Raw genomic sequence first — 72,089 nt, forward strand, 5'->3', positions numbered from 1 at the left:
ATAATTTCGGTCGAAGTATCTGAGAATGCTCTATACTCATGATAAAACATTAGATGGAAAATAATTTCTGTCTAAATATCGTTAATTTTTTTGTTTTGTTTATATTTCTATTAAATTGAAATACTGATATTTCAATGGATACTTATATTTTCATCATTGCCTATGCCTAAAACCAGCAGTCTTGATTTTGACATAGGGGACACATTATTTTATCACGTCAAATTATTGTTTCTTCATCAGGGACGCAAGAGCTTTCTTCATCAGGGAAGCAAGAGCTGTAAATGTGGGCCAGGTGCCTCTAAATAATTCAGGCAAGGCCTGGCCCAAGTCAGGTTGTCCCACTTTTTTTATTTGAGGCTATTTTTATATTCATTTTATTATTATGGAAATTACATTTTATATGGACTTTTAATTGATATTTTAAAAAATATGGCTTTTTTTTAATCTTAACTTTTGTATGGTTTTTTATACTTTTTTATCACTTTTGTGGTTTTTTTTCCCATATTTTTGTTAAGATGTCTTATTATGCCATATGTTGTTTCTAATGATTATTTTTTAATTCCAGGGGTAGTTAGGTAATTTTATTTTATGTAATTTTTTAAAATTTTACAAAGGTAGTTTTCTTTTACTTTACCTTTTCCGATCAGTTTTTTTCCCTTTGTTTCCCGAGCGTTCTTTCTTTTTTTTTTTCAGTTGTTTGCATGCGGTTTGGGTTTGGTGATCGGGGTTTGTTGATGAGTATTTTGGTGTGATTGGAGTTGTTTTCGGTCATCGTAGTTGTTGTTTAGGAGTTTGGTCGACTGCATTTTTCAGAAATTTTGGTGAACTGTCTTGATCGTTGTCGGAATGCGCCGTTCTCCTCGAACTCCGACGGTTCCTGCTGACAATGCAGGAGCTAACGTTAAGGTATCGTGTTTCTTTCAGTGTTTTGGTTTGGTTGTTAGTTTGATTTTTGTTTTTTTGAGTTGGAATCGTATATTTATTTGTATGTTGTTTTCATTGTTCATATTTTCAATTTTTGTATTTATGTTTATGTTTTTTAAGGGAGGTAATGTTGGTTCTTCATCAACAAGTGTTGATGGCTGTTTGCGTTCTTCCACTCAAGTTAAGGGTTCTTCAAGGATCAAGAGAACTGCTGCTGGGACAAAGAAAGATCGTCAGAGTAGAGTTAAGGTACCTAGTTACCTTGATTTTTTTTTTCCTATGTGTATATGTATGTTTTTCTTTTTTGCTGCATCTTTCCCTTGAGGGAAATCTTATATGATATTTGTAATTCCCACATATATGATTAATATCATATGCCTTCATCTTTATATTAGATTATGATGAAACTGGCTCTGACTTGCTGTAACTTCAAGTTTAGAGCATGTTTATATATATAAATATCTTAATGTGTGTTTGTGTGTGGTTTTGTCAATTAAATAATGATAAAACTTGCTCATACTCCTTGATGTATACTACTGATTTCATACATTGCCAGTTCGACATTTAACAAAGTTCAAAGTAACTAGGTAACTAGAAAAACATACATATAAAACAAAGTTCAAAGTGCATTCTAGAGGTATTGTTTTCTGTTTGTGGTGCTTTGTTTCTTTGATATGGTTTAAGTGTATGATTATGTTTAGTTTTTTTTGTCATGTGTTCTCATGTGGTCCCTAGTATTTTTCAATTGATTTACTTTTATCATTTGTTGTTATTTTAATGTTTTTAAGTTTCCCTGTTATCTATGTTATGCCCTTACTGTTTCTTTTTTTATAATTTTTTTTGGCTTTTTTAGGTTCCTAGTTAGTTGTTGATGTTTAGTGTTTTTTTTTTAAAAGTTAATAGTTTATATGTGTTTGGCCTTGCTTTTCTTTCTGTGGTTCCTGTTTACTTTGTATGGTTTAATCGTATTATTATATTTCTTAAGTTTTAGTGTCTTGTAATGTGTTATCATGTGGTCCCTAGTTACTTTTGTGTTGATTTTATTGTATAATTTTTGTTTAGTTTAATGTCAACTTTTCATTTTTCTGTATGTTTTCCACTTTTCTTTTTATTTTATTTTTTATATTTTTTTGTTGGATTTATAGGTACCGAGTTAGTTGTTTACATTTATTGTTTTATAATAGGTACCTAGTTACCTTGTTTGTTTTCCCCCCTTCATATTATTCATAGTTTCTTTATTCTGTTTACTGTTATGTTATCAGTGTGTAATTGATTCTCATGTTTGTTTTTAGGATGCGCATTTCAGAATTAAACCTGACAGGCGTTTTGGAAGTAAAGTCCAACAGTGGAATAAGCCGTCTGTTATTAGTGAGATTAAGGCAGTTTTAAGTTCGAAACAAAAAGCAATGTTTCGAAGAACTCCTTTTGGTCACTTTTTGGATATGCCTGATATTACATTTCAGGCACAGTTATTTCATAGTGTTTTGCTTCGGGAGGTTTATCAAAAAAATGAAGAATCCGAGTTTTGGTTTAACTTGGGTGGCACATTAGTTAGGTTCTCAATCAGTGAGTTTGCCCTGATTACTGGTTTGAAATGTGTGGGCAGTGTTGACTTCGGGATGTTCAAAGAGGCTGATTTAGGGCTTAGGAAATCTCTTTTTCCGTTGTACGAAGGTAAACCCAGGAAGGAAGAAAAGCTTAGGAAAGAGGAGGTTGCATGTGCATTCAATGATAAAAACTTGAAGAAGAAAGGTGACGAGGTTGTCGTTAAGTTGGCTATTTTTCATTTGTTAGCCAATTTTTTGTTCGGGACTCAAACTGAGACTCGTGTTGACAACTCATTCTTTGCCATGGTTGATTCCAATTTTGCTGAGATGAAGAAGTTTGCTTTTGTGAAAGTGTTGTGGCAAAGAACTAGATGTGTGATGCGGGCAGTTTTGAAAGATAGGAACGCCATATATGATTGTGTTCCTAGGAAAGCTGATGGATCACTGGATAACTACAGTTATAAGTGTTATGGTTTCCCTATTGCTTTCCTTATATGGATATATGACACAATTCCCTCTTGTTCTCAAGCTTTGTGTAGACGGGTTAATTGTTTGTTTCCAAGGATTCTGAATTGGACAAGCAGGGGAAGTGTGTCATATCAGTATTTGGTTGATAACGTTCTGTTGGAGGAAGAGGTATTGATTTTGTTTTTTTTCTCAATTTTTTTTTTTCGTTTTCTTTCTATTTTTTATTATGTTTGTTTTATAGTTGGGTAACTAGTTACTTTGTCACAGTTATTTTTGTGTTGCCTGTTTTTTTTAAAAAAAAATTGATTCTTGCAGTATGATGTTAATGTCATAATGCCTACTACTGAAGAAATGAGACTGCCTATTCTGAGAGGGTTGTCTTTTGAAAGCAAGTTTTTGCCGACAGATCCACCCGATGACGATGCTGCTAGTTCCTCAGATATGCATCAGGATCTTATTGCCATTCAATCAAAATTGGTTGAAGTGCAAGATTCGCAGAAGTCTATATTGATTGCAATTTCTGAATTGAAGGCAGCCTTTGCATCTGATTTTGCTTCTGTTATATCTTTGTTGGATGGTATTAAGGCATCTATGGCAGCAGCTGGTAATCATAATGTTGGTGGAGAGTTTGAAGATCCTATGCATGCTGAGGCTTCTTCGGAGGTAACTGGTTTCTGTTGTGGTGTGTGTTTCCCTTTTATGATGTCTATTTTGTTTAAAAATTGATGGTTTTTGTATTTTTTAGGATTTTTTTTATGGCCATTCCTCTGGGGGTTACCAAAATGTTGATATTGGTGAGGAGTTGGGGGCTGATTTGGAGCATTCCATTCAGATTGCTTCACAATTTTTTTCTACTGCTAAAGTAAGATCTTATTTTCGTTTTTTGTTTTGTTTAAGCAATTGGTTTTTTTCCTCCGTGTTTTCTTGTTTGTAATGTAGTATTTTTTGTATATTTTTATTTCTTTTTCAGGAGCCAATTAAGGTTGACTCAAGTGTATGCTCAAGTCCTCAAACTCCCACATTTTATGTCTCTAATGCAATATGGAGAGTTATTAATGATTCAGTTGAGAGGCCACTTAAAGAGAGTAGTTCTTTGGAGGATAAAAGTAAGTGGTCCATTGTGAAGTATGATGATGCACAAGCAGTTGATACTGGACTGATTTTGGGAAGGAAAAGGCAAGCGAAGCCAAGCGCTGTTGTAAAATCTCCTTTCTTAACAAAATTTGGATCTTCTGAAGTTGGAGTGAAACAAAAAAGAAAGAGGACGATATTGGATAATATTTGTCCATTTTCCAATGAACTTGGTGATAATCACACTAAAGAACAGCTGTCTGAGTTTGATTCCTGGATTAATCATGGTTTGAAGAAAAGGAACAAGTATGTATAACCATTATTTGTTTTAAAGTTTGTTATATGTGTAATATGTATGATTAATTTGTTAAGCTTTTTATTTTGTTTTTTATTGTATTTTTCAGGTTTAAAAAATATGATGATAATTCTGTGGACCCACCAATTAATTTCACTTTTGTTCATATTTCTGAGAAGGCTTGGTTTCATAGCCTTTATTTCTCTGGGCAATTCGTTGATTCATCGGTGAGATTCTCGCTTTTTTAATTTATCTGGTTTTTCATGTTGGAGTTTTTTTTTTTTTTACAAGGTAATAAGTCTGGTGATCTATTTTATGCTATATATTATGATGTTATTGGGTACCCAGTTACCTTACTGTTTGCTTTGTTGTAGTTCATTGGGTAACTGGTTACCCAATCATTGTAACTGGTTTTTGTGTTGATGATGGTTACCAGTTTCCCCTGTGTTACAAAGTTTTATTGTCTGTCATAGTAGATTTGTTTCTACCCATATCATTTTATAATCATGTATTTTATTTATTATGCAGCATATTGATGTGATGATGTATTACTTGAGGAGAAAGGTTAAATTGTCTACAGATTTGAAGATAAGAGTATCTACGACTGACACTTGTTTTGGGCAAAACATAGTGTTTATGTATGAAGATTTTAAGAAAAAAGGTAGTGGCGCATTTAAAATAGATGAGAGATGTGTTGCTTTGAAGATAATGAAGGGGGAATCCATGTTTTGTGCAACTCATTGGAATTTGCTTGATGATGTTGTCATGCCTGTTAATGTGAATGGTCTTATGCACTGGATTTTGTTGCACTTTAATGTACAGCAGAGATCTCTTACGGTGTATGATTCAATGTCTGGTGCAAAGCATGAAAATCAGACTTTACTTGTCGTTGAGGCATTTGCTGTTTTGATTCCTCTTCTTCTGGAGATGATTGATTTCTATGTTCGTAAAGATATTCATCTTGATGTTAGCCTGTATGATGTGGTAGAGAATGAGGCTTTGAAGTTGAGCATTGCTAAAGGCATTCCTCAACAGACTGATTGGTTAGTTTGTTTTTTTTATTTTTTTTTTTTTTTTGTGTTCTGTTTTGTTTATATGTTCTTAGTTGTTTTTTTTTTCTTTTATCTATTATGCAGTGATTGTGGGGTGTTTTGTACTTATTTTGCTGAGCAAATAATTCTTGGGAAGGAGAATGAGATGCCTAAAAATATTGATGTTCGTCTCCTTCGTAAAGACATTGCTGTCAGCTTGTACTATCATGGAAAGAACAAAGAACTTGAGGGATACTTAACTAGTGATGAGTTCACTGATAAGCTTCTGGAGAGGAGACAGAAAAGAATGAAAATTGCTGCATAGGCTTTTAGTGATATTATATTTCTTTTGGTTTTTTATCTTTTCTACAACTGTAATTGAATGATGAATCAATTTCTAGTTTAACAGTTAGCTTTTTAATTTTCTTCTTATGTAAAACATTGGGATTCTTAAGGTCATTTTATATATACATATTAGTATATCGTTTTGTTAATTCTTTTGCTGTAAGCTTTTTGGAAGAATGATTTAGAGGGTAACCAGGTACCCAGGTTGTTTATTTTCTAACATACCAAGGGTAACTGGTTACTTAATTGTTTTTATTTTAATTTTTTCCCCATTGGTTTGTTGTTTGTTAATTACATTTATTAATATATATTTTAGATAACACTTTAAATCAGGTAGCTAGTTTTCTGTTTGTTTTTGTATTTTTTTCCACTGTTTTATGGAATAACTTGAGGGAAACTAGTTCTTAGTTGGGTTGTTTAACTAATTTTATTGGTGATATTTGAGGGTAACTAGGTACTCAGGCTGTTTGTTTCCTAATATACCGAGGGTAACTGGTTACTTAAGTTTTTTTTTTTTCCCTAAGCTTGTCTTTTTTATAGTTATGCAACCAGTTTATTAAATTAATATTAAAGTAACTTTAATATTATATATAGACAAGTTTGTGATAGAAGAAAGTAAAGGTTTTAATTCTTTTTTTTTTTTTGGGGTTCTAGATTGTTATAGTGGGGTAATTTACCTTGTATTGAAACTTCAGGGTAACCAGTTACCCATATCGTTGTTTTTGTTGTTAATTATTGGTAACTGGGTATGATCATTTTTTTTCCGTCATGGTTTATTTATAGTGATTGTAGCATTGAAAAATAGAAGCAAACAAATCCAAGAAATTATTTTGAAAGGATTTTATAAGTTCGCATAACCAATCAATGTGTTTCAATTTGAAACAATCTTATTAAAATTCTGAATGATACTTGATGAATATGAAAGTCTCTCTTTCAATGAGTAAAGCTATGAAAGGTTTGTTTTGCTGTAGAATGTGAGTCTATGTCTTTGGCTTTTTCTGTTTATTTGGCTTCTGAAATGGAGGATTCCTGCAAGTCTTCCTGTTATGTCCTGGTTGTGCACATTTCCCACAGGTGATTATTACCTTATTTTCCCCTCTTGATCTTATTCGTTTCTTTCTTGGTCTTCCTGCAGGGATTGTTGAATTTGGAGGCAGCACTAGTATGTCCAAGTGTTGTGGGAGATTCCATTCATCTTTATGGGGCAAAGGATGAACATTTTCTTGATACAATGCTTTCAACGTTTCTGTTCTGTAGAATTTTGCACAATAATCATAGACACTCAAGTTTCTTTTTGCAATGACAGCTACTGCATGGCCACAAGGTATTTCATCTTCTTGGAACCTATTGCAAGTGCATGTTCTATTATGTATATTTACTGTGAAATTTATCCCCTTTTGATCACGAACTTGGTATTCTATTGTGTTGAAAGGCAAGACCTAAAAATAGTTTGTCATGAATTAGAATCAGATAATAAACATTTTAACTAGACTTAAGATTTAAAGTAACTAGTTATGCTTCTGTGTAAAAAAAAATTCCTGTTTTTATGGAAGGTAACTGGTTACCATCAATTGACAGAATAAGGATTTGTAAGAATATGTTTAGTTGCATACCTCATACTTCATTTTTGAAACAATGTCATGTCTCAATTCATTTTCTGTTGCTGTAGAGACTTTTGTGAATGTTCCATTTGCATTATTTGAGTTGTTCCAAACCCACTTTTGAACCAAACTTCTAAGGCATTCAACCAAGATATCAATGGGGAGATTTCTTGCAGCTTTTAGTGCAGCGTTGAGTGATTCTGCGATGTTGGATGTCATCATGGTGTATCTTTTTGTTGGCGAGTATGATCTTGCCCAAGTTTCATACTTGGCTTTTTCTAAATAGGGCCTAATGCGTCTATCAATTCTATCAAGGCCTTTCATGTAGTTTTCACATTCTGTCTGTGTGTATGCTTTTGCTGCTGCAATGAATTTCATTTGTAGTTCTTCTCCATGGCTCCCATACTTGCCTTTCAAATTATTGAGTAAGTGAAACATGCAAGCTCCATGGAAAGCATTTGGGTACACCATATGTACTGCATTGTCTATGCTCTTATGTCTGTCAGAAACTATAGCCAATCCTGTGGAGTACAAATATTTTAATATAAAAAAACAAAAACTAAGTATTTTTCAATTTTTTTTTTATTATTATTTTAGTGAAGGTAACCAGTTACTTTGGTCAGATTCTAAAAGAAATAGCATGTATTTGTGTATTTTGTTTTGGTAAAATGTTCCTATTTGTTTGAAAACAAGAATATATCGTTGAAGCTATCATACCTTCGGGTTCTCCATAGGTTTCTCGCAGTTTGGAGAAGAACCATAGCCATGAGTTATCATTTTCGGAGTCTGATATTCCAAAAGCCAACACGAAAATGTTGTTGTTTGAATCTAACGTTGATGCTGAAAACAGGGTACCACCATGTGCATTTTTCAAAAAAGTTCCATCAACAACAATTATAGGCCTCAAGTATCTCCAACCCTTGATTGAGTTAGAGAAAGCTATGTATAGGTATTTGAATCTATCTTCCTTGTCTGTGAGTAGGTGTGTTATTGTTCCTGGATTTGCTTTCTTCAACATGTAAAGATATATTGGTAACTTCTGATATGAATCATCGGGGTTCCCTCTTACTAGACGCAAAGCTTTCTCTCTTGATCTCCATGCTTTTGTGTATCCCATAGTTACTCCAAAGTCATCATTCATATCATTCATGATGTCATTTGGAGTGTAATTTCTTTTGATTGACTTGTACTTATTCTTTATTAATTCCCCAACTACGATGCTTTTTGCTTGCCTATGGTCTTCCAAAACAATTTCAACAGAGCAAGTGTGATTTGGATTGCATTTCCGTACCTTGAATAAATCTTGATTTCTGTACTTAGATGCTCTCACCAACCAGTAGCATTTTTCATCTGCGCAAGTAACTAGGTACTCTCTAGGTTCTGATATTTTTGTTTTGAACTGGAAGTTATGCAGCATTGCATAGTAGCTAAGGGCTGATTTGACTGTGTTCTTATCCTTGTAAATTTGTCCTTGCTCTATTGTGTTCACTCTGTAATCAGATATTACAAGTTGGATTTCATCCAACTTCTTTTTTCTTTTTGTATTGTCCTCAATTATGAAATCAGCTACTTCTTCAACAAAATGGGGTATGTATGACACATTTATGCCCTCATTTATTGTGCTTGACATTCCTTCTTCAAGTAACATTTGTTCATTGATGGAAGCTTGATTTGCTTGCATTAATAATGTCCCCACCTCCATTTCTTCTGTTGTAGCTTTTTGATTTGCTAGTAGAAGAAGGCCATTTTCATTGTTTGATTCTTGAATTATAGTGACACACAATGGTAAGTATGTTATTTTAGTAGCAACTTTTTTCTTTATTTCCAGGAAGAAAAACACTGAATTGTCTGTTACAACCTTCATTGGTGGTGTTCCTTTTTCTACTTGATAAGAAACTTCAATAGTTGCTGTATTTTCCTTTATCTCCTTTTTTATCAAATTCACCAAGTTGTCAAGAGAACAATTTGGTGGTATTAATATCCCAGACATTGTGTATCCTTGGTACTCGTTGTTTTCATTCCAATTGCCTCCATATTGAACCAAAGAAGTAATATTGTCCATATCTGTAATATTTGGCAATTTTTTAAGCAGTTAGTTGGTTCTAAATGGGCTAGGTAACTGGTTAACTTAATATTTAATCACATATTCTCCTGAAACATTTAGCTTTTGTAGGGTAACTGGTCACACTTAGTTTTATATATTTTATGTTTTTCAAATTAGTTATATATATTGATTGTTGTTGCAGGGTAACTTGTTACACTTAGTTTTACACATTGTTTTTTTTTTTTTTTGCAGGGTAACTGGTTACCTTAATAATGAATCATATATTGCTTATTTTTACCCTTAGTTTTATGTAGTTGTAATTTCCTCTTAGTTTTATTTATTTTCTGTTTTTTAGGGTAATTGGTTACCCTATTGTTACTAATTGTTTTTGTAGTAAATCTTCCCAGCTACATCAAATAATTTTTTTTTTTTTGTAAAGATAAATTAGAGTGTCAAATTTTCAGAGTTCTTGTTTCTTGCCTATTTTTTTTGGTTAATGAATGTAGAAAAACCAGTGGGAAGGTAACTGGTTCCCTTAATTTGTAATTGCATACCGTACTAAAACATTTTAGTTGAATTTATTGCATGTTATTCCAAGTAACTGGTTGTCCCAATGTTTCTGAATGTTTCTTGTTTTTTTTCTGGTTAATCAATGTATACAAATCAGTGAGCTTCGATATTTTTTTCCTATTTTTTAGTTTATAAATTGTTTTTGTTTACCAGCAAGCACATTCGATCATGATCATTTTTATTATAATCAAGATAATAGTTGCAAATAATATAGTAGATTGAACATAGTTTGCAAAAAAAAAAATGACAGCAGAACAAAGTTGACAGAGGAAACGGAAACCTTGTTTTCTTGATCGTGTAGTGGATATGCAGGTCGCCGGAATCTTCAAAGATTGCAGCTGGTTTGATTGGAAGAATGTTGGAATTTTTTTGATTTCTGCAGAAAGGGACCATTTGTTTAGTGATCAGATTTTTCTTGCATTTTTTTGACAGAAGATGAGGTCAAACCTTTGCTAGAGTTGGTCGATTGTTGTGGTGATCGCCGGAGATACGAGTCGTTGCCGGAGAAGGAAGCTATCACCGGAGAATTGCGTGCTGGAGATGGAAGGAATAGTAACGTGTTTTTTTTATCATGTTTCACGCATGAGCAAATGAGGAGAGGAGAGGAGGATTGAATGGGTAATTACATGTGTACCCCTGATTTGTGCTGATGTGTTGTTTAAATTTCAATTATGGCATGTACTTATTTTTCCCATATTCTAAGTTTTCCTTGTATAAAATCTTCCATACATATTATAAAAAGATTGATTCCCATATTTTTGCACAATTATAGCTAAAAAGCCATATTTATGAAAATTTCCCTTTTATTATTATCAAAAAATGTGAGGATAAGAAATTGAACTCTTCACCTCATTTTTAACAATTAATGAACTCACTATCAATCTAAATATATTTCTTTGTTTAAATTATAGTTTTAGATATTTTTATATACTTTTCAACAATACTTTACACAAAATTATATCAAAGATAATTATTAGAATTTAAATACCTACTAATAAATGCTAAAAATTTTAACTCACAAATCTTAAAATAAATTAATATAATTATAAAAATATAAACATTGAGAAAAATAATAGACTTTTATTATAATTTTAATTTATAGATAATTGACAAATACAAATTTATTATCATTATTAATGTCAAAATATCAAGTTTTTTTATCATGTCGTGCTTTCGGGTTAGTTTGTTCGTGCTTTCGTATCGTGCCTTTGGGCTTGTCGTGTCGTGCCGTGTGTCACGGGCTGACATTTTGACAGCGGAAATGCCCGTGCGGCACCTTGACTCCTCTGAGCCAAGGTCAGCCTTCCAGCCATTCGAATAACAATGGGCACATTTTTCGCGCGACCGTGTGCCTCTGCACACTTCCGTCTCTTGAACAACTCTCGCTGAGTCATGCTCTCAAGCATCTACGAGTGCAATCATGCATCAAGGCTATCTAGCCAAGACACTCACACTGTCCATGAGGTTCTCACTATGGCAAGGCAAATCCCAACACCGATGCTCACCCAGACATTCGCAAGTCAAGGTAGCATGTGTGGCCAAGAGCCAACACCAAGCTGACGTGCCAACACCTCTCATCATGCCCCATTCGATACTATCCGATTAGCTCATGTCACAGACCAAGGGCTCCCATACGTCCATGGTCCAATCCTCAAGGCACCATACCATCATGCATGTTGGCAGGCCCTCGAGACTGGCTGCCAGACTAGTAGCATACATTGGACTTCTGTCCTACTCAAGCATAGTGCACCCTTCAATGCTTGCATGCTAACAAGTCCCACGAATGGCTTCCCATGCCATCTCGTGTCGAGATTCGTGGCCATGGCGCACCACGACATCTCTCGAAGGTTTGGGCCACGTTCCATGCAAGCGGCATCCCAGCAAGCCAAGGGAACCGTACCCTTAAACCTCTGGCAGCACACTTCGACGCACTACCAGGGCGGCCCAGTAATGTCCATGAGTACTCCTACTCATGGAGACGTATGAGTCCCCTCGTGGTCCTCATATGCCCGCCCTACTAGTCCTCCCAACTAGTAGTAGCTCACTTGACGCACCTGCGCCAGGGGGTGGTGGAGAGCTGACACCAGGTGCTCCCCCTACAAAGAGCCTTCTGAGCTTTTAGCCTTCTACCAGGAACATATATGATTTTCGCTTGGGAGACATATTTAGCTTCCAGCTCGCCAATTCTCCGAATCTCCCAAATCTAATCATACCATTGCGTTCATTGACCCTTCAATACGGAACCTACCAAATCTCGTCCATTTCCGGGCAATATTGAAGATATTTACGAAAATGCCACTGTCGTACAAACTAGGCATCAGCATGCTCACCAGCCTGCACCCTCGCGTGCGCATTTGACCGAGCGCCATCCTAGCTTGTAACATGCCATCAAGGCCGGCATGTTACACCGTGCTCAGGCCCATGTCGTGCCGTGTCGTGCCAATTTTCAATTCGTGTTGTGCCTAGCCCAAACCCATATTTTTTCGTGCCATGTCGTGCTCGTGTCGGTTTCGTACCGTGCTAGAAAGTCCGTCCCGTATTTACAACTCTAGTTTTAATTAGGAAGAGACTATTATTGAGGAGCACAAGTGTTGTTCAATATTTAGCTTACTGTTATTAGTGCAATCAAATATCGAGTCTCACACATTTTAATTTAATAATTATTATGGAATATTGCTAACTAACTATAAAGTGTCACTTCATATGTTGTTGAGTGCCAAATAGCACCAGTCATAAATATAAGGGGAGGGAGGGATAGGTATCCGTACTACTCTATAAGTTAAACTAATACACAAATTTATAATTGGGCAAGGTGCTTTGGTTGAAAATTGACATTATTCTTAGTGTTGCGTTGTCTTGTCATCCCAACTCACATGTTAAATGAACAACAAAAACCTATGCAGCTTCAATCATTGTATTCATTTTTAAAAAAAAATCTAATGTGATATGCATGTTAGAATATTTTATATGGACTAACATAATTAAGTGTTGCTCACACAGTGTCGGTATTAGCATGTAATGATAACTATATAATCGGTAATGCATGATATTACCATCGGGCCATAATGGGATGGACATAACGTACTAACATGCTCGGGGCCCATGGACACGCTCTAAAACGTCTTTGGTCAGCCCATTGGGCCAAGACAACTAATTCTCTCACATTGGGCATGTAAGCCCAATTGGCCCATAATTCCTTATATAAAGGATTGTGCTCTTGATTGATGATTTAAGGTGGAATGAGTGTGGCTATGGTGTAGAGAGAATGATAGAGTAGTGTTCATTACTCCCAAGCACTCATTTTCTCTATATGTGTAGATCAAAAAGTGTAATCAACATGATTATTAGAGATCAAGGATATAATTGAAGGTACGTGTATTATTATATTAATGCCCTAAATAAAATGTTTGATCATGGAAATTCATGAGCATGATTTGATATTGATTATTGTTATTTGATGCTCATTGTGTATTAATTATAACAATTGGTATCAGAGCCAGATTATTTGATTTTAGGGCTTATTAGAATAAAAAAAAATTTCAAATCTGATTTACATAAAAAAAAAAAAAAAATTTGAAATTATATATTATTGGTAGATAAAATCAGATTGGAGGATGAGTATTGAGTTTATCAATATTTTAGATTGTATTTTCCGTTTCGTTTACGTTGAAAACACCCAAAACTCCAAGCTTTTTCAAAGCTTGTTAATGGCCGAAAATGGTTATTAGATCTACGGGTTTCAGATGTTTATAAGTTTGATTGGGTACTGGAAATAGAAAGAGCATGAAAAATGGAGAAAAACCCCTTAAACGACATCAAAATCGGAGCTCTGGTGGCTAAAATCCAACGGGGTCAGAATTTGGGTTCGAAACGGGTCGAACAGACCCGCTGGAGGTTGAAGACAACCTCAAAACGACGTGTCGTCGTTTTTCTGATTTAGTGTCGTTTTTGTTTTTTTTGTCATTTTCCGAAGTTCTGTCGTTTTTTATGATTTATGTCGTTTTCTGACAAACTACATGTAGTTTGCTTAAAAACTACATGTCGTTTTTGGGTATTTTTCAGCAAAAATTTTTTTGTAACCTTTTTGGGCGCGTGGGGGCGCGTGAAGATTCCATTTTGGAGCAAATTTTCACCATTTTGCTCCTTTTAATTTTTCTCATTTGATTGTGTGGTTATATTTTGGGTTTGGTCAATTTAAATTGTTAATTGATGCATAATCACATAATTAATTTGAATTATTTTTTTTTCTCTCACAATTTTATTTTTATTTATTTCATTGGATGAAGACATAATTATATTCATGTCATAAAAATTATTTGATAGATGATTGACATTTTTGATAATATAATTATGTTAATGAATAATTAATTGAGTGGTTATGTACTCACCTATCGTGAGTCTAAGCATGTCAATTTTGTTATTCATAAAATTGTGAGAATTGTGATAAATTTATCGTTAATTAATTTAATCTCATACAAGGTCATTTTTTATTTGTTTATCATTCCATAATTTTGTTATATATATGTCTTTCGTGATTTTGATAATTTTTTGTGAATTTCATTGTTGTTATTATTATGAATTTTTTCGGGGCATATACTATGGAAAATGTGTAATAAGATATTGGTCATGGTTTGTGCATTTATTATAAAAATTATTGTCAATATTTAATTAATATTTTTGGTAGTAAAATTTGCTAGAAATACAAAAATGCGCAATCGGCCTTATTAGATAATTATGAGATTAAATTTTTTCATTGAATGTGTTGTGCTTACCTGTCGTAAGTTTTCACATGTCAATTGTCGAAAATTGTGATTCATGTTAAATACTTTTCTCCCGTATCAATCACAATTAAAAACTAAGAACCATACATGCAATTTAGTCATCCTGTCGATGATTTTACTGTAAAGTAGGATGCTTAGTAGGTGAAGGAAACAGATCAGATGTCATGAACCACACGATCTTTTCTACCCTATCGGTAGTGGATTAGCTTAATTTGGCTATGTTATTTAAAGTAGTTGTCCTTACCTGCGTAAGAGTCATATGTTTTGTTTGAACGACTCTAACATGACATGATCGTTTCCGTTGATAGATCATTGAGAAAGCTAAGAAAACGAGCAGATTGCATAATCCTTGTTTGCACATAGTGGCATTGCTCTAAGATATTTTTTTTTTAGTATTAAGCAATCCTAAAACCTCTACCGCTTAGTTATCGGATAGGACTATAATATGTCTTGTCATATCGATCTCTCATTAGAAAATTGGACTAGGCCTCAAAATTGATAAATCTTGAAATCATTTGAATTCAAAGATGCCAAGTTACTGCATGCTCAGTGGGAGTATTGCGATGGGTGTCAGTTGGTTTTAGTAAGGTATATATGTGACGATCGATCCCTATTGACAAATTTTATGAGGGTGGAATCACTTAGGAATTTTTCTTGGGCATCTAAAGTGATATTCCTACGTTTGCTACACAATGATGAGTTCAGGAGACTAGTACGTTGGTTTTGTGCCTTGAAATAGTTTCGGTGGAACTAATGAATCAATTATTACAATACTTTTATGCTTAAGGATCAAGATAAGGCATAGATCATAAGTTGACAAGTTTTGGATCAATATTACAATGGATGTACGATTGTCATTGTCTATTCTGAAGAGATGATTGTGTTAATTGTGAATGTCTGTAAATATAGTGAATTCAAGATAATGGGTTAATGCATATGTACTCGATATCATATCGTTGTTGCTAGTAAAATTGAGGATAGCTAAGCTATATTTAGGCAATAATTTTGGATTGATTTAAGTCTGAACAAAGTTTTCAGTATAGTGACTTTGATAACTTAGTTACAATTTTGGATGAGAAATGGAAAGAATAGAGGATATAAGTTTTTTGACTTATTCAATCTCAATACACATATTCATCGCTAATGACTATCATAATTATTGATAATAGTTTTACAACCCAATTGTCCACAATGATTAATCTATAATGCATACAAATTTTGAGAGATATCGAGTATTTATCACTCTTTTGTTAAGATCTCTCATGCATTATTATCTTGCACACAGTCTTCTCAAAGTTTTGACTCATCAAATTTTGAAAGCTTTTATGTTTTAGAAAGCTTTATAGTGGAAAACACCTAATGGATTAAACCATGCATGCATAATGATATGCAGTCATTTTTTTTATGTGTATTGTTTCTCGAAGTGACAAGGACACAACAAGACTGGTAGATAGTCTTAATTGTTGTACTCCATGCATCTTGGTTTGATGGTTGTTATTATATTTGAATGTCTCTCAGGCCAAATTATGTGTAGTACACATATCCTATCGATATGATATCATACATAATTTATTTGATTGCCTATTGCATGCTGGAGATTAATATGGTGTTTATTGATTATATTGGTCCAAGTGGGAGAGATATTTGAATCTTGTATGGACTAATATAATCACAAACATAATTTCATATTCACAACCATGTTAGTTGTTTTTCGAAAGAGACAATGTGAGATAAGTCTTTCGCAGCAACACTCAAGATACTAAGACTCAATGGATCATATCGTTTTATTCTGAATAGCCTCATGAATGTTGTGATTGAATAAGAATTTACATCTAAGGCTATTTCAGAAGTTCTGATATTATGAGACAATATAGGACATTGCATTTGACAATCTTGGATTTTAATCATATGAGAGAAGATGAACATTTAAGTGTTTTATTGAGAATATCAAGTTTAATATGTATGGCTCTTCTAGCTATTATTTTTTATAAGTATATAAAGTTATCTATGTTGGAGTTTTAAGCATTAGACAAGGGTTAAAATTTTATTTAGGGAATAATTGGATTTATCCCTCATTTTGTTGCTTCTGCTATTATTGATGACCTACAATTGGCCAGATTATTATAAGAAACTCCATATGCGGACAAATAAAGATAAAGGATCGAGACAGTTTGATAAACCTGTGATTCCATACACGAGATAAGTTTAATTACATATACCTCTAAATTTCTAATCGATAGTCATTGGTAGTTCTTAATCCTTATTTGGAGAATTGATATGGTTATTTCATGATTTCCAAGCTATGATCAAGCGTGAAAGTTTAGGCTTAATCCCATAATAATTGAGAGATTTTCTTGATGGTGGTTCATTTTAAGAATAAGTTGTTTGATGGTTAAAGTAAGGTGAATTAAAGCCTATAGCTAGTCTCCACTATAACAATGAATTTGTTCATTACTATTATTGAGTTGTAAAGTGGTGACTATTTGGAAATCAATATATAAGGATGCAAGAACTAAATTCTTGTTTAAAGGACACCCGAGTTCAATGCATTAAATCCATTTTGAGGCAGGACATCAAGATAGTGATTACTGTAATTCTCAAAATAGTCAATTCGAAACATTATCGTTAGTCAACACTATATGAGAGATCAGTGAGAGCAATGATATGTTTATATTGTCACTTAATATAGTACATTGCTCATATCTTATGATTTTGATCTATTTTGGAGACAAATTAAGCCGTTATTTGATAATATCTGTCAGATGAAGAATTCTTGATAAACCTTGTATGGTCCAAAAAATTTAGATTCTTCGTGATGAGATCAACGGTAGACTGAATTGTCTCATAGTTTGCATTGACTAACTATTGTAGTGATTAATGTTTCGATTTCACTGAGAATCTTTAAAAAGTCTAAACTATGATGTGTTATGAACGGCCTAAAGTCCATGATATTAGTAATGACGAGAGATCAAGTTTGAGATTATCTCACATATATGCTTATTGAAGGCAGCCTAGGGCTTACTCAAGTATACACATTCCTATCGTGATATCTGTTACAGGCATGCTGGATTGGTACTTGAGTTGTCATCCTTATGGTACCAAGGATGTGTTAGCAATCGACAAACCAACATTGTGACATATAGTAGTTGGTTTTAGTGATATCGATTGGAAAGGCTGCATGGCTGATAAAATCCACTTATAAGCATTCATGATTCTAGGAGGAGCTATTTTGTAATTAAATGTCATATGAACACCTACAACTTCCTCTCTCATACAAAGTGATTATAATGGTAAGGGAAGTTATATGTGATTAGGTGTTTCATGGACATTGACAGCATCCCCGTATGTGAAGGTAGAGTGTGTGGCGTGTTACGAGGACATTGATTGTACATTACAATTGCGATATTCCGTTTCAGTGTTAAGAGTAGTTGACTCTATTGTGAACTTACTGAACTCATGTGATAAATATCGCAATGATATCTATCTCTCGGAACTTGGGGAGTAATATTGCTCCATTAATGATGATGATGTTCCATATGTAGTGAGAAAGTTGTGGAGTCCTCTATTAGTGTCATAACACACACTTACAAATAACATGCTAATGACTACACTGACACGAGTTACCTGAACGTATGTACTAAGAAGTCATTTCTTGTTTGGATTGTCGGGAGCCAAAGATGTATTTGATCAGTGGGAGTCATTGTTTTTCATGTATGATCGACTTGTTAAGGATTGCTATTGGTTGTTGAATATATGCAGATTCTGGATAACTCTTTGATGTTGTGTGTACACACTTGTTGATGCAAGCCAGTGGCTTAGTCTCAGTGCTATGTTCGAGTGGATCCAGATCAGTAGTTATCATCATATTTTATGAATCTCTGATGTCTCATTATGTATTATATTTGTGTCCTGTCGATACAATATGGTGCATAATTAGTTTATAGACATTATTGTTTCTTGAGATTTCCGTGTATTGATACTGTTGCTTAGTGAGCACATATTGGTGTAATTATGTAGTCCAAGTGGGAGAATGTTAGAATATTTTATATGGACTAACATAATTAAGTGTTGCTCACACAGTGTCGGTATTAGCATGTAATGATAACTATATAATCGGTAATGCATGATATTACCATCGGGCCATAATGGGATGGACATAACGTACTAACATGCTTGGGTCCCATGGACACGCTCTAAAACGTCTTTGGTCAGCCCATTGGGCCAAGACAACTAATTCTCTCACATTGGGCATGTAAGCCCAATTGGCCCATAATTCCTTATATAAAGGATTGTGCTCTTGATTGATGATTTAAGGTGGAATGAGTGTGGCTATGGTGTAGAGAGAATGATAGAGTAGTGTTCATTACTCCCAAGCTCTCATTTTCTCTATATGTGTAGATCAAAAAGTGTAATTAACATGATTATTAGAGATCAAGGCGATAACTGGAGGTACGTATATTATTATATTAATGCCCTAAATAAAATGTTTGATCATGGAAATTCATGAGTATGATTTGATATTGATTATTGTTTATTTGATGCTCATTGTGTATTAATTATAACAATGCATACAATATTGTTTGTTCCGTCTTCTTGTTTACATATTTCAAGAAACTATAAATTATGGTTCCAACAATAAAAAAACTATAATATGAAAGAAAATACATTATCGAATAGATTGTGCTATATTGCTGATGCTCTCAATTCAGATGTAATATTGATTGTGAAATTTCATATTCTAGAGAGTGCTAATTAAAAAATATACTAGGCATAATAAATATTTCAAAATAATGTCACTCTTTAACACTTTATCCAAAATATCATTGTCATTTTCCCCTCACTTTTCTCTTCGTTCATTCTCTCTCACCTCAAGACACCACCACCCACGGCATTGATGCCACCACGAACACCAGAAAAACCTCTATAACTTCGGCCACCTTGTAGAGATAAACACAATATACCTAAAGAAACATACATTTTGATGATTCTTTGAGTAGAAATTTATAGGTAATTAATTGTTTCTCAAATATAATGATGTTTGTTTCACTTAAGACACTAAATAATACATTTCGAACAGATCTGTGCATGATTTTTGGATTTTTTTGCGATTTTTTCATATCTGAAACTCTGAAATCTGCAGAAAATCGACATTTCTCGATGGTGGTTCGATGATGCTCAATGCCAGCTCGATAGGGCCCTCAAAATCATGATTTTTATGAAAAAAAATAAGTTTGCTCGATGGTGGTTCAATGGTGCTCGATGCAATTCTTGCAAGAGACATAATTTTTCACTTGGGTGTCCGTTTGAAGTGATTTTTTTTGGGTATTTTTTTAAGATCTACACGTTTGTCATGCTAATATGCACATTTGTGAAGTGTAACACTTGAAAAAAAAAATACAAAAATGCAAACATACCTCATGTTTAAGACATCTTTTGGTATGTTTTCAAGTTTTAAACTTCCCAAATGTGTATATGAGCATGTCAAACACGTAGATCTTGAAAAAATACCCAAAATAAAAAAAAATCACCCCAAACAGACATCTGAGTGAAAAATTATGTCTCTTGCAAGAATCACATCCAGCACCATCGAACCACCATCGAGAAAAGTCATTTTTTTCATGAACAATCTTGATTTTGAAGGCCCCATCAAGCTGACATCGAGTACTATCGAGCAACAATTCGCTGAGGCCTTCAAAATCAAGATTTTCATGAAAAAATGACTTCGCTCGATAGTGGTTCGATTGTGGCTCGATGGTTGTAATGTCCTGGTTACTCCAAGACCATTACTATGAACTTTAAATCGTATTTAACTCCCTAAACGAATCATTAGGTTATAAGCGTGCATCTAGGTGTTATTAATAGGCAAGGGTGAAAATCTCTATTAAAAGGAATGGATATATTTTATTTAAAACATCAAACTGTACATAGGCCCATAAAAGTGTTTACAATCCAAAATGGTCATTACAATTTAAAGGTTACAACCCGCTGACCTAAGCGGTAAAATTAGGGTTAACCCCTAGTTCCTCTGAGAAACACATTGGTCGTGGTGGTCAAGCGACCGCATATGTACACATCACCACCTAAGCTCTCCACTCAAGGTTTGGTGAATTTTTCTTTCCCTTTACATGCACCACATAGCACCCGTGAGCCAAGGCTCAGCAAGAAAATTTATTACCGCATGTATACAATATCAATAAGTGATTTTGGTAATCATTCTGGGGCTTGCAACCCTAATCGGATAAGTGACTAATGAGTCACACACTATATATGTGACTAATGAGTCACACACTGAGGCTTTGTACCCTAATCAGATAAGTGACTAATGAGTCACACATTGTATAGGTGACTAGTGAGTCACACACTATATAGGTGACTAATGAGTCACATACTGTATAGGTGACTAATGAGTCACACACTGGGGCTCTGCACCCTAAGCCACGTGACATTACAATCACCTGAGCCTTTTGGCTCTGGCTCTAAGTAACTAGCCTTTAGATTAGAACAACGCTTTAGTTTTCTTCGACCTTGGGGTCAGTCAAGCATTTCATGCTTATGTTGATTAGATCTAATCATTTCGGTTGTGTGTTCAATACGCTAATGCCCTTCTTGACTCATAAATCAATTCTGTAGGACCAATGCTTAGTACTACCGCTGATCTTGACTAATAAGTCACATCATCACAACCAGTGCTAACACCATTGTCGATTCTCGACTAATAAGTCAGTGCCATGCACAATTAAGCAAAACTGCAATGCATTTACAATGCAATCAACATGCCTCATCAATAACCATGAATGTCACATACTGGGTGTAGTTTTCTTACCTCTGGTTCGAGCGTGAAATAATAAAAGAACGACCCTTGAGAACGATCTATCCTTAAGTTCCTTAGCGGTCACCTAGTCATAACCAAATATGGAATTCCTTTAATAAAATAAATCATAAAAGGTTCACGAAAGAAAACCTCACTCTCGGGACCTCGAATCCTATTAAAACGGTTAGTTGATTCGATGCAGAGCCTTAACAAATGAAACCCCAAGCCTAAACCCTTGAAAAACCGCTCTTGGCACAAAAGGGAGGGGTCGCGACTTGGCCTAGTAAGTTACGGCGTGCCCCCAAGACAGAGAGCATCTGTCTGAGGTACCAGGGGCGGGCCGTGACTTGCCTTAGTGGGTCGCGGTGCGCCTACTTGGCAGAGCCCAGGGGAGGCTCTGGCTTGGGTCTATGTCGCAACTTGCATGAACTCGGTCGTGACTTGACCTAGCGAACTCAGCTCCCCTGCCCATTTCTCAATGCAAACCAGTTCAAACCTTCATCAATTCAATCCCAAAATCACAACCAAGCATCAACACAATATATCCATCAGTTAAACCACAAAACCCAAGCTTTTAAACACTAACAACCACACCAAATAACCACTTCTAAGATCAAAACTTCAAGCTCAATAACTAAAACCATAAAACTATGGCTGAAATCTTACCTTAATCATAGGTGTGAATCCCCTTCAATGGCTGATCACTAGCCTAAAACCTCAAGCTTTGATTCCCTAATTTGAATCCTCAAGTGTTGACAGCATTTTTGGCCAACGACGTGTAGACGTCAAAAATGATAAAATCCTTCAAGAGAAAAAAACGACACAGACGATTTTTATAATGGTTCAACCCCAATGTGTTGGTAATAGCCTAATCCACTTAGAGTTGTGATTATAGATCTGCACTCAAGATCAGATGAACCTGAGTCAACTGAGTTTCTTCAGTGCAGATTACAAGAATACAAGAATTCTCTCAAATACAAGTACTCTCTCTCTCTAGAAAATAAGAATTCAAATCAAAAGTTCAAAAGTCACAAACAAGTCCCCTTTATGATGCCATAAGCCTTGTATTTATAGGCTCAGGATCGTACAAATGATATCCCCCATAATCGGGATATTTTATTATTCTTATTATATTAAAATTACAATAATATTCAAAATATAACAATACACTAAATTTGTGGGATAAATTGAGAGATTCCCGCGTATGCCAAGACCGATTCTTGTTGAAGTCGTTTCTAGGAATCTTGACGTAGTCCTGCTCTATCTAGTCGATCCGTATCACATTCAATCTGGTTGGCTAAACCTTCACTGGGCAGACATGCACTTGACTGGGCAGACATGCACTTGACTGGTCAGACATGGTCATGACTGGTCGGACATGGTCATGACTGGGCAGACAAGGTCATGCCTGGGCAGACAATCATATGACTGGTCGGACAAGGTCATGCCTGGTCGGTCATGACACTTCACTAGCCAGTCAAAATTCTTCATTGGTCTACCGGGTCACTCCTAAGCCAGATCACTTTATCACAACTCTGAGGAGCCAATATATTATTGACTATTAATGTGTCGTTTACGGACCATGCACTGCCACTTGTCACTTCTATCGCCACGTCATCGATCTCCAATTTTTGGGGATAACATTTGCCTCCCAAGTTTATTATACGATTTTCTTGTATGATAAACTTTTCTTCTAGAAAAATGTTCTTGAGGTCATTCAAAAGCTCTGATCCGGTCGATAACTTTCACGTAAACCCACGAGTGAACTTGCCTTCTGATTTCTTCAAATTCTATTTTTTGATCTTGTTGCAATATGTGTTTTGGATGAGAAATGGTGTTTGTGCTAGATGGAATTTAGGGCTTTTCTTTTCAGAATGGGTTTATGGTATGTTGGGGTATGGCCGATTGGCCATTGTTCTTGGAATTGTTCGGAAATTCTAGTCCGATCAGATGCCTAAGCATGGGCTCGGACTAGGGCCCTCGGCTCCTCGGACACAAGGTGTGCAGCTCCTCGGACCAGGCACACAACTCGAATAAGGCGCAGCTCCTCGGACCCCAGGAGCGCATCTCCTCGGACCAGGCACACAGCTCCGAGCGGACACCACACGCTGCTCCTCGGACAGCAGGCGCGCATCTCCTCGGACCAAAGTGCGGCAGCAACTCGGATGGCACGCAGCATCCGCTCGGACAGGCGCGGCAGCAGCTCGGCACCCAGACGCAGCCCCTCGGACACAAGTGCTGCTGGTCGGACACCTTCGGCGTGCCCCTCGGACACCATGCAAGCCGCTCGGACACGCTGGGCCATCCTAAGGTGTCCGCTCAGACACCACGCACATGGGTCACTTTTTAGGCACTTTTAGGCACTCTTAGGCACTAAATTTATTTTTTCCCATGCATGCTAAAAATTTTCTACTTAGATAAATCTTTTCTAAGTAGAAAAATAAACATTGCTCTATTGAATTATATTTGTATGGTTACTCACCTCCCCATTTTTATTTTTTGTAGAGGAATTGCTTCGACTATAGGGGAGGTGATAACCACACGAATTCTGATACTTTCATCCCGCAATCGAGCGATACTCCTCCAAGTAGCGACTCTTCGTTGTTAGTCATGCTTAACAATAAGAGTTTCCTACTCGACCAGTGATACATGCTCAGCTGACCAGGGAAGTTGTATCCCTCCTGACCAGGAAAACGTTGCACTTGATCAGCTAGACTTGGTACCTTGCCAGTAGTTTACTCTTTTTTGTTGTGAAGACAATTGTTGCTTAGCAGCTTTGATATTTTTCTCGTACAACCGAGCAGTTGGCATTTATACTTTACTTTTCTTTGCTAACTTAAAACATTCTAAGTCTTTTTAGACTTAAAAAGTTATAAGTTTTTTGTGAATGGTAAAGTCACTCTGATGTATGCCTTCTATTTTCGCATGAGTACTTAGTTTTCTAACTTAGAAATTCTAGACATTTCATAAGTCCATACTAAGTATACTTTCTCACACTCTTATTGCTCTAATATTTTATGAGCATAATATTTATTGTCACACGAATATCTGCTCCTAACTTGAAATTTTAAAAATTCCAAGTTACTTAAGCTTTGTCAAACAAGTTAGCTTAATGGCCTTTTTGGACTTCGAAAATTTACAAGTCAGCCTAAAAACAGATATATTAACTCGTGCTCTTATTGCCTGTGTTAAATTATATACCAGTATACTCCATGTGCCCCCTAGGTGATCGAGGGTTGAAAGATCTTTAGTCACTTACTACTTGACCGAATCTGTTCGAGCAGTTAATTACTCATGAAACACACAGAATATATGGAAAATATTCAAGTAGTTGAACACTACTTGAACGTATCGACCAGTTGAACACTGTCCGATTTTACAGACCAGTTGAGCACTGTTCGGATAACTAACACACATGCATATTTGTAGCAATAATCGACCACGCTGCGCGTAGTCTCTTTTATTACTCGTAAATTAAAAAGGACAAAACATGTCTAATAACGAGTCTTAAACAACCAAAATTGTTAATCAAATGACTGGTTAGCAAATAACCAGCTCATAAACCAAACTTAAATAACAAGTCAAACAACTCGAAATCAAGCTACCACTCTGAAAGCGGTATTTAGAAATAATATATCCTTCGATGCTCGCCGCTCCAGTGGCTCCTGATCCTAGCACTCCCGCTCAGCATGCTTCTCCCTTGCTTTGTTGCTTTCCTCAGCCAAGTGTGGACCTCCACATATAGTGTCTAAGGTAAAGTCCACAGGTCCAGGCTGCAAGGGTGGAGATCTTTGTCGTTTGAAACCAGGATTGCTGCTGCCTCCTTCTCCTTGGGGTGTCTCTGCCCGGTACTTCCTCAACTTGCCCGACCGAAGAAGAAATTCTATCTCGTCCTTGAGGTGATTGCATTCATTCATGTCATGACCATAATCTCCATGGAAATGACAAAACTTATTCATATCTCTCTTCCTCATCTCTTTCCTGATGGGTGGAGGTTTCTTGTAGGGAACCTCTTCATGACTAGCAAGATATATCTCTACTTGGCTGGCCGAGAGAGTGGTGTAGTTAGTGAATTGAGGCTCATACTTGGTTGGCTTTTCACTTGAATTCAACTTTGCTTTCTTTTCCTCATGGTGGTCAGACCCGTTATTTCCACGTTTCCTTCCACCAAAGTCAATTGATCCGTCCGGATTGTTTATGCCATTCTCCTCTTTCTCTATTGCATCATCCAATTTCATATACTTGTCCGCCCGGTCAAGAAATTATTGAAGTGTTGAAATTGGATTTCTATGTATACTGTCCCACAAAGGGCTCCGATAAGTTATCCCAGCAGATATGGCAACCATCTTCCCCTCGTCTCCTACAGCAGTTGCTCTATTGGCTTCTCTCATGAATCTCTGTATATAGTTCTTTAGAGACTCATCTTTTCCTTGTTTGATATCTGCCAAGTGGTTGGCATAAACTGGTGGAGTCCGGGCAGTGTTTAATTGTCTACAAAACTCCTTCTTGAATGCTTCCCAAGAGGTAATGGAGTTTGGCTTAAACTTCCAATACCATTCCTGGGCAGTATTCGTCAATGTAGTCGGGACTCTACACCGATAATCGTCACTTACTCCGAGCAATTCCATCTGGTCCTCGAACTTCCCAATATGTCTAATGGGATCTGCCTTTTCTGTATATACTGGCAGAACCAGTGCTTTATATTTTGCCGGTGGCTGGGCTGCTCTAATCCGGGCACAAAATGGGCTGCCACTCCGGTGGTCTATCGCATCTATCTCGGAAGGTCGTTTTGACAAACTTTGTACTGCAGCTGTTAGCATGTCAAGCTGGGCTTGGATGGCTGGTGCAACTGATGAGGTTCCAAGGTCTTGACCGCCTGGTCAGGCATTACCATCTAGCGCGCCATCGTCAAGTATTTCTACTTGACTGGCAGGGCAGTCCAGATTTTGCCCTTCGACCGAGACGGTCCTCCTCTTGTTGGTGATAACGTCCCTCAGATCCTTCCGGGAAGCATGCTCCCTGCCCGATCAAACACCGTACTTTTCGATTTTTCAGAGGGCTTACTACACGGGACTTGCTCTCTCCCACTACGTTGTTGGCCGGGGTGCAGTGGAGGCCTTTCGGTACGCCCCGGGCAGTCTTTTCCTCCTTGTTGGTCATTTCCCTCCTTTTCCTTTGATTGACCGGTGTGATGATTATCAGCCTTATCACGACCATGATCATCTTTGAATTGTGAAGTCCTCTTCTCTCGAGGAGTCTTAGTCTGATCCGACCTGAGTGGGGTCTTTTTACTGCCCGACCAGTGACTCCCTGATCTAGAAGTCTCTGATCGATGGCTCCTGGAGGGGGTTCTAGAGTGCTCCCTTTGCGTCGAGGAAGTTCTGGATCGGTCCCCATCATCGTCCCGACCAGGGGGGTTACTCCTGCTTCTGCCCGGTCCTCGAGAATCGGCTCTGTCAGTGGTCCTCCGACCAGCGTTATTATTTCTTGCTCCCTAGGTGGCTACTTGTGCTGCGGCTTGAGCATTGGCTTGGGCCAATTGGGTAGTCGCTTCTAGAGCAAGTGCTGCTTCACGATGTCTCCGGTTGACCTCCTCCTGTTGCTGACTGAGCTCTTCGCTTCTGGCCTCCATATCGCGCCTTTGCTACTCTAACGCGGCTTTCTGCCTGGCCATCTCTTCAGTGAACGCCTCCTGTCTGGCGTGGAATTGTGCCATCTCCTCTTGGAAGGCCCCCATGGCTTCCTGGAGTTCTTCAACTTCTGGAGTCACGTCCTCGAGCACGACTCTAGGCTCAGTCTCACGGTCTTGAGGGCCAGGACCTTCTGATCTGTCAGGCTCTTTAGAGGAACATGTCTTCTTGGAAGCCGCATTGGTGTTCTTAGGTGCCATAATACTTCAGAGACCGTCTGTCTTTCTCTTCAGGCTCTCAATGAAAGCACCAAAATGTTGACCGCGTTTTTTTCCAACGACGTGTAGACGTCAAAAATGATAAAATCCTTCAAGAGAAAAAAACGACACAGACAATTTTTATAATGGTTCAGCCCCAATGTGTTTCTTCAGTGCAAATTACAAGAATTCTCTCAAATACAAGTACTCTCTCTCTCTAGAAAATAAGAATTCGAATCAAAAGTTCAAAAGTCCCAAACAAGTCCCCTTTATGATGCCATAAGCCTTGTATTTATAGGCTCAGGATCATACAGATGATATCCCCCATAATCGGGATATTTTATTATTCTCATTATATTAAAATTACAATAATATTCAAAATATAACAATACACTAAATTTGTGGGATAAATTGAGAGATTCCCGCGTATGCCAAGACCGATTCTTGTTGAAGCCGTTTTTGGGAATCTTGACGTAGTCCTGCTCTATCTAGTCGATTCGTATCACATTCAGTCTGGTCGGCCAAACCTTCACTGGGCAGACACGCACTTAACTTGGCAGACATACACTTGGCTAGGCAGACATGCACATGACTGGGCGGACATGGTCATGACCGGTCGGGCATGGTCATGACTGGTCAGACATGGTCATGACTGGTCAGACATGGTCATGACTGGGCAGACAAGGTCATGCCTGGGCAGACAATCATATGACTGGTCGGACAAGGTCATGCCTGGTCGGTCATGACACTTCACTGGCCAGTCAAAATTCTTCATTGGTCTACCGGGTCACTCCTAAGCCAGATCACTTTATCATAACTCTGAGGAACCAATATATTTATTGACTATTAATGTGTCATTTACGGACCATGCACTGCCACTTGTCACTTCTATTGCCACGTCATCGATCTCCAATTTTTGGGGATAATATCAAGTTAACTTCAAAACTCCAAGCCAAAGAAGAAGAAGAGATGATCGTGGGAGAGGAATAGAGCTACTCTATTTTACAGTCTAATTTCTTCTACAACCATCCAACATTGAACATATCTAATGGTCAAAAGACCAAAATACCCCCAAGCTTAATTTAATTCTTAACAACCACCCAAGGGAAAACAATCATTTCCTGCTAATCCCGTTAATTATAATTAACGTCTTCTGATTCCCGTTATTCTCAAATAATGATTAAATCATATCTGTAGCGTCCCAAATTTGCTAAAAAGGCTTACGGCCATGATTAGCATGCCTGGAGAGAAATAATTTATTTAATTATGATAATATGTGAATTTGATGAGTACGTGATTAGAAATGCATGTTTAGGTGAATTAAATATGCATGTGGGCCTCATTTGGTTGTTAGGGGTATATTTGTAATTTTAGCCCGTTGAGGGCATAAATGCAATATTTGTGTATATTGTGATCTTTACCACGTGTGAGTGGTGATATATTTGTGATGCATGATCCGAGACAGTCCTAGGGAGCAGTTTAGCGGGAAAGTCACAACGGGGTCGAATACCTGGCTTGGGAGGAGCCTAGGGGTATTTTGGGGATATTATATGTGTTTGGAATTTATTGAGTAAAAGGTAGCAGTTTGGTAGTTATTTGGAAGTTCTGGATTAAATGGGGATTTATAGGAATACTCGGGGACTTAACGAGATTTGGCAAATGACTAAATTGCCCTTGGGTTACTTAAGGATTGAGGATAAGCTTATGGGGCAGTTTTTTCTTTTGGCAGGGGTATTACATAGCTCAGTATAGTCTTGGGAAGTCAGTGGAAGAAAACAGAAGGAAGGAAGAATCAACAAAACACACACAGTTCTCTCTCTCCCTCTCCCTTTCGGTTCACCTCCTCTCTCTGTGGTGCTTAGCTTTTGAAGGAGTTCAGGTCAGAAGTTGAGGGGATTCAAGGCTGGAGTTTGGAAGACTAGCAGCTTGGAACACTGGGAACTAATTCAGAGACTTAGTTAAGTTCAAGGGTAAGCTTTTTAACTTAACTTACTCTGTTGATTTCTGCTGGGAAGTGATATGCATGTGAGCTGAATTGTGTTTTACCCTTGGTTATTTGGAGAAGTTTGGGGTTGATTATGAGATTATTAGGATGTTTAGACTGTGGGAACAAGGATTCTGGATATAGGCCTTGAATTGGGTTAATTCAGAGGATTTAGGCTTGAGGAAAACGCAGGGAAAAATGATGTTTTCTAGGCTTGGAGGCTCGAGCTGCAGCCCTGTTCTCCAGGCGTCGCGACCCGTGTATGTTGAAGAGGCTGGAAGCCTTTGTCTGCCCAACCACGCCGCGGCCCAAGGTGGGAGCGTCGTGGCCCATGTCCCTCAACCAGTGAGGCTTTTTTCCTCTGACTTGAGCGTGCCACGACCCTTAAGGGGCTGGGCCACGACTCAAGTTCGTAATGTTGGCTGTTTGAAGGTTCTTGGCTCGGGAACCCAATTGTTAAGGCTCGGGAAGGATTTTACGACCCGGTTTGGTAGAATCCAAGGTCCCGAAGGCTAGAATTATATCCCGAAGTTATTTATTGGATTAGATTTTGACAGATGGCTATTGGTAATGCGTTGTGACTAGGTTTCCAGCGAGGCTCGGGTTAGAGGACTGTGCTCGGGATTGCGGTGCTCAGGAAGCTAATGACACATGTAAGAAAATTGTTGTACCCGTAGAGCAGGGCGTAGCCCTATTGATTGTATTGTTGTAATGCAGGGCATGTCCCTATGTGATTGAATTGCAGGGCGTAGCCCTATTGTTTGTGTTTAGTATATGTTTAAGTATCTGTTGATTATATGCTATGTATTGCATATGACTGAATGAACGACGAAGGCCGGGAATGGCGAAGGCCGAGAACGGCAGGAATCCGAGTACAGCAAGGGGCCGGGAACAATGTTGGGCAAGTGGAGTGCAAAGCCGAGTACGGCAAGGGTTGGGAGCGGCGCTAGCACACGGAGTGCAAAGCCGAGTACGGTAAGGGGCCGAGAACGACGTTGAGCACATGGAGTTCAAGCCGTTAGGGCGAGACCCTCTTAGGATGCTGAGGTCATCCTCACGGTGAAGACCGCAAACCCATGGCCTGTTAAAGCGCTTAGGACAGCATGGTCGCTATGTGTTTAGCCTGTTGACTGTTTTGTTATATGTTGCTGATTGAGTTTTCCTACTGGACTTCGGCTCTCGGGTGCTCTATGGTGCAGGTAAGGGCAAAGGAAATGTCTACCAACCATTAGTACGAAGAGCGTGGAGCGACGGGTACATGTTCGACCTACCTGGCTGCCACGGCCAGGGGTATTTTTGGGAAAATGTAATGTATAGACTTGAATTTGTCGCCTAGTCGACCCTAAATGTGTTTTGAGTTGTAAATATTTTCTAAACAGAATTTTGGGATCCCAAATGTTTAACTTTTAGTATTTTCAATGAATGATCACATTTTTATATATATCATGTCTTTAAAACAACCTTCAACACAATTTAGCTACACTTTTAACCTAAAACCTCGATTAGCAGGTGATTAGCACGTTTTAAACTCACTTAGTAATGGTTCTAAGGAAGTAGGGCGTTACAATATCCCATTACCCGTTTATTCTCGGTAATGTACTAAGCATCAAATTACCCCGAGACTCACCCCGAGCCCGGCAAATTACCTCGTTATAACCAAACCGCTAATTTTCATTCTAAGATCGTCTCATGCCGAATAGCTCGAACATATTCACATAACAATGTGGTCTCACCCACAATCCACCAACATGCATATAAATATACATATATGCCCTCAATGGGCCAAATTGTGAAAATGCCCTTCTAATAATAAGTGGACCCACATGCATGCAATTATCATCATATAATAATATCACTCACATAATAATGCATATAATCACATAATTGCATAATAAATCAATTAAGGCCCTCCCGACCCCCTAATCCAAGCCACAATAGGGAATTTGGGTCGTTACAATGATGCTCGATGGTGCTCGATGTGATTCTTGGAAGAGACATAATTTTTCACTCGAGTGTCCATTTGGGGTGATTTTTTTTTTATGTTGGGTATTTTTTCAAGATCTACACGTTTAACATGCTCATATGCACATTTGGGAAGTTTAAAACTTAAAAACATACCAAAAGATGTCTTAAACATAAGGTATGTTTACATTTTTGTCTTTTTTTTTTCAAGTGTTACACTTCACAAATGTGCATATTAGCATGACAAACATGTAGATCTTGAAAAAAAATACCCAAAATATAAAAAAATACCCCCAACGTACACCTGAGTGAAAAATTATGTATCTTGCAAGAATTGCATCGAGCACCATCGAGCAAATTTGTTTTTTCATGAAAATTCATGATTTTGAAAGCCCCATCAAGCTGACATCGAGCACCATCGAACCACCATCGAGCAAGGACGATTTTATGCAGATTTCAGAGTTTCAAATTTGAAAAATATCGAAAAAAAAACTAAAATTCATGCATAGATCTGTTCGAAATACATTATTTAGTGTAGTGGTGGTGTTGTGAGGTGAGAACGAGTGAACTAAGAGAGAGAGAGGGAAGAGAATAGAGAAATGAGAAGTGAAAAGTGATGGAGGAAATGCTAAGGGTATTTTGGGTAAAGTGTCAAAAAGTAGCATTATTTTGAAATCTTTAATATGCCTAGCATTTTTTTTTTTAAATAGTTGCCTTTATCAAGCATACAAACTGAAATTTCTCTATTGATTTGAGTGAAAACTCTCTATTATGATTAATTAATAGAGAGAAAGTTGCTATGTATTATTTATAGACTAAATATTACAATGGGTGAGCTGAATTGATTTCTTACAACACACCGAGCATCTCAGGCTGTAGTGAAACCACTCTAACATATTCCTAACAGACTCAACTAACTCACTCAACATTCCCCTTCAAGCGAAAAGGAGAACTTACAACCTTGAGTTTGTCCCTAAACTTAAGGAATCTGTCAACACTTAAACCCTTTGTAAGTACGCCAGCAACTTATTCTTGTGTTGGTACATACCAAACATCCACACATCTATTTCAGTGTGCTTTGTTCTAGCATGACACACAGGATTGGTAACTAATGAGGCAGCCCCAATGTTGTCGCACCAAATCACAGGGGGCTGATGTATAGGTATGTGCATTTCTCTCAACAAAGCTTTACGCCAAGACATTTCAGCAGCTGCATTTTCCAAGGCTCAATACTCTGACTCGGTGCTTGATCAAGCAATGGCATGTTGCTTCTTCGATCCAAGAAACTAATCAATAGCCTAAGAACATGCAATATGCTCCTGTAGATTTACGGTCATCGGGGCAGCTGGCCCAGTCAGCATCGGTATACCTGTAACGCCCCACGTCACTATGGCTGCTTCTTGGAATGACGACTGGCCCTGCAAACCAACACGAGTCTTTCCAGTGTTCTTTGTCCTCACTCGCACGCTTCCTGGGAAAACTTCCCAGGAGGTCACCCATCTTGAGATTACTCCAGGTCAAGCACGCTTAACTTTGGAGTTCTCAAGTGATGGGCTACCGAAAAAAAAAGATGCATCTTGTTGATATAGGTAGTACCCATCAATCCATTTAAGCCATCGTCAACTGTGTAGTCCCATACCTACACAGTCTTATAATCATCACACTTGACCTTCCCCAGGCGATGTGGGATTGCACAGCTTTACCCGGTCTTTCCCTATATGGATCACGGGATTCTGACTGTCACAATACCCCTATAACGAGAGTGTGTTAGTGGAACCAGGTCTGAAACTAATACCATGTGTTATGGTATGCTTCAGGTACCTTACTACCCCCTTACATGCCTGCCAATAAGTCACAGTAGGTGCCTGTAAAAACTGACTCAGTTTAGACACAATGTAGGCTATATCAGGACGCGTGATTGTCAAATATTGCAGAGCTCTAATGGTGTTGCGATACATAGCTGGTTCCTCCAACAATTCCCCCTCACTCCCAGACAGGGTCTGTCGTGGGACTGCAGGAATTGTAAATCCTTTAGCTCCAGCCATGTTGATCCGATGTAGAAGATCAGAAATGTACTTGGATTGAGACAAGTATAAACCCGTTGATTCACGATAAGCTTCAATGCCCAAGAAATAGTGAAGAGAACCAAGTTGCTTTAAGGAAAATAGACCATTCAAGTCATTAACTAGCTTTTGAATCAATGTAGGACTTGTGCCTGTAATCTGGAAGTCATCAACATACACTAGAAGAAACAAAAATTGAGATTGATGATGGTAAATGAAGAGAGAAAAATCAGACTTGGAATTTGTGAAACCCCATGCTAGTAAAGAAGATCGGAGCCTATCAAACCAAGCTCGTGGAGCTAGTTTAAGTCCGTAGAGAGCCTTGTGCAACTTAGAAACATAGTGTGGTTGAGTGCTACTAATGAAGCCTTGGGGTTGTTCCATAAAATCTGTTTCTTTTAAATGACCATTGAAAAACGCATTATTCACGTCAAGTTGTTTGATGTCCCAACCAAAGTGAACAACAGCTGCTAAGACAATGCGGATGGTGGCTGACACCCGGGGTTTGATTTAATCCTTTTACCACTAAACGAGCCTTGTACTTTTGAATGGTGTCATATGGATTGAACTTTGTCTTGAAAACCCACTTATTACCAGTAACCACTTGGTTTGGAGGAAGTGGTACCAAAGACCAAGTCTAATTATTCATGAGAGCATTATATTCCGCTTGCATAGTAGCCAACCATATGGGATTTTGAATAACTTCTTGAACTGAGTTTGGCTCCTTAGGATCAGCTTCAATACTCAAAGGATGCTTGGTGGCCATAAAGTTCTTTGGTTTAGGAACACATGTGCGAATTCTGGTTTGCATATTATGAGTAGATGCAGCTGTAGGTCTGTAATGCATAGGACAATTTGTGGAAGCGATAACAGTAGGTGCTATCACATTGTCATTGCTAGGAGCTTCTTCTTCAACCGCCACATGAGTATCAAGAGTTTCTGCATGTGTAGAACCTTCACATAAAGAGCTAGGAGAGGATATTAAGATAGCTTCATCTCCACGTGTAGAAGAGGCAGATGATTCTCGATAATGGGGATGAGTTGCTTCTAGTCCAACTGAGATGGATTGTACACTAGTAGAAGAGGTGGGAGCTGACCATTTTTGTTGACTGGTAGGCAAAGTGAATTTGATACTAGGGTTGATATGTGTGGTTTCTGTGTTGTGGTAAGAGAGATTAGAAAGGAATAACACACTATAGGGAAAAGTGTGTTCATCAAACACACAATTTATGGTTATATACACACGACCAGAGGGATGTAAGCATTTATATCCCTTGTGCTCATTGCTATACCCAACAAATAAGCACATAGAGGACCGGAACTCTAATTTATGTCTATTATATGGCCTTAGGTGTGGATAACAGGCTGTTCCAAACACTTTGAGGAATCTATAGTCTGGTGATTTCTTAAAAAGCTTAAAGAAAATACTCTGACCATTAAGAGTAGGTGTGGGCAGTCTATTTATTAAGTAGACTGCAGTTTGAAAAGCTACCCACCAAAAGGTCAATGGCATAAAGGCTTGAGCCAATAAGGTGAGACCTGACTCCACAATATGCCTATGTTTCTCTCCACTCTTCCATTTTGTTGATGAACATGTGGGCATGGTTTCCTAAATTGAATACCATGGTTAGCTAAGAAAGAGGAAAAAGGCCTAAACTCACCCCCATTCACTTTGAAAAGCTCTAATGGGAACACCAAATTATTTTTCCACATGTAGCTTAAACAATTTAAACATGGTTAATGTTTCGGACTTGGATGTAAGTGGGTAAACCCAAGTGTACCTGGTATAGTCATCTAGAAATTGCACATAGTATTTCAAACCCTCATTGAATGCTATTGGGGATGGTCCCCACAAATCACTTTAGATGAGCTGTAAAGGTTGAGTGCTATTTTTTTTTTGATAGAGGAAATGGCAGGACATGACTTTTGCCTTGTTGACAGGAAGAACAAAATCCATTTTTATTGATTTCATTTATGATACATTCATACAATTGAAGAGACAATAGACTCAAAATTTTGGCACTACGATGGCCTAAACGTCTATGCCATATACAACAATTCGTTTTGACAAATGTAAACACAGTGAATTTTATTTATTACACTTGGTATGGTTTGACAAAGGAGAGAAGCTTGGTGACAAGTGACTATGTGAATGAATTGGTTAATGCAGCTTGTACAATCCATTCTCAAGCTTTCCTTCCAGAAGCAACGCTCCTGTTGTTCGATCCTTCACAGAGCAATTTGTGGATTAAAATTCCACAAGAACATTATTGTTAGATGTGAGTTTGGAAATTCTTATCAAATTTTTCTTTATATAAGGAACGGATAAGTCCTACTACTCACTTTAGAGTAAAAAAAGAGTGGAACCAGTATGTGTGATAGAGATAAGCTTTCCATTTCCAACCTTGAGTTTTTCTTGTCCACGGTAATCATTTGAAATCTGGAGGTTTTGAACATCAACAGTTATGTGGTCAGTGGCTCCACTATCAGCATACCACGCTGGATCTGCCACAACTTCTGGAGTAGCCAAAAATGATGCCTTGGTTTGAGAAGCATTGACTGGTGAAAATGCCTCTTCCTGAACGTCATCTTCATTGCGATACCAGCACACCACTGCAGTGTGACCTGCTTTGGAGCAGATTTGACAGATAGGCTTCGAGTTCCCTGGATTAGAGCCACAACCGCGATTGTTGTAGCGGCCAGCATTGCCACGACCAGAGCCACAACCTCAGTTGTTATTGCCGCCTCTGGAGCGTCAATTTGCTTCAGCAAAGTTGGCAGAGGGATTGGTGATCTGCAAAGTCTGAGCAGCATACCACATCTCTAGCCTGTATTCCTAGCAGAGAATGAGAGATTGGACCTCCTGAAAGTTGAAAGATCCAGTGGTTTGAGTGAGAATATTGGATATTGTGACATCGAACTCAGCAGGTAAACCTTGGAGAAGATGCATAATTAGATCGTCTTCAAAGACTGTGTAGCCAACAAGAGCAAGAGTGTCGGAGACCTTACCATTTGCGCAATATACTCCGAGATTGTCATAACACCTTTCTTCAGAGTTTGAAGATGAGTTTTCAGCTGTATTATGCATGTCTTTGATCAAGAGGAGAACAAATGCTCCAACGCTGACCAGATCGCATGGCTAGATTGACATCAGACAACCTATGCCAAGATCAGAGGGACTAGAGATGAATAGAGCCAACTCAGTAACAATTGATCTTCACGGATCCAGAGAGAGTATTCTGGATTTTCAATTGTTTGTGTTGCACCTTTATCATCAATAATCTCAATAGTCTTGACAGGGACGGTCTTGGTGCCGAAGGCGTATCCTTCGAGATCATAGCCTTAGATCGCTGGAACGACTTGTGATCGCCAAACAATGTAGTTGGTGCGATCGAGTTTCACTAAGATTACAAAGCTCAACGACAAGGCAAAAGAAGAGTTCACCAATCGTGTAGCAGCGAAAGAACCACTGACAGTAGTAGCCAGAACCGAAGAAGATGAAGTAGAAGTGGCCATTGTCGACGCTTGAAGCTCTGGTACCAAATTCAAATGCAATATTGATTTGAGTGAAAGCTCTCTGTTATGATTAACTAACAGAGAGAAAGCTGCTATGTATTATTTATAGACCATGTATTACAAAGGGTGAGTTGAACTGATTTCTAACAGCACATCGAGTATCTTGGGCTATAGTGAAACCATTCTAATAGATTCCTAACACACTCAACTAAATCACTCAACACTCTCAACTCCAAACACTGTGTTGATTGGATACCTAGGTATGCTAATAAGAGTGCTCGCTCTGTGCTAGCTTAGTAAACTTTTTACTGAGTTTTAAATAAATTTCTTTTGTTTTGCGGAAAAAATAGATTGTGTGATGTATTGAGATGTCATATTATCTTATAATATTTGTCACTGAAAATTTATACATATTATTTTATTAACATTGCACCACTTAAATTGTAATATTAAACTCCCTTAAAAAATACAAAAACAAAAATTTGTAATATTAAATTATTTGGTTATCTAAAAAAATTTGTACTGAGACAAAATAAAAACCCTAATAATCGTGATACCCAGATCATATTTCGCCTCTGATAATAAACGAGACCGTTTTTTATATCAGATAGACGAGGTCGAAGAGAAAAAGAGGAAGAGACTCCGAATGGCGGCTTATCCTGACATAGACCCTGAGATCAAGCATATTCCCTTAGACCTTAAGCTTAAAGTCACAGTCACCTTTCTACCTGGTGTCCTGTCTTTTACCATATTGGAAGACTCTTCAGCTCGTCCATCCACCTCCCAAATTCTTTCAGTCCCCACCTCGAATGAGAAATTTTTTTAGGCTGAGCACTACTAGAGATCAGTCACTTCATATTCGAGCTGCTGGCCTATCATGGCGTCAAACTCTCTAATACACTGATGTGTCGTCCAATGACCTCAAATGAAAGGAGCTGCAACGCCCCGGGAGATGGCAATCCCGATCGTAAAGTCAAGCCCGCCGCCTGGATCTGCGAGCATATGAAGACTGGGGCTCTGCTACCCTTGAAGACTTACTTCAAGGATTTCTTGGACTATGTCGGGCTGGAAGAGGAGAAAAAGATAAATTTTGAAGTTATCGAGGTGGAGAAGGCTCATCTTCTTGAGGAGTTTAAGACCAAAAAGGATCGCGTCGTTGACATGGCGATGTATCCAATATGGGTCAACAACCCCGACCTCAACACCAGCCTCCTTGCCAATTTGGAGACCAAATTCCTCGCAAAATGGCAGGCTCAACTCGAGGAGGAAGAGGCCAGGCTCAAAGCTGAGGAGGCAGCAGAGGCTGCAGCTGTAATGCCCTAAACTCCAGGGGCCGTTACAGTGTGCCTTTTAAATAGTGCTAAACTCGCTAATCGAGTCATTGGCCATAATCGTGTAACTAAGTATGATTATTGGTTTAGGGATTAAAAATTTTGGTTAAGATATAACGTTTCATTAGAACGTTTACTGTATACATTGGGATCCCAAAAAATATAATTTAAAGGTTCATTACAAGAAAATATTTACAATCAGTCGATCTAAGCGGCAAAACAGGCTTTAACCCTAGCTCCTCTTTCAACCCTCAGTCGTGGCGGTCGAGCAGCCGCATATGTAGACATCGTCACCTAAGCTCTCCAACTCAAGGATGGTCTAGCTTTCTTTTGCCTTTCCTTGCACCACATAGCACCCGTGAGCCGAAGACCAGCAAGAAAACTCAATATGCTCATGATCAGTAATATCATGCCAACAAATCATAAAGTGCATGCCTAGCAATAAGAGCCTTAATCACGCATGCAAATAAGTTCAAACAATGAACGAGTGACTGATCAACAAGTCACTAGCAGGGGGTCTGTACCATTAAATGAGTGATTGATCACCAAGTCACTAACATGGGGTCTGTACCTTTAAATAAGTGACTAATCACCAAGTCACTAACATGGGGTATGTACCTTTAAACGAGTGACTAATCAACAAGTCACTAACAGGGGGTTTGTACCTTTAACAAATAAGTGATCATTTCACTAGCTAAAACAAGATAGGTATCTGATGAAATAGTCATCAACATAAACCTACCGAGTGACCACAGAGTCACTAACATGGGATTCCGCTCCCTTAGCCATGTGACAAAACAGTAACCTAGGCCTTTGGCCCTGGCTCTGAGTAACTAGTCATAGACTAGACAAGGGCTTAAAATTTTCATCGAACTTAGGGTCGGTCCAGCATTAATACCCTATATGAGTCATTCAATGCCGATGTCAATTAGATCTAATCTTTTATCGGCTCTGCGTTCATGACGCTTATGCCGCTCCTGACTCTTAGGTCAGTAACACACAACCAGTGTCGATTCTAACTAGTTAGTCAGTGCCACACACAAGTAAGCAATGCTACCAGGCATATATCATATGTCAAATATCCGAATACAGGGCATTCAGCACACTTAACAATTTCTAGCATAATTAGGATCATGCACAAACACAGAGACTCAAGCTCTGATCAATCTCATATTTAACATTCATGGCATGCCCTAACCACATGTTTCTTATGCATCACATGCGTCACATTTAAACACTCAACATGCCTCAATAATAACCACGCATGTCATATACAGGGTGCAGTTTTCTTACCTTTGGTCCAAGCCCCTAGTGATAACCTAGTCATAACCATAAATCGTGATCCAATGAGTTCAAGTTCTAAAACCAATCCCGGAACCAAGACCTAGCCTCTGGGACATTGAATCCCACTAAACTGGGTAGTAGGAACGATCCCGAGGCCTAAGGTTTGAGTTCCCATGCTCAAAACATTATTTTGTCCATAAATAACACCAAGCGTCGCGGCCCCCAGCCCTTTCAATAGCCTCCACCTGCTTCATTGAGCCTGGACCGCGGCACCCAAGAACAGGGCCGCTGCCCAACCTTGGACCAGCCATTTTTCCCCAATTTTACCATTTTAAAACCTTCCAAAAACCTATCCAAACATCTCCAAATCCCAAAATCAAACTTCCCAAACATCCCCATGATCTGAAACCAACAAAACCCAAGTCTCAAATCACCCAAAAACTCATCAAAATACAAGTCAAATTCAAGCTTAATAACTTTAAAAACTTAGATCTTAAAACTTGGATTACCTTCAATTGAGTTGTTCCCAACTAAATCCTCCGGCTAATAAACTTCTAATCTTCCCTAGGATCGCTATACCTCAATCCTCGCTTGAATCCGAGTCATAGAACTTAAAGGAAGAGAGAAAGTTCTGAACGTTCTTTTTATTTCTTAACAGGTTACTTCAAGCTTAAATAGCCTCAAACAAATCCTAATGCTCGGGGTCCTGAAAACGTCCCCAAGAATAAAGTCAAAACCTCCAGAATTTCCCCCTGATCTTACTATCTCCCAATTTATCATCAAATATTTATTCCCATTACCCAATAACCATGTAATGCTTTAAATACCCCTTGACTTACTCCGAGTCCAGAATAAATCCCGTTGTGACTATTCCACCAGCTTACCTCCTAGGATCGTCTCGTGCTGAGTAACCCTAGCATAACATAATAATAATAAAGCACCACACACATATCACATATATGCCAAATATGCCAGAAATGGCCAAAATATGAAAATCACCCAATTAATTATAAACGGGTTCACATGCATATTTAATACACCTAAACATGCATATTATCATTCAATCACATAATAAATCAATTATGGCCCTCCCAACCTCCTAATCAAGGTCCTAAACCTTATTAGGAAATTTGGGGCATTACAGCAGCTGGAGAAACATCTAACCCTTGAGGCCAAGATCATGGGTTGTGACCCATTATAATTTTTGTAATTATATATTTCTGATTTTTATGCCCTCGGGGCAGTGACAATTTACAACTCAATTTAGAGCTATTTAATTATCTTATGACTTACCAATAGTAATTTGTATGCTCTCAATTTTCTAGCTTGAAAATCTTTATGCACTTTTTGCCTTAATATTATGCACTACATTTCTTGATCGAAATATTTCGAGCACGTCATTATTAAGGACCTGCTTTTATACTTGTTTATTCGTACAAATATATATTGGATTTAAGTTCAAATTTCAATGCATTCATGCACAGTTTATTTAAAATATCCATGTTCGACTTTGTTATTGTCAAGGTCGAACTTTACTTTTACCATGTATTTGAAAAATACGTCATTGACATGTAACCTTATTAGCCTAGTTAGATTTTTCTTTTCCAGTTACTTTTCCTCATCCTCAAGTAGGGCCTCGAGGTTGCGAGGTCGAATCTTGTTTGCAAAAGTTTCCAGCCCTAGTTTCGACTTACAGTATACAGTTGGTTTATCTAGAATTCTAACTTTTTTACCATCAGTTAGGTTTTGCTAGTTTGTTCTTGACTTGTTTAGCTCACGTATTTTGTTCATGATCCATACCCTTATTTATTTTTTCATGTCGGGTTAATAATCTAGACATTTTTTGTTCGCGTGTTTGGTTAATGATCCATAACTTATTAATTTTTTCACGTCGGGTTAATAATCCAGACATTGCATTTTTTTTATGTCGGGTTAATAATGTAGACATTTTTAGTTCGCGTGTTTGGTTAATCCATACACTTATTAATTTTTTCATGTCGTGTTAATAATCCAGACATTGCCATTTGAGTTACTTTTTATTTATGTTATATTTTTTCGAGCCTATGGTATGATTGTATACCACTTATGCCCCCTTAATATCCTATGATTGCGTTATTAGGTTATTGAATTTCAAGGGTTTGCAAAAAAAAAGTATAATAATAAATAATACAAGTTTTGAATGAAATTCAGTACTTTATTGATAAAAAACAAAAAATCAATTACATGCTTGGTTAAAATGAAAACATAATTCCTACATTACTGATAATAAGGTCGTAGATGTTCACCATTCTAAGCTCGCGGAACCAATTCTTCATTTAGCCTTGCCAGCTTATATACTCGAGGTCGAATAATGGACTTGATCTAATAAGCTCCCTCCCAATTATGTCCAAGTACCCCCAGCAGATGGGTCTCACGTGGCCAAAAACAGGCGCCTTAGCATCAAGTCTCCCAATCCAAATTTCCTATCTCGGACTTTCTTGTTAAAATATCTAGTAGATTGTTGCTGGTATGCAGCATTTTTCAACTGGGCTTCGTCTCGTCTTTCATCAATGAAGTTCAAACTTTCTTTGAGCTGGGATTGGTCCGAGGCCTGATCATATGCATCGCGCCTTTTAGTTGGGATTTCAATCTCAATAGGCAACATGGCCTCACATCCATAAGCCAGGGAGAAGGGGGTATGCCCCATTGAAGTTCTCTCCGTGGTTCTATAAGCCCACAAGACTCGAGGCAACTCCTCTGGCCATCTCCCATTTGCTTCTTCTAACCTTTTCTTCATGGAGCTCTTTAAGGTTTTATTGACTGCTTTGACCTGGCCATTTTCCTGGGGATGGGCCACAAAGGAAAAACTCTTTATTATCCCATTCTTTTCGCAAAATTGTGTAAACAAATCACTGTCGAACTGGGCCCCATTATCTGATACTATTTTCCTGGGCATCCCATATCTGCAGATTATGTTTTTTACTTCGAAATATTGGACTTTCTTCGAGGTAATGATGGCCAAGGGTTCAACTTCAGTCCATTTTGTGAAATAATCCATTGCGACTACAACATACCTTACTCCACCTTTTCCAGTTGGCAAGGAGCCTATGAGGTTAATTCCCCATATCATGAATGGCCATGGGGAGCTCATCATGGTAAGCTCGGTGGGTGGAGCTCGTGATGTTGAGGCAAACCGTGGACATTTATCACAATGTTTTACGTACACGAACGAGTCTGCCTTGACTGTTGGCCAGAAGTACCCCTGCCTAATCACCTTTTTTGACAAGCTATGCCCCTAGTGTGATCTCCACAAAATCCTTCATGGATTTCTTCCAAAATATTTTTTGCCTCAGAAGGAGTTACACATCGAAGTAATGGCATAGAGTACCCCATTCTGTACAATTTTCCTTCCAAAATAGTATATATTGGAATTTGCTACATAAGCTTTCTAGCCTCGTTCTGGTCTGCTGGGAGACTTCCGGTTTTGAGGTAGTCAACTATTGGGGTCATCCAGGTGGGTTGTGAGTCAATCATATTTGTATCTTCTTCATTAGGCTCGTTTATACTCGGGGTCGGTATAAATTCTACCAGAACCACGTTAAGTGTATCATCTTCGTTAACCGTGGCGAGCCTGGCCAGTGTGTCTGCATTTGAATTTTGCTCTCGGGGGACTTGTTCTATAGCGTAGAACTCAAACCCTCCTAGTGTTGTTTTTACCTTCTCCAGGTAAGCAGCCATTTTTATACCACGAGCCTAATATTCACCCAGGAATTGGTTAACAACCAGCTGTGACTCGTTATAGCAATGTATGGCCTTTGCCTTGAGCTTAGTGGCTATTTGTAGTCCTGCTAATATTGACTCGTATTCAGCCTCGTTATTTGATGCCTCAAAACCAAACCTTAGTGCTGAGTGGAAAGGGTTTCATGTTGGGGTGATTAGAATGATCCCTGCCCCGATCCATTTTCATTGGAGGATCCATCGACATAAATTCTCCACATAAAGGGCTGGGGTTACGACTTCCTCGTTGGAAATCCCCGTGCATTCGACAATGAAATCTGCCAAAGTCTGTCCTTTGATTGTTGTTCTAGGGTGATTAGTAATCTCGAACTATTCGAGCTCGATAGCTCATTTCAACAATATTCTGGATGCTTCAGGCTTAGATAACACTTGCCTCAGTGGCTGGTCAGTTAACACATGAATAGGATGTGCCTGGAAATATGGTCGGAGCTTTCGAGATGCGTGCATCAGGCACAGAGACAATTTCTCCATTAATGGGTATCTCGATTCTGCCCCCAGTAATCTTTTAATGTGTAGGACAAATGTTTTTGTATGTTCTTATCCTCCCGTACTAGTACTAAACTAATAGTGTGCTCGGTTGTGGCGAGGTATAAATACAAAACTTCTCCTGTGATCGGTTTAGACAAGATCGGTGGTTCGGCGAGGTGTTTCTTAAGATTCTAAAACGCGAGTTCACACTCATCCGATCACTCCAACTTTTTGCCCCCTCTTAAAAGATTAAAGAATGGAAGGCATCGGTCTGTAGATTTTGAAATAAACCTACTTAAGGCCGCCATTTGTCCAGTTGAGCTCTGGACATCTTTATGTTTTTGAGGTGAGGGCATGTCTATTAAAGCTTTGATCTTGTCGGGATTAACCTCTATACCCCGAGCATTATCTATGAACCCAAGGAACTTACACGAAGATACTCTGAATAAGCATTTTTGTGGGTTAAGTTTCATTTTGTATTTTCGAAGTACAGTAAAACATTCAGCGAGATCATCTACCTGGTTATTGTTATGTTTGGATTTGACTAACATACTGTCCACATAAACTTCCATGTTATTCCCTATCTGCTCAGCAAACATCCTATTTACAAGTGTTTGGTATGTGGCTCTAGCATTTTTTAGCCCAAAAGGCATGACATTGTAGCAGTACAATCCATTGTCAGTTACAAAGCTCGTATGCTCTTGGTCAGGTGCATGTGTGGTAATCTGGTTATATCCAGAATAAGCATCCATGAATGACATGATGCCGTGGCCTGCAATGGAATCTACAAATTGGTCTATTCGAGGGAAGGGAAAACAATCCTTGGGGCATGCCTTGTTGAGGTCTGAATAGTCGATGTAGGTTCGCCATTTGCCATTGGGTTTTGGGACCAGCACAGGATTGGCTATCCAATTGGGATAAAAAGCATCTCGAATAAACTGATTTGCTTTTAACCTCTCGACCTCCTCTTTTAGGGGTTTCTTTCTGTCGTCGTCCAGAAGCCTCCATTTTTGTTGTTTCAAGGGGAAGCTGTAATCAATATTGAGTGCATGGCTTATAACATACGGACTAATCCCTACCATATCCTAGTGTGACCATGCAAATACATCCTGGTTTTCTTTGAAAAAGCAACTTAATTGCTATTTTGCACTTTCAGAAAGATTTTTTTCCCATTTTTACCACCCTCGTGGTATCTTTCTCGTCGAGCTCTACTTCTTCAAACTCCTCCAACGATTCGAGATCAGCTCTTTCTTCAAGTCTAGGGTCGATTCCTTTTTCTATCTCGAAAACGAATCCGTTTATCTCCCAAATGACCACAAGTGTGTGTGCACTTGTTTGGTTTTTCCTTCTTACAAAAATGTTGTAGCATTCCCTTCCATCGAGTTGGTCTCCCTTCAGCGTCCCGATGCCACTAGACGTCGGGAAATTGATGGCCAAGTGCCTAACAGACGATGCTGCCCCCAGCCCAATCAGGACTGGTCTCCTGAGCAGTACGTTGTAGGCCGACAGAGCATCCACCACCATGAACTCCATCATATTGGTTATCGAGGCTGGATAGTCTCCCAAGGTTACGGGGAGTTCAATGGATCCCATACAAGCAATCCCTTCTCCTGAAAATCCGTACAAGGTGGTTGCACAGGCTTTCAAATCTCGAAGCGTGAGTCCCATCTTTTCTAGAGTGGCTTATTAAAGGATATTAACAGAGCTCTTGTTATCAATCAGGACCCTGCATACCCTCCTGTTCGCGAGCTGAAGTGTGATGACCAGGGGTCGTTGTGAGGAAATTGAACGTGTGACACATCCTCTTCTATAAAAGTGATGGGTTGAGTTTCAATCCTCTGCTACTTCAGAGCTCGTAGGGAGAACCGTCCCCAGTTTTGAGCTCGTTTACGTATCTATTTTTGGCATTTCTGCCCGATCCTACGAGATGTGGTCCCCCAAAGATGGTTACCACATCCTCCCCATCTATAGGGGTTGTCGATCATCCTCCCCTGCTCAGGAGTTGTTCTGTTGGATAGGCTGCATAAACGCTGCCCTCTGTCTTGTCGAGGCTTGATTGGGATTCTGGTTTCTCAAATATTGTTCGAAATATCCTCTCGAGATCATGCCTTCGATCTCATCCTTCAATTGTCTGCACTCATCAGTGGTATGTCCAACGTCCCTGTGGAATCTGCAATACTTATTGGAGTCCCTCTTCGCCTTTTGATTTCGCATTGGGGCAGGTCGTCTAAACGAGACTTGATTCTCATTGGGAAGGAAGATATTTTCCCGAGTCTTATTGAGCTCGATATATACTATGTAAATGGAGAAATAATTGTCTCTTTTCTTCTTTTTCCCCCCGTCTGCCCCGGGGTTATTCCCTTCATTTTTCTTTCTTTTTAAAGGGTCATCTCTAGAGGGCCTTGACGTCGATGGGGCAGCCGAGGTCAAGGCTGAGTTAACATTCTTCGTTGTAGTTACAGGCCAAAAGGTCAGATTTAATGCTGACCTCGCCTCTTCTACATTGACAAATCTCTGGGCCCTCCTGTTGAACTCGGTTAATGACCTTATGGGTTTTCTTTGCATATCCTCCCAAAGGGGACTCCATGGTAATATACCAACTCTTACAGCCATAAGGTGACAACTGTCGTTGACGTTGCGGGCTCAAGCCACTTCTATATTAAACCTCGCAAGGTAACACTGCAACGACTCTCCCTACTGTTGTCTGACATTGGTCAAAGTCGAGGCTTCGAGCCTGACGCCTACCATGGCTTTGAACTGCTTCTTAATCTCCTTCGCTAGTTGATCCCAAGATGAGATCGAATGTCTTCTAAACTTTTCGAACCAGTTTTTTGCTGGTCCTGACAGAGTAGCTGAGAATAACATACATCGGAGTTCATAACCAACATTGTTGGCTCGCATAATGGTATTGAATGTACTCAGAAGACTGTATAGGTCTAAGTTCCTATCAAATGGTGCTACATGGGGTATCCTAAACCCCTGTGGAAATGGAGTGTTGGAGATATGTGGGGCAAAAGGCTCGAGCTCCTCATTGGAGTTTTCAGCCTTATCCATGTTCCCTTCATCCTGAAGGAGCTTGAATGCCTTTTCGAGCTGGTCAATTCTCTCATGGACCAAGTCCATTCGAGGCTGAGCTTGTACTTGGGGGAGCTAGTTATTGTTTATAAAAACTCCAGCTCCTTGTCTCGGTATAGGGTTATATTGATTTCCATATGTTGGTTGTTCGACAGTTCAAATGATCGCGCAAATCAGGGTTTGTGGGATTGGCTTGCCCCCGGTTATGGTTCAGGTGATCTCGAAGGTCAGGATGATTGCCCTGATTCCCAGTATTTCTGGGCTCGGTATTATGTATGCTTATAGACCGAGTATAGTCTGAGCTCCCACTTATGAAGCTAATGTTTCTCTCTGGCTGAGGGGCTCAGTGGTTACGAGGTGGATCTTCCACTGGCCTCTTCACTCCAGTCGTTAGTGATCTCGAAACATGGCTTCCCGACGGTTGGGGAGCCCTGTGTTCTCGAGTTACCTCCCTTTCGCCCCTATGTCCAGGTCGGGCTTGACGGTTCCTATCTCGACTGCCACTGCGTGAGGGCGTTTGAGGTGCAGGTCGTGGTGCCTCTCGGACTGGTGAGGGGTGTCTTATTGGAGAGGGTGGATGCCTTATAGGTGATGGTGGTGGCCTCCCATTGTTGGGTCTGGATGGTCCAGAATTGGCACGGACAGGTTCCGGGTTATTCTTGACTGCTTCAGGGTTAGAGCTCCGAGCTACTGGAGGAGCTTAGTTATTCCCTGTTCCTATAGACACTTATGCAGTTGGATTGTCAATAGCATCAGTTTAAGTATTTCTCCTAGGGCGTTCATTGGTAGGATTCGCCTTGGGCCTCGGCTGAGCCTGTTGGGCCCTTTGCTCAGCTCTCCTAGCAGTCGTGCTCCCTCGGGGACGTCCTCTTGGCCTCCGGGGTGGTGCTTGGACCTCAGCGCCCTGTCTGGCCAACCCTTCATTGTGCCTTGTAGCTTCTGCAAATTGTTGGCGCTCGATTCTTCAGTTCAACAACAGGAATGTATCTCTCTAGATTATAATAGAGGTCCTCGTCAAGCCTGGGAGAAGGCGATCCTTGGGAATCAAAGGATGCACTCCCTTCCTCTGGGCCATGGTCAGTCATGGGCTGCTTCCCAGGTCGGCGTGGGTAATCTTCAGTATGAGGAGTTTGCTCCTCCGGTATTTGGGGCAATTGTCGTCCACCAGTACTAGGGTTGTTTGTGGCGGCCATTGGTATTCAGGAGGTTTCTAATTAAACAATCTAACGACTTGCTTAATGCTCCCAATGAAAGCACCAAACTATTGATGCCTTTTTTTCATCAACTTAAATTTGAAGAGCACTAAACACAGAATTAAGAAAATAAATCAGAACAATTAGGATTTTACGTGGTTCAGCTGTTAAAATCTGCTTAGTCCATAAGTCAATATTATGGAGTTGTGGTATTCTCTTAAAGTTTTTACAACGCAATTTAGCAGAGTATTCTCAGTACCAATTGTGTGTATCTACAAATGAAATTCTCCAGTCTATTTATAGACTGGTTAACAAAATATCTTCCCTTTTATTTACAATTCAAACTTGAAATACATATAATTAAATATATTAATCATGTAATATCCCATGATAATTGGGATTTATTATCAAATAACAACAAATCTCCAAGGAATAGGGATTTCATAACATCCACTGCGTTCAAACTGGGTTACCGACCTCGAACATACAGTTTACATACTTTCAAGATCGACCAACATCATGAGCTCGTCATTCTCGTCAGCAGCCTCATCCCTAGCCAGCAATTTCATCGAGCTTAACCTTCGGAGATCAACCTCTTCGAGCTTGCAATGAAGGTTCAAAGTGCTATCATATACTTCGGAGAAGATCCACCCTTTTGAGCTTGATGCTTAAGCTCGAACCTTCTTAACTGGTGCTTAGTCGCCAATAAGAACAAATCAGGAAACATATTAATTTATACAAGTGTTCAGCCCTTACTTAATATTTTCGACCATACACTTTACGAGCCTACATTTCGAGACTCGTTTATGATGATTTCGAAATTTGGGTGTAACAAACTAAATATACTTTTACAACTAATTAAAAATAAATATTTATTAAATATATTAATATAAATTTAAAATATTATAAAATATCATGACTAAGTAACCAGGTACCATGTAAGGCAAATGATATTTTTTCTTCTTCGGATTTGAATTTTATTTTCAAACCTAGTTGTAACCAGTTATGATTATAATCAATTTAAATTTTTTGTTTGGTTTTGGTTTTGGTTTTTTTTCTAGGTCTGGATAAGTAATCAGTTACCATTGCAACTAATTTTTTTTTTCTCAAAACTATTTTTTTTTCAAACCTAATATAGATATAAATACATCCCAAACTAATTATATCATTCTATAAATAAAAAATTACATTTATTTATAATTACCCCTATATATTTTCTATATTTGGTCTTGAGTTGTAACCCATGCATTATACAAAATAATAATAATAAATATTATTAATTAAATAACAAATTGAATAAATATTAATAAAAATAAATAAATAAAAAAATAAAAATTTAATACAATCACAAAAATAAGTTTATATTCATAATAGATAATTTTCTAGTGATAAAATTATAATTGTGTTGTTACATAATTTATAAAAATTAAAAGACTCAATTAAATGAAAAAATTATAGTTTTAATGTTATTATAAATAAGAGTGTACTAATTGTAAAATTTTATATATATAATTAAAGATTATAAAATTGGAGTATAAATATAATTTTTCTTAGTAATTTGTTTATTCTCTCTTCTGAAAGCATTGATAATAATAATAATAATAATAATTTGTTATACATAATACTCTATTCAATTTTTAAGTCATCAATACGTAACTTAAATTATATATATCACGTTGTATTGAGTTATTAACCTTTCAAGATGGATTTGTCAAGAAATTATATATATATATATATAAATATATATATATATATATATTAGGAAGGAATTTATATATATTCGTTAGCATGAAATGATTGATGCATGGAGCAAAAAATTCTAGGGAGGACTAATTTATATTTTACACTCTTTTTTTCAACCAATGTTGTATGTAAATAATTAGTGTAAAATTTTAAGTATATTAATTGTGTATGTAGTTGTGTTATTGGCATATTATAGCAATGTTTATGTGTACACATTTATTTTACATATTTAATATACATACAATCATGTATATGTATAATATTTTTATAATAATATTAGTGCTGACTCTAAAAATTATTATCTTTCTCTTCCATATGTTTAATTTGGTGATCTCCCCATTGAAATGAAGCTCTACTTTCAGCACTAATAAAATGAATATGTAGCTAGCATATTTATATAGTGTGAGCCTTATTTTTTATTAACATAAAATCTGCTTATTATCATTTTTGGTCAGCTATTTTAAATGATTTCGTATATATTTATAGACCGTAGAATACTTGGTTTCCACGCCTGGTGTGGAAGAAGACACCTTAAATCGAAACGGTTACAAAGCGGCCGATCTCCTAGTCCTAGATGACCCTTCAACAGATTTTAACACCGTCAGAATCCGACACCTCATGGGTATCGACAGCAACCACCATCCAAAATCAATGTATCGGATCTCCTGGGTCACTGAGCTTCTGACAGAGTACAAGAGAGATTGGCTGAAAGAGATGAGAGGGTCAATCATGGTGGTAGCCACCGTAATAGCATCCACTACGTTTTACACCGCATTCAACCCACCGGGCGGTGTCTGGCAAGAAAGTACAAACACCACCGACATCGACCCTAATGCACCCTTTAACTGCGACAAAAGAGCATGCATGGCCGGAACAGCGGTGCTGGCTTATGCCTGGACAGATGACTTTCTCACATTCATAGAATACAACAGCGTTGCCTTTCTTGCTGCGCTTAGTGTCGTGCTTTTGATAGTCGGCGGATTCCCTCTCAAGAGCAAGATTGGCGTCTGGCTCTTGACTATGGTCATCTGTGTCACTTTGACGTTTACGGCTCTCACTTTCCTCCATGGGATATTCTTGGTCACTCCCGACCATGTTTTGGGTCCCGTAACATATATCTACAAGACGTCGTTTAAAATTTGGATTGGGCTCCTTGTAGCCATCGGTGTTTATCACACGATTCACTTCAGCATCTGGGTTTACAAGATTTTGCGGAGGGGGAGGAGCGGTACGATAATCTTAATGAGGCGTCAGTGGCCGGCGCCTTGGTTTTGTAGTTGTGGGGTACGTTACCCTTAGTTAATGGCTGCATATGCTAATAGAGGAAGAAAAATAGCAAGAGAGAAGGGAATTAATGGAGACGATACCCATCACTTGCAAAGATTGTATTAATTAATTATGTTATATCATCATCATCATCATCATCATCATCATCATCATCATCATCTTAAAATAAGTTGAATTAGCCGGCCGGTGAGCGTGTGGCTCTTGCTCTCTTACCTGTACGTCGTGACCCCAAACGAGATTTTAAAACCCCCGCCGGTGAACTCCATTATTATCCATATAAAGATGTGTGTATTGGATGGGTCTGCGCTCACTATGCAGCGCGAACGGCCGACTTATTATATATTGTAATGTGCACACGCTAAAACGAAATATCATAATTTTAATTATGTATTTTCTCTTTTTTAATGTATGATTACTATTATTTTTGAAAGTGTGAGAACATATTTTTATTATTTATACATGTGAGAAAAAATATATATACTAAGTGTGAAATAGAATAATATATGCTCTTATTTAATATACATTTTTTTATGTATCTACCTAGTGTCGATTAATTCTTATTAATTAGACACAGAAGTTTCCAGATCATAATCTGGACCAGATTCAGGAATATGAGAGTGATAATTATAAAATAGAAACTTTGTCAAAATCTTGGGGATAATGTTTAAAGATCGTAAACTATGGGGGCTGGGGTGACTTCAAGAGAGTAGAGACCGTATCAAAATCATGGGGTAGATAATTTAAAATTGTGGAGGATTTTTCTAAGATTAGGGGTTATTTGTTATTTTTTTTGTAAAAAATGCATGTCAATTTTAAAAAATAAAAATGATAAAATTTGTGAAATAGTACAATATTTTGAAAATTTATGTTATTTTCAAGAAAAAAGAAAATAAAGGGATCTAGTGCAGCCCAAGTCAACGTGATTGTCTTCAAGGACGGAACTACATGAGCTCTAGGACTTAAGCTTGCATTCAATTTTTTATTTTTCCTAAAATTTTTAATTTTATATACTATTATTTTACTGAGAAAAATCCTCGAAATTTAGACAAAGTACTTTCGCCCCATAATTAAAAAAGAAACCCTCATTGTGAATCCTCGCTCCATTTCTGATTGTCTTCCTCATTGACATATTTGAACATAAGTCGTACAACCATAGAGGTATTAACTTTTCAGAAGTTTCACAATATGATTCATTATATAAGTGTTTATTCATAATGCGTTGCTGACTCCTGTGGGTTAGTAATTAGCACATCTTCTTTTCAAATCTCTCCTCTCTCTATCCCTTTTCACAATTAATCTAAGTACGAGCACGAGCACGGGCACGATGGAAACAGCATTGAGTAGAAGTACTCATGATAGAGATGATGCCACAGTATCAATGCTCTTTGAGGCCTCAGTGGAAGGATCTGTAGTGACCTTGAACTCCTTATTCCAAGAAGACCCTTTAATTATGACAAGAATTTCACTCACCACTTCCACTAAATCTCCTTTGCACAATTCAGCTGCGCTCAACCACCTGGATTTCACTAAACAACTTCTGAAGCTGAAACCGCAGCTTGCTTCGGAGCTGGACTCCTTCAAACGCTCGCCTCTTCACTTGGCTGCGGCCGAGGGGCACATGGAGATAGTCCGAGCCTTGCTACACGAAAATAAAGATGTTTGCTTTGTTAAAGACAAATATGGAAAAATCCCTCTCCACTATGCCGCCATGAGAGGCCGCGTCGACGTAATTCGACTTCTGATTGATGCCCAAAGTGAGTCGGTCTTTGAGGTGCTTCCAAGTGGAGAAACAGCTCTACATCTATGCGTTCAGCATAACCATTTGGAGGCTCTCAAACTGTTGGTGGAAGCAGTGGGTCGTCACAACGCCGACTTCCTCAACGCCAAAGACCGAGAAACTCAGAACACTGTTTTGCATTTAGCTGTTATGCTGAACCAAGTTGAGGTACGTTCATATATATATAACTATTTATTTTTTGTGTGGTTATTGTGATCGAAATTCGTTATGAAGATTGTCAAAAACTCAGAATTAAATAATAATCTACCATTAATCTCCTTTTCATTACAACACTCCCCTCACCAAATGGTCTCTTATGAATGATTAATTCTTTCTCCTTAATCTTAAACAGTTTTTTTTTTTTTAAATCAACAACAATACCAAAACTCCCCAAATATAAAGATTCTACGGAAAGATAGAATATACATATAATAATAATAATGGAAAAAAAAATAGTGATAATTGTAATGATCATAATTAATCAATTATGTGCTATTTATTTATAAAAAGTTTCATTATTTATTTAATTGTTAGATTAATTACAGAGAATCCATTCTGCGACATTAATTAATTACATTGCAATATTGATAAAATATAATGATTAAAAAGAGAATCCATTCACCAAAACATCTAACATTTTTTTTTACCTTCTTGTTTGCTACGTTTCAATGATTGTTTTTTTTTTAAATACAGAAGTTATGCTTTATTTTTAGCCAATGGTATGATTAAATATATTTTAAGATTATTGTAGCCTATATCATCAATTATATCTCGACCAGGCCGTGCCAAATTTGACCCAAATCAAATTTGAATAATTGGCCCCCCTAACATATATACAATTTTTGGTTAAAAAGATAAAATTATATGATTTATGTATGTAAATTTGATATTAAATTTTTCTGAGCTGGGACCCTTTTCCAAGTATAGGAGTAGCCTTGTCCGTCTATACCCAATGAAGTAAAAATTGATAATTTCGGTCGAAATGCTCTATACTGATGAAACATTAGATGGAAAATAAATTCTGTCTAAATATCGTTAATTTTTTTTTTATATATTTCTATTAAATTGAAGTGCTGATATTTTAATCTATACTGATATTTTCACCATTTCCTATGCCTAAAACCAGTCTTGATTTTGACATATAGGGGTCAAATTATTGTTTTTACAGCAGGGAATCAATGTGTTCGTATTTTTGTCCATCTTAAAAGTTGTATAGGCAAGGTGCTTGGTTGAAAATTGACATAATTCTAAGTGTTGTCTTGTCATCCCAACTAACATGTTAAATGAACAACAAAAACTTCTGACTCCCCCTCTGCACCTTCCATCATTGTATTCATTTTTAAAAAAAAATCTAATGTGATGTGCATACAATGCTGTTTGTTCCGTCTTCTTTTTTACATATTTCAAGAAACTATAATATACGGTTCCAACAAAACAAAAACTATAATATGACAGAAAATACTTTATCGAATAGATTGTTTGTGATGTATTGTCGATGCTAGTTTTTTTTTTTTAAAAAAGCATTGTAATATTTGAGCACATATACATTTGGCTGCTGAAAACAAAGTGCATTGAGTGGATACCTAGGTATGCTAATGAGAGCGCCCGCCCTGTGCTAGCTTAGTAAACTTTTTACTGAGGTTTAAATAAAAATTTCTTTTGTTTTGCGGAAAAAAAATAGATTGTGATGTATTGAGATGTCATATTATCTTATAATATTTGTCACTAAAAATTTATACATATTATTTTATTAACATTGCACCCTTAAAAAAATACAAAAACACAATTTGTAATATTAAATTGTTTGGTTATCTAAAAAAATTTGTACTGAGACAAAATAATAACTTGTGGATTTTGGTTGCGTCGTGTGAGATTTATTAAAAAAAACAGAATCTATAGTGTTTGACATTTTAACTAAAAATTGTTTTCTTTTTAAAACTTAAAATGCATTTTCTGAAAATACATTTTTTCTCTATCTCTCCATTTTTTATCTTATCACTTCTCTTTCATTTTTTTTTTCTTACATCAATTTATCTATTACCAATTTTTCTTCCTCAAAATTTCTCTCCTTATTATTTCATCACTTTTTCTTTCACATTACTTTATCTCATTATTTATTTCAAATTTTTAAAAAAAATTTATCTTTGTAAATATATTTATTAATTTTTATTTAAAAAAAATTTTTAAAAAATAAAACTAAAAAATTGATTTTAAAAAAAATTAACCAAATAAATGTTGTTTTTTTAAAATTACAAAGTAACCATGTTACATGTATGGAAAATAATTTTTTTTTCAGATTTCAAATTTAGTTGTAACCACTTACAATTACAATTGGTTTCTTTTTTTTTTTTCTTTCTCAAATCAAATCTATTTTTTTTTCAAACCTATAGTATATATAAATACATCCCAAACTAATTATATCTCTATAAAATAAACTAATTACGCTTATTCTATAAAAAAAACTACATTTATTTATAATTATACCTATATATTTATATATTAGGTCTTGAGTTGTAACCCATTTTACAAAATAATAATTATTAGTATTATTAATTAAATAACAAATTGAATAAATCTTAATAAAAATAAAATTTAATACAATCTCAAAAATAAATTTATTTTCATAATAGATCATTTTTCTAGTGATAAAATTATAATTGTGTTGTTACATAATTTTTAGAAATTAAAAAGACTCAATAAATGAAAGAAAAAAAAAGTATAGTTTTAATGTTATTATAAATAAGAGTGTACTAAGTGTAAAATTTTATAAATGTAATTAAATATTTTAAAATATTAGTCATTTTACTTTATGATAAATATGTAATGTATTTTGGAAATGGGGTATATTTATACATTTATGGAGTATAAATATTATTTTTCTTAGTAATTCCTTTATTCTCTCTTCTGAAAGCATTAATAATAATAATAAGATTAAAATGTTATTGGAATAATTTGACGAAGATTTGCCGATAATAATAAGATTTTGTTATACATTAATACGCAACTTAAATTATACTAGATACAAGCAACGTGCAATATACACGTTTACTTTGTTTTATTTATAAATTTATTAATTATTTTTATTAATGTCATATAAATTTCAAATAAATATCATATTTTAATTAAATAATTTAAGTTTATGTTTGTTCTAATTTTTAAATTTGGGAGTGACAACAAAAGATTATATATTATATGTTTAATGTAATATTAAATATTATATGTGAATTTTAAATTTAAGTTTCTTGCTAGTTTTTTTTTAAAAAAAAAAACAATTTTTTGTTAATTGACAGTAGATTATATTATATGTTTAATATGATATTATTCTAATAAGTAAGTTTAAATTTAATTAAATTTTATTTAATTTATAAAACGTATGATTTTATTATTTTTAAATAATTATCATTGTAAAATATCTAAAAAAATATCTTATTTTAATTTGTTTAATTATTTATTATTTTTAAATAATTATCATTGTAAAATATCTCAAAAATATACTATTTTTATTTGTTTAATTATTTATTATTTTTAAATAATTATCATTGTAAAATATCTCAAAAATATCCTATTTTATTTTTTTAATTATTTATTTTATTTTATTTAAGTTTAAGTATTTAAAAACTACCATTAAATATACGAATATTCTGTTAATATAAGAATATTTTGTTAAAGTTAACATTAAAAAAAACTGTTAAAACTAAAAAATTTCGTTATCTACAGACTTATTATATAGAAGAGATATATCACGTTGTATTGAGTTAGTAACCTTTCAAGATGGATTTGTCAAGAAATTTATATATATTCGTTAGCATAGAATGTATGTAATATGCTGAGAAGTGACCCTTACAAGCTGGAGCATGATGAAAGCCAAAGGAGATAAGAGCATATCTCAATCTATCAAACCAAGCCCTTGGGGCCTGTTTCAACCCATATAGTGTCTTGTGTAGTTTGCATACAAGATTAGGTGAAGTAGAATCCTCAAAACCGGGTGGTTGTTGCATATAAACCTCTTCTTGCAACACACTATTCAAAAATGCATTATTAATGTCTAATTGATGAATCAGCTAGTTCTTGGACAGAGCAATGGTTAAACTAACTCGAATAGTAGTTGGTTTTACAACAGAACTAAATGTGTCAGTGAAATTGAAACCATACTGGTGTAAGAACCCCTTGGCTACTAAGCGAGTTTTAGGCTTGTTGAGTGTGCCATCCGGGTTTCCCTTGAGTCAGAAAACTCATTTACAACCAATAGCTTTTCTGCCCTGTGGAAGAGGTACTAGAGTCTAAGTCTGATTAGCCTGTAAAGCTTGAAATTCATCCTTCATAGTAGCTAACCAGTTAAAATTGTTTAAAGCATCATGCAAGGTTAGTGGTTCCTTTGAAGCAATATAAAATTTGGGTTTATAAACCCCAACCTTGGACCTAGTAACCATACCATGTGTGTTGGTGGTGGTGGGAACCAGAGTAGAGGAAGGAGAGGGGTGTGCAGAAGCAGTGGGAGTGGGAGTGGGAATGGTAGACACAGATAAGGGTAAAGCATCTGGAGTAGGGTCATGTTTAGAAGAATGAGAAGATGAAGAAGAAATAAGAGATGATGATGAGGAAGAAGTGGAAGGAATTGATGGAGCTAGAGGGAGATCAGAAGAGATAGAGAGAGTAGGAATAGGTACTGTGGTAGGTGAGACATAAGTGGATTTAGATGGGATAGACGACTGAGAATTGGTAGAGTAAGGGAAAGAGTGCTCATTGAATATGACATCTCTAGAGATGTATATTCTACCAGATGGTGACAAACATTTATAACCCTGTTTGAGGCTGTACCTAGAAAAGTACATTCCTCATATCGAAATTGGAGCTTATTTTTGTTAAATGGTCGAATGTTTGGAAAGCAGGAACAACCAAACACCCTGAGTTGAGTGTAGTTAGGCTGAGTGCTAAGGATTTTGTAGTAAGGAGAGTGATTTTCTAGGACAACTGAGGGTAGCCTATTGATAAAAAATACGGAGGCTCTAACAACCTCATCCCATAATTTCAATGGAAGGGATGCTTGGGCTAACATGGTCAAGGCAGACCCAATTATATGTTTGTGTTTGTGCTCAGCCACTCCATTATGTTCATGAGTGGTTTGACAGGAGACACGATGAGAAATACCACAAGACAAAAGTGTATTTTGAAAAGCTTGAAACTCCCCACCCCAATCTGATTGAAGAGCTAAAACAGAGCAAACCAGGAAATTTAATGGCTAGAAACTTACCTCAAGCTCAAATTATGATGCTCTTCAATGGTGGAACACACTCCCAAGCTCACAAGACTTACTTCCCAAGCTTGAATCCCCAAGTTAGGCTAAAAAATCCAAAGAAAACAGGAAGGAAAATAGGTACGGGAGAAGCTTTAAACTATGCTCTGTTTTCTCTTCTTTCTACAGCCTTCAATGGCTTAATACTTTTCTAGGGGTGAAAAGACCAAAATACCCCTAGGTCAAATAAGGGTTTCTAAAGGCTCCCAAGGGCAAAATTGACATTTCCCACCTGTTTCGCTAATCATAATTAACGCTCTCCGATTCCCACTATTCTCGATATTCTCAAACACCAATAATTCATATCTCATTACCCTTTAATTCCCGGCAACGCTCTAATCATTAAAATCACCCCGAGACTCACCCAAGCCCCGAACTTAATCATGTTATGACTAGACTGCTAATTAATATTCCAAGATTTTCTCATGCCAAATAGCTCGAACAAACCTACATTATAATGTGGTCTCAACAATATGTCACCGACATGCATACAAATATACAATTACGCCATCAACGAGTCAAATTACCAAAACACCCCTGTAATGAAATGTGGACCCACATGCATGTATTTAACATCACATTCTAATATAATTCACATAAACATGCATATAATCAGTTAATGGCATAATTAAACAGTTATGGCCCTCCCGGCCTACTAATCCAACCATTAAACCGCGTTAGGGATTTCGGAGCATTACAGATTTATTTTGGTTTTGCTTTTGAAAACCTAGATTTGTTGGGTATATAGATGCTTCACAACCATGCCGCCTCCCTTGGCCCAGGTCCACCTAGCCATTATGCTTCATGTTTCCCGTCAACCAGCCATGGCGTCAATGACCTCTAAGCACGCCCAAACCCAAAGATGTCGAAGAAGAATTGCCAAAGAAGAAGATGTAGAACAAGATAGATGCTTTTTTTTTTCTTTTTTTAATGATACAATTTTTTTAAATCTGTTTTTTAAGATACGATTGGTTTACTTTTTTTTGTTAACTTTGTTTAGATTTTTATTTAATTAATAATTATATCTTGGAATTAAATTTTAGATTTTTTATTTGATTTTAAATTATTTAAAAATTTTATTGCAAAAAAATTATTTAATAATCTAAAAAAGAATTTTAAAGAATTTAATAAATTTAAAATTATTTGGGCCAATTAGGTGCAGCCACGTAGCATCTACATAGATGTCTAGTTAGACTTAACAGCCAAGGACCAACGTCTGTACCAAATTCGTAACAGCAGGCATTATTCCCGCCAAAATTTTTACATAAGCATTTAAGTGCAACAAATGTAACAACATAGGTATTATTGCCGCAAATTTCCCTTTTTATAATAATATTAGTGTTGACTCTAAATTATTATCTTTCTCTTCCATTTGTTTTGGTGATCTCCCCATTGAAATGAAGCTCTACTTCGTGCACTAAAACGAATATGTAGCTAGCATTTCTATAAATACGATAAAGGTTTGAGCCTTATTTTTATTAATATAAAATCAGCTTATCATTTGGTCAGCTATTTTAAATGATTTCGTATATATTTATAGACTGTAGAATACTTGGTTTCCACACCTGGAGTGGAAGAAGACACCTTAAATCGAAACGGTTACAAAGCGGCCGATCTCCTAGTCCTTGATGACCCTTCAACAGATTTTAACACCATCAGAATCCGACACCTCATGGGTATCGACAGCAACCACCATCCAAAATCAATGTGTCGGATCTCCTGGGTCACTGAGCTTCTGACAGAGTACAAGAGAGATTGGCTGAAAGAGATGAGAGGGTCAATCATGGTGGTGGCCACCGTAATAGCATCCACTACGTTTTACACCGCATTCAACCCACCGGGCGGTGTCTGGCAAGAAAGTACAAACACCACCGACATCGACCCTAATGCACCCTTTAACTGCGACAAAAGAGCATGCATAGCCGGAACAGCGGTGCTGGCTTATGCCTGGAAAGATTACTTTCTCACGTTCATAGTTTACAACAGCGTTGCCTTTCTTGCTGCGCTTAGTGTCGTGCTTTTGATAGTCGGCGGATTCCCTCTCAAGAGCAAGATTGGCGTCTGGTTCTTGACTATGGTCATCTGTGTCACTTTGACGTTTACGGCTCTCACTTTCCTCCATGGGATATTCTTGGTCACTCCCAACCATGTTTTGGGTCCCGTAACATATATCTACAAGACGTCGTTTAAAGTTTGGATTGGACTGCTTGTAACCATCGGTGTTTATCACACGATTCACTTCGGCTTCTGGGTTTACAAGATTTTGCGAAGGGGGAGGAGCGATACGATAATCTTGATGAGGCGTCAGTGGCCGGCGCCTTGGTTTTGTAGTTGTGGTGTACGTAACCCTTAGTTAATGGCTGCATATGCTAATAGAGGAAGAAAAATAGCAAGAGATGGAGAGACGATACCCATCACTTGCAAAGATTGTATTAATTAATTAGCCGGCCGGTGAGCGTGTGGCTCTTGCTCTTACCTGTATGTCGTGACCCCAGACGAGATTTTAAAACCACCGCCGGTGAACTCCATTATTATCTATATAAAGATGTGTGTATTGGGTGGGTCTGCGCTCATTATGCAGCGCGAACGTCCGACTTATATATATTGTAATGTGTATTGGATTTTTTTTTCTTCCATTACTAGAGTAGTGATGCTTGCATGAGTAGTGGTTTAGAATATGTGTACACACTAAAACGAAATATCATAATTTTAATTATGTATTTTCTCTTTTTTATGTATGATTACTATTATTTTTGAAAGTGTGAGAACATATTTTTATTATTTATACATATGAGAAAAAATATATATACTACGTGTGAATATAGAATAATATATGCTCTTATTTAATATACAATTTTTATGTGTCTACCTAGTGGCGATTAATTCTTATTAATTAAACACAAAAGTTTCTAGATCATAATCTGGACCAGATTTAAGAATATGAGAGTGATAATTATAAAATAGAGACTCTGTCAAAATCTTGGGGATAATGTTTAAAGATCGTAAACTTTGGGGACCGGGGTGACTTCAAGAAAGTAGAGTCCGTATCAAAATCATGGGGTAGATAATTTAAATTTGTGGAGGATTTTTTTAAGATTAGGGGTTATTTGTTATTTATTTTTTTTAAAAATGTGTGTCAATTTTAAAAAATAAAAATGATAAAATTTGTGAAATGCTACAATATTTTGAAAATTTATGTTATTTTCAAGAAAAAAAAGAAAATAAAGGAAGCTAGTGTGGCCCAAGTCAATGTGATTGTCTTCAAGGACGGAACTACATGAGCTCCAGGACCTTAAGCTTGCATTCAATTTTTTATTTTTCCTAAATTTTTTAATTTTATATACTATTATTTTACTAAGAAAAATCCTCGAAATTTAGACAAAGTACTTTAGCCTCATAATTAAAAAAAAAACCCTCATTGTGAATCCTCGCTCCATTTCTGATTGTCTTCCTCATTGAATGTTCCATGCATTATACAAATCTCAAAACCTTCAAGAGTCATAGATTGATGTGACAAAGTTTTTTGTTTTAGAATTTTATAGCTAGCTAGCTACACTAGAGATGGGAATCTTCATCATTTTCCTTTCTCTGTATCGTCATTTTTTAGTACTACTATCCAATCCAAGAACAATTAATCAACATATCAATTCATCAACTTTTTTTTTCTCATGTATATTAATTTATTTTTTATTCTTTTATTCATGATTTGTAGTTAATGTACTATAAACATATAATTATGTTTATAAATACTATATATAGCTATTAATAAGATCCGAATTGTTATAAGTTTTTTTTAATGTGAGAGAGAGGAATTGCTATAACTTTTCATTCAGATATATACCTCTTTATTAATTCATATGAGCAATGCTATACTCAAATTGCCCCCTAACAAAAACACACAAAGTTGTTGTGCATACAATAAGGGAATAAAGGTCAATGATCTCATATAAAAAAAATTATAACAACGATATATTTTATTGGGTTTATTGATTTTTTGACCATGTGTTTTGTCTCATTACCTATTTGGATCATGTATTTTGACCAATTATATTTTAGACCCTGTGTTTTGTAAAATGATTCAAATAGAACCCTATTCATAAATTTTGTCAAAGTTTTCTCAATTGAAATCACAAATAATTCACCAAACTAACAATTCAGAACAAAAATAAAATCATTCTGCTTAAAAACTGTGTTGTTATATTCAATTTTTTCTTCATCAAAATTAAATTTCACTACAACAAAAATCAGGTATACCAGCGGAACTATTACCGGCGGAGTCAGTCCGCCGGTAATAATACTATCTTTCCCGGCGGAAAACTGAATCCGCCGGTATTAATCATGTTTTTTTAATTTTGTTTTTATTTTTTAAATTATTTAATTATTACCGGCGGAAAATCGATTATTACCGGCGGACAATCCGCCGGCAATAATCAAATTTCATTCACGCGGTCAACCTGCCGCCCAATTTAATTTTCGCTTATTACCGGCGGATTATTGCCGGCGGGCTCCGCCGGTAATAATAATTAAAATATCACCGTTAAATACTATTACCGGCGGAACTATTATTGTCGGCGGACCTCCGCCGGCAATAATATTCTATATATTCTGGCCATCCGTCTCCTTCGGCTCCGTTCGTCCGAGTGCCAAAAAATCTCAGAAATCTCTCAAAAAAACTCTCATTCGCCTCCGTTCGTCCGAGGCAATATCCACCATTTTCAAAAGTTTTTTGGATTGTATTCAGCATTATTTCATCACATCTGTCTGGGTATGTAGTTATATATTTTTTATTGTAATCTATTATATTTTTCTGATGTTGTTTGAGTTATATTTTTGAGTTGAGTTATATTTTTGATGTTGTTTGAGTTATATTTTTGAGTTGAGTTATATTTTTCTTCTAATATCATGTATATCTTTTCATATTTGTTTTGGCTGATTGTATTTTTAATCAAATACATATATAATAAAAAGTTTGGGTTAATATTTGGTTATGAACAATTTTCTTAATTATATATATTGAATTTAAATATTCCATTAACTTACAACTAATATATATATGTTCATATTTCAGGGCTTCATTGGGAGTACTGAATCTTGCTATTGTTTGACTACAGGTAAGTAATTTTGTATTTCATACATTTTTATTTTGTTTATTTAGTTTTAAAGTATATGAAAATATTGTTAGATATTAGGACATGGATAATTTTTTATTATTGTTAAATTATTATTATAATGTTAGAATGTTATAATGTATTTTTTTTATAGTTTAATTAAAATTATTTTAATATTATGAAGTTTAGATTTTAATAAATTTGTTATTAATAAATTGTTATTATTAAAAAAATAGTTTAATGATACATAAATAAAATATTAATAAATAATATAATAAATATTAAATTATAGAAAAAAGTTATTTTAATAACTTAGAAAGGAATTGATATGAGAATAATAAAAATTAAATAATTAAAAATGTATTTATTAAAAAGTAAGTATTAAATAATATATGTAAACAATTATTAAGTAATTATATAAAAGAGTAGTTATATAATTAATTAAATAAAAATAATTTCAATTAATTACATATTAATTATTCAGCTTTTAAAATAGTTATAATTAAATATGTGGAATAAATAAATAAATAAATGATTAATTTTTTTATTATTAATTAAATGAATATTAAATAAATAAATAATTAAGTATTAATTAAATAAATAAATTTTTAGTAAATGAAAAATTAGATAATAGATAATTAATTAATTAAATAATTAATTAATTAATTAAGTATAAATTAAATAATTAGTAAACATTAGATAATAATAAGTTATTTAATTTACGGAAAAATTATATAATAGATAACTAATTAAATAAATAAATAATTAATTAATTAAGTATGAATTAAATAATTAGTAAACATTAGATAATAATAATTTATTTAAATAAAGCTAAAATCAGATAATAATTAACTAATTAATTAAATAATTAGGAAAGATTTAAATTAATAATATGATAAATAAATAATTAAATGAATATTAAATAAATAAATAATTAAGTATTAATTAAATAATTTATTTTAAATAAAGGAAAAATTAGATAATAGATAAATAATTAATTAATTTAATTATAATTAATTAAATAATTAGGAAAGATTTAAATTAATAATACGATAAATAAATAATTAAATGAATATTAAATAAATAAATAATTAAGTATTAATTAAATAATTTATTTTAAATAAAGGAAAAATTAGATAATAGATAAATAATTAAATAATTAATTAATTAATTTAATTATAATTAAATAATTAGGAAAGATTTAAATTAATAATATGATAAATAAATAATTAAATGAATATTAAATAAATAAATAATTAAGTATTAATTAAATAATTTATTTTAAATAAAGGAAAAATTAGATAATAGATAAATAAATAAATAAATAATTAATTAATTAATTTAGTAATTAATTAATTTAATTATAATTAATTAAATAATTAGGAAAGATTTAAATTAATAATATGATAAATAAATAATTAAATGAATATTAATAAATAAATAATTAAGTATTAATTAAATAATTTATTTTAAATAAAGGAAAAATTAGATAATAGATAAATAATTAAATAAATAAATAATTAATTAATTAATTTAGTAATTAATTAATTTAATTATTATTAATTAAGTATAAATTAAATAATTAGTAAACATTAGATAATAATAATTTATCTAAATAAAGGAAAAATTAGATAATATTGAAAAACGAAGGCGGAATGCTGGCAAACCACTTGAATTGCAACTTGATCCAGCGACAGACAAAGTGATTGGTACTGAGCACCAAGCTTTTGTTCGTCAATTGAGTACTGAAGTTACATTACTATTGTCGGGACATTATTTAGAATTTAAAGATGTTCCTCAGCAATATAAAGACCAGGTCGTTCAAAAGATGAAGGTAAAAAAAAATACCTAATTTTTTTATATTATACATTTTAGTCTATAAAAATTTAAACTAACAATTTTTGTTTTAGTATTACTATAATATCGATGGGCATCCAGAACCTGAAAGATTTATGGGAACTCTGTATACGGAGATGCGCAAAAGATATTCAGAGAGAAAGAATATTAGGCATTCTCATTTCCAAAAATATTATTCTGGAAATCCGAATGATTTGGATAGTGCTCTCAATGCTATTCCTGACTTGTGCTCGAAGGAGAGCTGGAAAGAAATCGTCGATTTGTTTCTGAGCCCAAAGTTTATAGCGCGATCCACGCAGAACAAGAAAAATAGAAAGGAAATGAAGTATTTGTCGACGCAAGGCTCTAAATCAATGGCAGCGATCCGTAACGAATATGTAAGTAAAATACTTAACTTTATTTGATATTATTATATTATTAATTAAACTAACACTATTATTTTGTAGGATGAACCTGATGAGCATGCTATTGATGCTTGGAAAGATACTCATATAAAAAAATCTACGAAGACTTGGGTTAGCGAAACTTGCAAAGAACTACATGTAAGTTAAAGTTTTTTCTTTCTTTATTGATCTTAAATTATAGTAATATTGGTTTTTTAACATTTTCTTTTGGCAGGAACAAATAACCCAAGAGATGGAGAGGCAAAATATTCATAAGTAATTTATTTTATGTTATTTTATAACTTTTTATACTTTAAAGTTTAAGTAACACTTAAAAATTAGTTATTTAAATTTTTATAGGAAAATGGCACCAAAACGGTTTCCATTAGAGACCCCCAATACCACTCCGTCAATCCAGGGTACTTCTGAACAACCATCGGAGATCCCCGCTACTACTCTGCCTCTACCTATTTCAAGAGTTAATACTTCTACTACAACACAACCAAGAGGAAGTACTGACAATGAGCAACAAGATTTAGAATCTATTGGTATGTTTTTTTTAATATATTTATATAGTTTGCATTAGTATATTTATCTAATGTTTTTATGATATTTTTTTCTTTTTTAATAGCCCAACCCAAGAAAAGAACTCGTGGACCTAACAGGAGTAAAGGCACGAGCAAAATTGTTGCTGACACAAAAAAAATATTACCAATATCAGCTAGAGATGGAGAACTTCACCCTACCGGAGCCAATGCTTCACGATTCGCATCTGAAGTTGGTTTCATAGTACGAAATCATGCACCGCTTAGAGTGAAAGGGTGGAGCAAAGTTTCAAAAGAGGACAAGGCAATGATTAACACTCGTATTAAGGTTACTTATTTTATTCATATATTATTTCTTCTACTATATGACATCTCTCTATTAATAAAATATTAATTGTTTTAGTGTGTTTATGTAGGATAAATTCATCATTCAACCTGATAATGAAAGAACCATGTATGTTGTCATTGAACGCCATTGTGCAAATCGTTACAAAAATTATCGACAAAAGCTTCATTGCCACTACAAAGATGTTGTCAAAAATGGAAGAAATCCCCGAATCAATCGACCTACAGATGTTAGAGTTACAGATGAAGATTGGAGTTGGTTATGCGACAATATCTTTAACAATGATAATTGGCAGGTATAATTTATATTTTCATATATTTAATTAATGACATAGTATTAACATAACATAATGTCATTTATTTTTAAATTATTTAGAATCGTTCGGTCTCAGCGGCTAAAAATAAAGCTAAAGTACCGTATAACCATCGAGGTGGATCCAAGTCTTTTATTCAACATCGAACAAAAGGAGTAAGTTTATTTACAAGACATAAATGACTTTATTTTCTCTTCAATATTTATACTAATAATTTTTTTTTTTTTTGAATAGTCTTCAGTTAATAATGTTGGGGAAATTGAGCTATTTAGGGGTACCCATTGGAATGTGGAAAATGGTTGCTGTAATGAGGAAGCAAGGACACGATATGTATGTCTTTACTTATTATATTTTTCCAAATTATATTGTATAATTTTCTTCTAACATTATTTGTTTTAAAATTACAGGAGCGAATGGATGAGTTAAGGCGACAACGTCAAGAGAATAACGAAGAAGTAATGGAGGATGAAATTCTTGCTGAAGTTTTGGGTAATGAGAGATGTGGTCATATACCTGGATTAGGACCCGCCCCTAATAAAAAGAAATCAGACCACCAAGTTGAGAAAATAGTTGAAGATCGTGTTGCCAATATGCGAGAAACAATACGAAATGAGATTCTTGAAGAGGTAAGAAATGAACGACACGAGTTTTTGCAACAATTAAAGAACATTATGGACATACCTAGCGATCATCCTGTTTTTGGCTTCCAACCACCACCACCGCCACCACCTGCAACTGTCAATTGATGTCGATCACTTATTTATGAACGACTTAGTACATTATATTATTTTTATTTATTACTACGCTTATGGATGACTTAGTACATTATATTATTTTGATTGTACTCATTTTTCTTTGTCAACATTTTGATTTAATGGATTTTTCTTATTTTTTTACGAGACTATCATGGGTGATGATAAAAATTAGTTTTTTTATTCATATTAATATTCGTTTTATTAATCAATTTATTTTATATTTATTCAGGTTAATAAAAATTTTTAACAAATTTTATTAATATTTGTCAAATAAAATATATTTTAATGTAATAAGAAAATAAAAGTGAGATTATGTAATATTTATTTGTTTATTTTTGAAAGATATGCCATATGTTATAATTATGTTTGCTTCCTTGATACTTACATTATTATTAATCTAGTATTTAGTTGAGAAAAAATTACAATTTGTGGCAATGAATTTTGCTTTTGTTTTTTTCATTATTAAATCTTAGCTCTTTTTAGTGACTAAATAATTAGTTGGTAAATGTGAACTATCTATAATTATAAATTCCTAACGTTTTCTCCCACTAAATCATTAGTTGGTAAAAATTATTTAACTTTTGGCAACTAGTTGTTAGTCGTAAATACACATCCTTTAGCGACTAAGTAATTCTAGTCACCGAAACAAAGGATTCCCGCCAAAACAACAATTTGGCGCCAAAGTTTCACTGACTAACAAAAAATTTAGTCACTAAACAAATTAAACAATGACTAAAAATTTAGTCGCTAGTTGTTTTGGTACAATTAAACCCTTGTCTTACAACTAAATCTTTCCACGACTAAATATTAGTCGCAAAAACTATCTTTTAGTGACTAACTCAATTTAGTCGTTGAAAACTTGGTCACTGAAAGTGGAGTTTTTTGTAGTGGTAGTCGGTCAGGTTCTGAATCTGCTTCTAGTGAAGGTTCTACTGCTAAATCAATACAGTATCAGGTTATGGATAAAGTTCTTGGCTCGAGGTCTGATTATCAAATAGGAGTGGGATACAGGCCTAAAGGCAAAGGGAAGAAATCAGCATCTAGCTCCACAAGTCAAAGTCCAAGCCAAAATCAGTCACAAGTTCCTACTAATGTGACTCCAGAGATGATGGGAGTTTTGGCTGAGATGTGGGTTAAGATGCATGATAAAGTCGAGTCAGGAAATTTTCAGACTGATTCTTCTCTCCATGACCCACGCTATGAAAGTTTATTGCAGCAGTTCTTACCTTCTCAACAACAAGGTAGTACGTCTAATCAAAGCCCGGGGACGTCGTCGATGCCACAGCAACCACAACAAAATTCTCCAAACATATCTGGTGGTTCCTCTCAGTCGCCACTTTTTAATTATATGTTTGGACTTTCTTCCCAGTTTTCTCAGACACAACCTATGGGAAGTCAGTTTGGAGGATTACCGCAGCAGCAGCAACAACAACATATGTATGGTCAATTTGGGCCGTTCATGCAGCAGCAGCCGGTATATCCTCATTATGGAGGATCGACACAGCAGCCCGTTTATAATCAGCAGTACTACACTTCTCCGAATCAACAACAACAGCAGTCTCCTTTGATTCGTCCACAGCCTCGACCATATTATCCTTCGCCGCCAGCACCACAGTCTCATGAAGGTCTGAGTCGAAGCACGAATGTTGAAGATTTTTTAAATGAACATTTTGATGAAGACAATAATAATTAGTTTAGGTTTTATTATTTACTATTAAATTTAAGTGTATGTTTTTTTTTTTTTGAAAAGACAATTTTAGTATTTTAAAGTTGTATTTTTAATTTGGTTATTAATATAAATAATATTGATTTTATTTTTAAATTTTTTTAATTATAAGTTTAGTTATTTAATATTAATTATATATAATTTATAAAAATTAATTATTTTTTTAAATATATTTTATTATTACCGGCGGATTATTGCCAGCGGAGACCGCCGGTATTAATGGGTCAGACGTGAATTCTGACCAAATTATTGCCGGCGGGATCCGCCGGTAATGATCCGCCGGTAATAATATTATTACCGGCGGGAGGCTAGTTCCGCCGGTAATAATGACTTTTACCGACCGGTTTTTACCGGCGGATTATTGCCGGCGGAAACCGCCGGTATTACTTTTACCGGCGGGTTTCTTGACTATTGCCGGCGGTTTGCTCCGTCGGTAATGGCTTGTTTTCTTGTAGTGTTTAGGGGTCTATTTAAACCATTTTACAAAATATAAGGTCCAAAAATAAATTTTTTAAATTACGTGATCCAAAGAGATAATCAGAAAAAACACAGAGTCCAAAACAGTATAAACTCTATTATTATTTGCCCCATCTTCTCCTAACGTGGCTTTAACAATTAATAGAGGTTTTTTTTTTTTTTTTTGACAAAATTGATAATAGAGAATTTGATAGAAGATAAATTTATGCGTTAAGAATATATTATAAATAAACATCAACAATAAAGTTTTATTCTTCAAGTATATGTTGGTTAAAGTAGTTCTTCCAGGAAGTCATGGTATCTTTATAATGGAGCTTTTATCCCATAGTGGGATATTAAAGAGGGATACAGCTTCAACGGAACTCTATTCCCATGTCCCATGTACCAATTTCGGTGCAGTCTACATCAAAATAATTTTTTAGATATAAAAATAAATTGGATAAGATAAAATAACAGGATATCATATTTTTGCAAGAAAATTTAATATTTTTTTTATTGTAATAATTAGTAATGTACATTGAAAATAAATAAAAATAATGTGAAAATCAGACTGTTTTAAAGCAAAATTTATCTGTTATTATGATATATATATATATATATGCATGTATTGTACTTCCAGCAAAAAAAAAAATCATATATGTTGTACTTCGATACTCAGTAAAACAATATATCAATATGCTAGTATTTACGCATACCTACTTGTACACATACAAGACAGCACACGTGGAACGCCATGTACAATCATTTCTTTGGTAGACGACTAGACGCACTCCAGTTCAGCTAGCTTTTCTTGACAAAAATAGAATATATATATATAGCTTTTTTTAGAAGAAAAACCTAGAAAAAAAGATAAAGTTCAGGAACGCCAAGTTCTCTCTCGTATAGCTTTTTTTAGAAGAAAAGCCTAGAAAAAAAGATAAAGTTCAGGAACGCCAAGCTCTCTCTCGCTTACGATTACAATTATTGCAACCCAGTTTCATCTCTTTTCAATCTTTCTCTTTATTAGTTTTAGTCAGGTCAATCCAACATGACCACAACAGAAATCGAGACTGGGAGAGATCACGATGATGATATAACTATCAGGCTTTATGGGGCCGCAGTGAAAGGATGTGTAATGACTTTGAACTCATTGCTTGAAGAAGATAATCTAATTCTGAGTAAGATTTCACTCACTCCTTTCGCTGAAACTCCTTTACATATCTCATCATTACTTGGTCATCTTGAGTTCAGTAAAGAAATACTTAAGCACAAACCAACACTTGCATCTGAGCTAGACCACCTCAAACGCTCACCTCTTCACTTGGCTGCATCGGAGGGGCACGTAGAGATAGCCCGAGCCTTGTTACATATAAATAAAGAAGTTTGTTTGGTTAAAGACAAAGATGGTAGAATCCCTCTCCACTATGCAGCCATGAATGGTCGCGTCAACGTGATTGATCTTCTTCTTATTAGCGCCGGAGCCGAATCAGTTTGCCAAAAGCTTCCAAGTGGAGAAACAGCGCTACATCTATGCGTTCAGCATAACCATTTGGAGGCTCTGAAATTGTTTGTGGAATCAGCAGTACTGGGTCTTCAGAACACTGAAGTTCTCAATGCAAAAGTGTTAAAAAGTGGTAACACCATTTTGCATTTTGCGGTCATGCTAAGGCATGTTGAGGTACGTACATAGTAGTGGATTAAATCATCATGATTTCCTCAATTTTTTCTTTATATTATATAACTATATTATTGGAATTTTATCTATTTATACAAAAGTTATATTACTTTATAATTAATTAATACATAGCAGAGAATAAACATATATATATATATATATTGTAATTGCATTTAATTATATCCAGACTGTAGAATATTTGCTTTCGATCCATGGGATGGAAAAGGACAGCTTGAACTGGAAAGGTCATAAAGCCTCGGATCTCCTTGATGACCAACCAAAAGACTTCAGCACCTTCAGAATCCAACGTCTGATGAACGTGAAGCAAGCAACGTCTGATTCAAGCAAGCAGTACTGCCAATGGATTAGCAGGCATTTAAGGAAACACAGGAGTGAATGGTTGCAAAATGTCGAAGGATCAATCATGGTGGTTGCCACCCTGATCGTGTCAACGACATTTCAGGCCGCAGTTAACCCTCCAGGCGGAGTCTGGCAAGAAACATATGTTGAGAATCTGAATCACTCTTAATCCTACGCTTACTACCATGGAATGCAGACACAGTGAATTCATCTCTCCTTTCAGTTGCAGCTGGTTGTTAGAATATTTTTATTTTGCTTTTGTAAAAGGCTTTCGGTTACAATTCCGTTTTGCCTTATTCTTTGTATTTGCCACTTGGCAGAATGTAAGAGGCTGCTTTTGTATTTTCACTGTGCTATAAATCAAAGAATTCTCCTCAGTATCATTTGAGCTGAGATTTCACATTTCTTGAATCTGTTTTTCTCTGAAAACGTTCTTG

At 36.0% G+C, this 72,089-nt stretch overlaps 5 protein-coding genes across 5 annotated transcripts; 4 read left to right on the forward strand and 1 right to left on the reverse strand.

Moving 5' to 3' along the window:
• The first annotated feature begins 3,927 nt into the window (after positions 1–3,927).
• Positions 3,928–6,511, forward strand: LOC133793483 (uncharacterized). Its single transcript, XM_062230825.1, has 2 exons — positions 3,928–5,348; positions 5,442–6,511. The coding sequence occupies exons 1-2, from the start codon at positions 4,828–4,830 to the stop codon at positions 5,659–5,661; spliced, it is 741 nt and encodes a 246-aa protein (XP_062086809.1). The 5' UTR covers positions 3,928–4,827; the 3' UTR covers positions 5,662–6,511.
• A 150-nt stretch (positions 6,512–6,661) lies between these two features.
• LOC133794994 (uncharacterized) lies at positions 6,662–9,344 on the reverse strand. Its single transcript, XM_062232448.1, has 3 exons — positions 8,000–9,344; positions 7,295–7,803; positions 6,662–7,120 (listed from the first exon to the last, which is right to left on the reverse strand). The coding sequence occupies exons 1-3, from the start codon at positions 9,342–9,344 to the stop codon at positions 6,662–6,664; spliced, it is 2,313 nt and encodes a 770-aa protein (XP_062088432.1).
• Positions 9,345–52,163: 42,819 nt separating this feature from the next.
• On the forward strand, positions 52,164–60,864 carry LOC133793484 (ankyrin repeat-containing protein BDA1-like). The gene is made up of 2 exons (XM_062230826.1): positions 52,164–53,003; positions 59,669–60,864. Exons 1-2 carry the CDS (start codon positions 52,383–52,385, stop codon positions 60,479–60,481), a joined length of 1,434 nt encoding a protein of 477 aa, XP_062086810.1. The 5' UTR covers positions 52,164–52,382; the 3' UTR covers positions 60,482–60,864.
• Positions 60,865–65,196: 4,332 nt separating this feature from the next.
• Positions 65,197–65,645, forward strand: LOC133793485 (uncharacterized). The gene is made up of 2 exons (XM_062230828.1): positions 65,197–65,470; positions 65,540–65,645. Exons 1-2 carry the CDS (start codon positions 65,210–65,212, stop codon positions 65,642–65,644), a joined length of 366 nt encoding a protein of 121 aa, XP_062086812.1. The 5' UTR covers positions 65,197–65,209; the 3' UTR covers position 65,645.
• Positions 65,646–68,163: 2,518 nt separating this feature from the next.
• LOC133794995 (uncharacterized) lies at positions 68,164–69,128 on the forward strand. The gene is made up of 2 exons (XM_062232449.1): positions 68,164–68,194; positions 68,284–69,128. The coding sequence occupies exons 1-2, from the start codon at positions 68,164–68,166 to the stop codon at positions 69,126–69,128; spliced, it is 876 nt and encodes a 291-aa protein (XP_062088433.1).
• The last annotated feature ends 2,961 nt before the right edge of the window (positions 69,129–72,089 follow it).

This window comes from Humulus lupulus, chromosome 8 (genome assembly GCF_963169125.1).
Source record: "Humulus lupulus chromosome 8, drHumLupu1.1, whole genome shotgun sequence".
Classification (NCBI taxonomy): domain Eukaryota; kingdom Viridiplantae; phylum Streptophyta; class Magnoliopsida; order Rosales; family Cannabaceae; genus Humulus; species Humulus lupulus.

Coding starts and splice junctions, on each gene's coding strand:
- LOC133793483 (XM_062230825.1), top strand. CDS start 4,828: ATGCAGCATATTGATGTGATGATGTATTACTTGAGGAGAAAGGTTAAA. Junction 5,349..5,441: donor ATTCCTCAACAGACTGATTG/GTTAGTTTGTTT, acceptor TCTATTATGCAG/TGATTGTGGGGTGTTTTGTA.
- LOC133794994 (XM_062232448.1), bottom strand. CDS start 9,344: ATGGACAATATTACTTCTTTGGTTCAATATGGAGGCAATTGGAATGAA. Junction 7,804..7,999: donor AACCTATGGAGAACCCGAAG/GTATGATAGCTT, acceptor TGTACTCCACAG/GATTGGCTATAGTTTCTGAC. Junction 7,121..7,294: donor TTTCAAAAATGAAGTATGAG/GTATGCAACTAA, acceptor AACTATTTTTAG/GTCTTGCCTTTCAACACAAT.
- LOC133793484 (XM_062230826.1), top strand. CDS start 52,383: ATGGAAACAGCATTGAGTAGAAGTACTCATGATAGAGATGATGCCACA. Junction 53,004..59,668: donor TTATGCTGAACCAAGTTGAG/GTACGTTCATAT, acceptor ATATATTTATAG/ACTGTAGAATACTTGGTTTC.
- LOC133793485 (XM_062230828.1), top strand. CDS start 65,210: ATGCGCAAAAGATATTCAGAGAGAAAGAATATTAGGCATTCTCATTTC. Junction 65,471..65,539: donor CAGCGATCCGTAACGAATAT/GTAAGTAAAATA, acceptor ATTATTTTGTAG/GATGAACCTGATGAGCATGC.
- LOC133794995 (XM_062232449.1), top strand. CDS start 68,164: ATGACTAAAAATTTAGTCGCTAGTTGTTTTG. Junction 68,195..68,283: donor TTTAGTCGCTAGTTGTTTTG/GTACAATTAAAC, acceptor AACTCAATTTAG/TCGTTGAAAACTTGGTCACT.